General features: G+C 35.2%; 7 protein-coding genes, 1 long non-coding RNA gene and 1 pseudogene across 18 annotated transcripts; 6 read left to right on the top strand and 3 right to left on the bottom strand.

Annotated features, from left to right (window-relative positions):
- Positions 1-59: 59 nt before the first annotated feature.
- LOC145105226 ((+)-neomenthol dehydrogenase-like) lies at positions 60-2,275 on the top strand. The gene is made up of 5 exons (XM_079042361.1): positions 60-204; positions 734-980; positions 1,058-1,123; positions 1,252-1,431; positions 1,508-2,275. The coding sequence occupies exons 1-5, from the start codon at positions 182-184 to the stop codon at positions 1,883-1,885; spliced, it is 894 nt and encodes a 297-aa protein (XP_078898487.1). The 5' UTR covers positions 60-181; the 3' UTR covers positions 1,886-2,275.
- Positions 2,276-3,949: 1,674 nt separating this feature from the next.
- LOC145109807 (uncharacterized) lies at positions 3,950-4,775 on the bottom strand. The gene is made up of 2 exons (XR_013709226.1): positions 4,269-4,775; positions 3,950-4,115 (listed from the first exon to the last, which is right to left on the bottom strand). It is a non-coding gene; the product is annotated as an uncharacterized LOC145109807 (long non-coding RNA).
- Positions 4,776-9,899: 5,124 nt separating this feature from the next.
- On the top strand, positions 9,900-19,773 carry LOC145105225 (lysine--tRNA ligase-like). Of its 5 annotated transcripts, none has more exons than XR_013707262.1 (11): positions 10,125-10,153; positions 10,249-10,346; positions 10,411-10,480; positions 10,558-10,683; positions 10,769-11,051; positions 11,189-11,285; positions 18,830-18,981; positions 19,061-19,129; positions 19,215-19,362; positions 19,449-19,489; positions 19,569-19,773. XR_013707262.1 is itself a non-coding variant. In XM_079042357.1 (7 exons), exons 3-7 carry the CDS (start codon positions 10,418-10,420, stop codon positions 11,389-11,391), a joined length of 585 nt encoding a protein of 194 aa, XP_078898483.1. In that variant the 5' UTR covers positions 10,134-10,171; positions 10,249-10,346; positions 10,411-10,417; the 3' UTR covers positions 11,392-13,652. The 5 variants fall into 5 exon arrangements, 3 of the variants coding, with proteins under 3 accessions (XP_078898486.1, XP_078898485.1, XP_078898483.1); XR_013707261.1 differs by having other exon boundaries at positions 10,134-10,171; XM_079042357.1 differs by lacking the exons at positions 18,830-18,981; positions 19,061-19,129; positions 19,215-19,362; positions 19,449-19,489; positions 19,569-19,773 and adding an exon at positions 11,376-13,652 and having other exon boundaries at positions 10,134-10,171.
- On the top strand, positions 19,252-24,735 carry LOC145104589 (uncharacterized). Its single transcript, XM_079041809.1, has 4 exons — positions 19,252-19,362; positions 19,449-19,489; positions 24,306-24,532; positions 24,635-24,735. Exons 1-4 carry the CDS (start codon positions 19,252-19,254, stop codon positions 24,733-24,735), a joined length of 480 nt encoding a protein of 159 aa, XP_078897935.1.
- A 10,264-nt stretch (positions 24,736-34,999) lies between these two features.
- LOC145105222 (N-terminal nucleophile aminohydrolases (Ntn hydrolases) superfamily protein) lies at positions 35,000-52,581 on the bottom strand. Of its 6 annotated transcripts, none has more exons than XM_079042352.1 (12): positions 52,373-52,581; positions 51,786-51,836; positions 51,538-51,658; positions 51,315-51,399; positions 51,154-51,235; positions 50,913-51,033; positions 49,936-50,036; positions 49,720-49,859; positions 49,517-49,628; positions 49,348-49,452; positions 49,156-49,262; positions 35,000-35,018 (listed from the first exon to the last, which is right to left on the bottom strand). In XM_079042352.1, exons 1-11 carry the CDS (start codon positions 52,517-52,519, stop codon positions 49,167-49,169), a joined length of 1,161 nt encoding a protein of 386 aa, XP_078898478.1. In that variant the 5' UTR covers positions 52,520-52,581; the 3' UTR covers positions 35,000-35,018; positions 49,156-49,166. The 6 variants fall into 6 exon arrangements, with proteins under 6 accessions (XP_078898478.1, XP_078898481.1, XP_078898480.1 ...); XM_079042355.1 differs by lacking the exon at positions 35,000-35,018 and adding an exon at positions 38,552-38,570; XM_079042354.1 differs by lacking the exon at positions 35,000-35,018 and adding an exon at positions 46,671-46,763 and having other exon boundaries at positions 52,373-52,580.
- LOC145105220 ((+)-neomenthol dehydrogenase-like) lies at positions 36,039-38,010 on the top strand. Its single transcript, XM_079042349.1, has 5 exons — positions 36,039-36,248; positions 36,793-37,039; positions 37,117-37,191; positions 37,269-37,448; positions 37,513-38,010. Exons 1-5 carry the CDS (start codon positions 36,226-36,228, stop codon positions 37,891-37,893), a joined length of 906 nt encoding a protein of 301 aa, XP_078898475.1. The 5' UTR covers positions 36,039-36,225; the 3' UTR covers positions 37,894-38,010.
- Positions 47,024-48,972, top strand: LOC145105224 ((+)-neomenthol dehydrogenase-like; annotated as a pseudogene). The gene is made up of 5 exons (XR_013707260.1): positions 47,024-47,135; positions 47,607-47,852; positions 47,947-48,015; positions 48,137-48,308; positions 48,387-48,972. The product of XR_013707260.1 is annotated as a (+)-neomenthol dehydrogenase-like (transcript).
- A 557-nt stretch (positions 52,582-53,138) lies between the features above and the next one.
- LOC145109806 (LIM domain-containing protein PLIM2b-like) lies at positions 53,139-54,755 on the top strand. Its single transcript, XM_079046959.1, has 4 exons — positions 53,139-53,450; positions 53,732-53,831; positions 53,922-54,025; positions 54,223-54,755. The coding sequence occupies exons 1-4, from the start codon at positions 53,316-53,318 to the stop codon at positions 54,529-54,531; spliced, it is 648 nt and encodes a 215-aa protein (XP_078903085.1). The 5' UTR covers positions 53,139-53,315; the 3' UTR covers positions 54,532-54,755.
- Positions 54,756-55,209: 454 nt separating this feature from the next.
- Positions 55,210-59,107, bottom strand: LOC145104587 (uncharacterized). Its single transcript, XM_079041808.1, has 6 exons — positions 58,949-59,107; positions 57,057-57,589; positions 56,493-56,691; positions 56,304-56,368; positions 55,945-56,155; positions 55,210-55,572 (listed from the first exon to the last, which is right to left on the bottom strand). Exons 1-6 carry the CDS (start codon positions 59,105-59,107, stop codon positions 55,210-55,212), a joined length of 1,530 nt encoding a protein of 509 aa, XP_078897934.1.
- Between the last annotated feature and the right edge of the window lie 11,242 nt (positions 59,108-70,349).

The following is a 70,349-nucleotide window of genomic DNA, read 5'->3' as shown; positions in this document are numbered from 1 at the left end:
TTTAAAAAAATAATAATAACATGATAAGTGTGAATGTGTGATAACCACCACTCCTTCTGCCTTATAAACATTTCTTTATTAATCCCTTTTCTCCAGACTTCTCGTTGACCAAAATCATAAATCAATTTAAGGTCATCATTCTCGTTCATAAACGATCACCGCCGAGAAATTCAACCAAAAAATGGTAGAATCTGCGGGAAACAGGTAACTGCTATTACAGTGATTGTTTATCGACCAAGTGTAGTTCTTAATTTTGATCTAATCCATCATTAACATTTGTACCATCTGTTGACTGTTCATAATTAGAATCTTGATCTTCAAACTTCAAACCTAATCGGATAACATTCTATAAATCGATTATGTCGTCAAACTTTTTTGTTTTTTTAGCTTTGCAGCTGTTCCACTAGAATTTTTCTTCCTAATTTGATGTTCTTATTAATTTTTCTAGTAATTAGTTACTATTTTATTGTGTAGTAGATAAGATCTACTTGACAGTAAAACGTCAAATTTATATCTAATTAACGAAGTTCAGGTTCTGGGAAGTTAAAATCCTGAATTTTTGAAGTTTAAACCTACTTTTCGTTTCAAATCATAAAATTTATTAAGTCTCTCAGTTTTCGTTTAGGTTAAAACTTGTTCCATAGTAATTTCGTATAATTATTAAATCTTTCCTAATCAAAAAATCAATATAGCATAGAATTGAAGGTAAATGTGGGTGTGGGTGTGTATGTAGATGTGCAGTGGTAACAGGGGCAAACAAAGGGATAGGATTTAAAATTTGCAAGCAATTGGCTTCAAATGGAGTGAAAGTTGTGTTGACTTCTAGAGATGAAAAGAGAGGGATTGATGCTCTTGTCAAATTCAAAGGAACTCATCTTTCTGATTTTGTTATATTTCATCAGCTTGATATTACAGATCCTGCAAGTGTAGCTTCCTTGGCTCAATTTGTGAAAAACCAATTTGGAAAGCTTGATATCTTGGTATTATTCAAAACCCTATCACCAAATATGTAGAAGCAATAAGATCTTACTTTTCATGCGGATTAAATTATGTACAGGTAAACAATTCTGGGATTGGTGGAGCTATGAGAGATGAAGAAGCTTTTAAAGCTTCAAGTGCCGAGGTAAGTGGTTTAACATCTTTTGTTTCATAGTTTGAGTAAACCATTTAATCATCTTTAAATATAGTAATAGTTTTATCAAAGAAAAAAAAATGTAAGTTGGAGTATTTTAATGATTAAAGTGAATATAGGGAGCCGGAAGCCACACTGAATTGATAAAGACACTCATCGAGTCTAATGAGTTGGCTGTAGAATGTCTGGAAACAAATTATTATGGAGCAAAAAGAATGGTTGAGCATTTCATTCCACTTCTAGAATCATCCGATTCACCAAGGATTGTGAATGTCTCCTCCTCCATGGGAAAGTTAAAGGTAAAAGTTTTTTGGGAGCTTAAATTTATAGCGTACTTAAATAACATAATTTAAAAGAAAAACATGTGTGTTTCAGGATTTGAAGAATGAATGGGCTAAAGGGATACTGAGTGATGTTGAGAACTTAACAGAAGAGAAAATGGATGAAGTGCTTAATCAGTATCTGAATGATTTCAAAGAGGGATTGTTGGAAACCAAAGGGTGGCCCACTACATTGTCAGCATATATGATTTCAAAAATAGCCATGAATGGTTACACAAGAATATTGGCCAAAAAACACACAAATTTTTACATCAATTGTGTGTGTCCAGGATATGTTAAGACAGATATTAACTATAATACTGGTATATTAAGTACTGAAGATGGTGCAGAAACTCCGGTTAAAGTTGCATTGTTTCCAGATGGTGGTCCTTCTGGATGCTTCTTCGATAGAAATGGTGTCGCATCCTTCTAATGAAGATATACATAAGAGTAAATTACAGTTTTGGTCCCTGGGTCTAGCTGATTTTTGCAATTTTAGTCCCAAAAGGTTTTCACTTGCAATTTTGGTCGGTGCTTCAAGTGTTTGTATTTTTTTTTTTGTGTGTGTGTGTGTGTGTTCCAAGCAAAATGACTATTTGTGGTCCCTGAATATAACTCTTTTTGGTCACAGAAATATAGTCGTTTTTACTTGGAACAGGACCAAAAATGTTAAAGAAAATTTTATGGGATCAGAACTGAAACAATTGGCCATGCTCAGGGACCACATATGTAGTATACTCCACACATATCATGAATTAAACTGTATTCTTATTCTACCATTGCTTGATGCTTGATAGTGATGAACAGTGGTTGTTTGTATCTATTCTTTTGGGTATATATACTACAATTAGGGGTGTTTGTTTGGATGGATCGGTTCGATCCGATCCAATCAAGTGAATCTAAATTGATTTTGGTTTTCAAAACATGGATCCAAATAATTGAAACTAAATTCAAATCCGATCCAATTAGAATTCGGTCGGATCGGTTTTTCGGTTTTAAAAAACCGGAATATTTTAAAATGACATAATTATAATATTACCAAATTATATGGAAGAAGCAAAAATAAATTGTTTGGTTGTGATTTAAAACTTATAAACTACTAATAAGTAATATTATAGTTTAATATATTGTAGATAAAGAACTATAGAAAGAAAATGCATATTAATGTTTTTTATTAGGTGACGTTTTTTAAACCTATTTGAAAAAATAAATTACAAAATTTTTAAATAATTATGGATAAATTAAATAAATAATAAATTGTTATTTGGTTTTTGGATTATCCGGTTCTTATTTTATAAATCAAAACCAATCCGAAATCCAAAATAATAATTGTTGAAAATCAATCCAAAAATTTGAATACCCGAACCAATATTCTAATCCAAATGTCTAATTGAACAATAAGATTTTATCCAAGGTTGTAAAAATCGTTCGACGGTAGCTCGACGGTCGACTGATGTTAAAGGATTAATCGGTCTTGGCGGAGATTAATCGGGGACCATAGATTATTAATAAAATATTAAAGTTAATCAAAGATTAATATATTTTAAGAAAAAAAAAGTACTTCAAAATTAGTAAATAAGAGAATTTGTAATTTGAAAATACGAAAATATGAAATTTTGGTATAATATTTGAAAATTTGAAAATTTTGAAGAAAAAATTTTAATTTTTTGAATATTTTTTTAAACTTTTTTTGACTTTTTTTTTTTACTTTTTTGACTTTCGTTGAATTTTGTTGACCGATTAATCCTGCCAAGACCGATTAATCCATAATTTCCGTCAAGCACACTAATCCTAGCCGGTTGGAGAACGCCAAACGATTAATCCCGATTTTTGCAACCATGGTTTTATCCAAACAGTGAGCAATCCTAATTAGAATGATTGTTACTCTTTCTTTCTAAGTTTAGGGGAATTAATTTCAGAAAAAGTTAGGTGATAATTATCATGTAATTTATTAAATTGTACACACAATACGAGTCTGAATCAATGTCTAACGGGGGGAGAGGTTAACCAATGTTGTAAATTGGCATACGTCTCTTCGATTCTCTTGTTTTGTACCTCTAAAAGTGAAAACCTACAAAAGTTTCATAAGACAAACAAATAGCTTTTTGAGTAAATTACACGATTCATCCCTCGTTTAAGTGTTAAATTGCGCATTTAGTCCCTATTTTTAAAAATTAACTCGGACCGTCCTTTAAATCTTAAAAAATTGTCCGTTTAGTCCCTAACAACATAAAATGACTATATTGCCATTTTTTATATATTTTTCATTTATTTTTTAAGTTTCTGATTATTTTTAATTATTAAAAATATTTAAATTAAATTAATGGGTCCCATTTGATTCCTTCCTCTCCGTTTGACTCCAATTCTCATATTTCTAACCATTTCCACTGACCAATTTTCACCATCACCATCTTCCCCAAAAGGGTCACCAACCCCTTTTCACCAGAGTTTGTATAACCTGGAATCGATGCCAACATCATCTAATTGTAGAGCATCATAATATAATTTATCAACAATGAATTTATTGTTGAAATTTGATTCCGTCACTGACTATTGACAAGGATTGATTCAAGAATGATTTGGAATGTGAAGTGATGAGATCCAAGATGGTGACCTTGATCCCATGATCAATAGAGGTGTCTAAGCCACCTTGCTCCTATTGTCTGAAACAAAAATTACAAACCCTCAATCTTCCCTGATAGTATTTGAATCAATAGACTGTGGAGTCACCAATTATTGGTGCACATGGATCCATCCACATGGCGACTGAGATGTAAAAATACCGATCCAGAAGGAATCAATGGAGTTTATATTACCTGGAACACCTGGCCACACACTACAGTTGAACCCATCAAGTGTGTGATTCCAATCGTAGCCTCGATCTCACTGATCTGCACTCACCCCCTCATCCATACGCTTGGATTAGGTGTTTTTATCATCTATAAACCTTCAGTGATGGAAACTGCCTCCTTCACTATCTGTACTGTCGAAAAAGTGAGATTCATCATAAAACCCACCAAACCCACCACCACCGATCTGCACTCTGATAATCACCTAAAACCATCGGAGGGTTCCACACAGATAAAAAAAGAGAGAAATGGGAAGAGGTGTTTGTCCCATTTGAAAGTACTGGAATAAGGTGTGATTGTAGTGGGGAGAAAGAAGAACGGAGCTCTAGTTCATGGTGGGATTTACTGGACAGAGGAGTGGTGATGGTGGAAAATGGTGGAGGTGGAGGAGACGTAAGGACGAGATGTAGGGTTTTATTTTTCTAGAGAGAGAAAGAAAGAGAGAGCCATTTCATTTTCTAAATATTATAATTCATAAACAAAAATACACAAACAAAAAGAAAATAAAAAAGAAAGTAAAAAAAAGGCAAATTAGTCTTTTCAAGTCTCGTAAGGGATGAAACATGTAGATTTAAACTAACAAGGGATGAAGCGTGCAACTTTTAAGCTAACAAAGGACGGCCCGAGTTAATTTTTGAAAATAAGGACTAAACGTGCATTTTGACACCTGCACAAGGGACGATTCGTGTAATTTACTCTAGCTTTTTTAACAATAGCATCTTTAAAATTATCATTAAAAACGATGATGATGGAACTAAGTGTTATATCTTCATGTCTGATGAAGATGAAGATGATGTAGTAGATTATCTAAAAATAAAAAAGGTTAATGACCAAACATATTATGAAGACTTTTCGAATTAAAAAAAATTACAATGGGGACTTTGCGAGTTAAAACAAAAGTTAAGGATCAAAGGTGCAGATTATCCCTAATCATAGGGATCAACCGTGTAAGTTACTCAAAAACATTTCGGTGTCTTTAAAGTAAACTAGAGAGTTAGCGCTTGTAACCACATAAACTACAAATTAGTCCTATTCACATTGTCAACAACTTGATCTTTTGTACAGTTTAAACCTGGACCGTAAACGAACCGAACATTAGCGAACGGTTTGGAAGGAAATTCGTTTATGTTCGTTTATTTAATAAATGAACGAACATGAACACAAATTCTCGTTCGTTTAGTTAAACGAACGAACATGAACAATTGTAGCATTCATTCATTTATGTTTGTGAACGTTTGTTTATGTTGTTCGTTTACGTTTGTTCGCTTAAATTTCTTTAAGTTCATATATGTTTAATTGTTTTTTTGGTTACATTATTATATTATATGTTCGTTTATGTTGATATATGTTTAATTTGTTTGTTTATCTTTGCTCATTTATATTCGTTTGTTTATGTTCGTTAAGCATGTTCATGAACATAAACGAACAAACATGAATAATGTAATTTGTTAAACGAACGAATATGAACAAAAAAAACTTGTTTATTTATCCGTTCGTGTTCGTGTTCGTTTGTTTGTTCGGCTAATTTAAACGAACAAACATGAACAAGCCCTTGTTCGTGTTCGTTTACAACCCTAATTTTAACAACATGATTTAGTTATTAAATTTAAAATTTAAAAGCATTTTCTTTAAACTCTAAAAAGTGATTTAATCACATTAGTTTGGGGAAGTGATTTTACTTTCATCTTCGAATCATGTTTCATTGAAGAATCCCCATCCATCAATTCTTTAAAAGTTTCAACATTCACATGTAGTTCTAACCATGCCCATATTCCTGCATAAAAATACAATCAATGAATTTTCAATGTCAATTATGCATCTTTTTTAAAAGAATAAACAATATAAAAGTATGATTCCCTCTGACATGGTGGTCAATATTGTTTTCAAGAGTGATAAAAATAAATAACGATGTTTACAATATAAAGGCATAGAAACTCACCACAGAGATCAATTGCAATTAGTGTTTGATGTATGCACCTGATTGATCCATTTTGATGCATGCATGTATTCTTCCTTGTTCCTGATTGATCCATTTGGGCCTCTTGTCTTTGTTTTAGCATCATAAGTCTCTTCATCTATGTCCTTCAACTTGTTTAGTTTCTATATAATAGGAAAAGACCTGATACCTTTTATTGTTTATTTTTTATTTTGTTTTGTTTTGTGTTTACTCTTTTAACTTAGACCAGAAAACTCTTAACATAAAGTTTGCTGACCAACAATCCGATTGTACGTGGAAACTGGAAAGTAATACAATCAAATTTACTCAATATTCACCATTGTGTGTGAGAGACAACTACATCCTAATTATCAACAAATACATTTGGTTTAATATGCTAAAACATCTATAATCCATATTTAATTTGACAGATTAAGCAATAAAAGAGCGAACTAATTTACATAACAAAATTGGAAACCATTGTTGATCTCAAGAACATTTAAGCAACTATTTTATGAAGCTTTTAAGTAACTGCTCAACAAAGATAGAATAATGATTCCAGTAATATCGATCAGTTAATAGGTCATTAATAATACCTAGGCACCATAACATTAGTTAAGTTCTTAATCTAATAGCTATATAGATCATCCATCTGAACTTGATTTGTGAATTCTGATAGAAGGAGAATAATCGTCCGTCCTATATCGATGATATTGAATCAAATATATATGGATTACATATATTGATGATATTGAATCAAATATATATGCATTACAATCTGACCTAAAACTATATATGGTAAATATTTTCCCTTTGAATATTTTACATAAATACAATATATATTGCTAATACACCCATGTAGTCGAAACAGGAGGGGGTCGAATGTTAAGACTAGATCGAAAATCTTCAAACAAAACTCATGGAAGGCCTTTAGTGAAGAGGTCAGCAATCTGAAAACGTGATGGAATATGCAGAACTCTAACTTGACCACGAGCCACCTTCTCCCTTACAAAGTGGATGTCAAGTTCAATGTGCTTCATACGTTGGTGTTGAACTGGATTAGTAGACAAATAAATTGCGTTGACGTTATCGCAATACACCAGTGTTGCTTTCGTGGGTGGAAGTTGTAGTTCACATAGCAAGTTTCGAACCCAACAAGTTTCAAAAACCATGTTGGCAACAACGCGATACTTGGCCTCGACACTAGACCTTGACAACGTCGGTTGTATTTTGGAAGACCACGAGATTAAATTATCGTCCAAGTAAACGCAGTACCCCGAGGTGGAACGACGAGTATTGGGACAACCTGCCCAATCCGCATCAGTGTAGGACAAAATAGAACTGATTCCTAATTTTTGAATTGTGAGACAATATTACAAAGTACCACTGATGTAGCGCAATATGCGTTTAAGAGCATTCAAATGGGGCGTGTGAGGAGCATGCATATGCAGTTAAGGGTTTTAGGGTGTAGACTGAGAGGGTACTCTTTGTTGTTGTTAGGTGTCTCGTAGGATCAGTCTTCACTATGTGAGAGTTGTTGTGTTTAGATGCTATCTGCGAGGTGAGTCTTATCACTATATTTACCTGGTAGTGTATACATGCTGTCCAGTTGGGTCTTATTTTTTGATTGTTGTTATATGTGAAACTGGGTTGCTGATAACTTATGGGCTGCTGTAAGTCCATGGGACTATTGATAGTCCCCAAGGTTGCTGATAACCCGCAGGGTGTGTTGTTAATCCACAGGGTGTACTGTTAACTCATTTGTTAACTCATTGGGATTGTTGATAAACTATAGTTGTTCATTATGTTGTGTTGTATGTGATATTTTAGGAAACTCACTAAGTTTCGTGCTTACAACTGTGGATTAAATGTGTTTCAGGTACTTCAATCGCTGGAAAGCGAAGGCTTGAATGTACACTCCAGCCTACATATTTTATGATTTTGCGTGTTTGATACTCTGATTTGGGATGATTATATTTTATACATCTAGGTTTTATCGACTTTGTTTTTATATTAAGTGATGTTTTATTTATATTAAAAATGAAAAATTTTGTGGTAAAAATGGGATGTTAAAATTTTAAAGACTATAAGACTTATGTTGGAGGTCTTTTATGGAAGCAGTTCTCAAACCTTACAGTAGAGGTTGCCAACCATCTTACCTCTCATTACCCCATTTATAGGTTTGAATTTTTTTTTAACATCGAAGATGCACTTGTTTCTATTTGAGAATCCAGATAGCTGATAAGCAGCATCTGAAATCTGTAGCAATACCTTGGAGATCTTTCAAAACTCACAAAATTGGCAGTAATGTTTGTCACATACCACCAAATTTTGACACAACTTTTAAGCTACTTGGCAATTGAGCATGATCCAAACATGGAGAGAAAGAAAGAGGCATGCAGATCTAGATATAGAGAGATGACGAGGGAGATGGATATTACCTTTGCAACTTCATCAGAGTGACATACCATTTCAGTATATCTCATCAACAATTAAACCATGCAAAATATTGCATCAAAGTCCATGGAAAATTGAAAATCATTGCAAAATTGAAGGTAAAATCAACAAAACTAGTACCAACCTATTCTCAAAACTAAAGAAAGATGAATTCTTGTAAAAGCGAAAACACGAAACACTGACCTATAAAGCTTTTTTGGTGTAAGTTTTAGTGTGTGTATTTAAATCAAAGACATGATGAAGAAGAATATTGTGCGATTAGGTTGAAATTTTTGGTTTTCATTAAAGCAAACCGACGAGGGGCGGAGGATGGTGGCATCTAGAGAGGAAGTTGAGAGGGGTGCAAGCAACTTGGGGGGGGGGGGTGGTGTTATGGAAAGAGGCGGATGATGGGTGATGGTTCAAAAGAGAGAATGGATAAGGATCAAGAGAAACATGTTGATCTTACATGTAACAATAGGAACGTGACAAAGGATCGTTATATGCGAAAGGGGGATAGAGGGGGCCACTTTAGTATTCTTTATTTTTTATTGTATTTAAAATAATAATAATAATAATAAAGGTATTTAGGTTATTTTATAGACAATTAACCTTTTAGTTTTTTAACGATGCTACTCGTAAGGGTCTTGTGTGCGACATTTCAAACTCTTACTGTGTTTAAAATTTTCTAAAAAGACTTGAATTAAATAATTTATGTATTTTTGTCTAATTTTTAGGCTAAATTACACGAACGGTACCTGTGGTTTGGAGTAATCTACGCGCTTGGTCCCTAACTCTTTTTTTTTTACTCGGATGGTCCCTAAGATTATTTTTATTGCGCTGTGGGTACCTCACAAACATTAAAAGACTATATTTCCCTTCTTTATTACCTTTTTAGTTTATTTATTGTTGATTATTTATAAAATATAAAAAAAATTAATGGCCCCACCCAACCCATTCTCCCTCATTGAATGCCATCACTCTTTCTCTTATCAACCATAGCTTCGAAAAATCTCGTTCGATACCTTATCTGCTTCATGTCTTTTGTCATAATAAACTACTGATGAGATCTCACATGAGGATGTGACCCTCTTATTAATTTACCAGATTTAAAAAAAAAACAAATAAATAAATAAAAAATTAATAAAGAAATAGAAAATGGTAATTTAGGCTATTTATGTCGGACCTAACACGCAATAGAAGACCCTTCCAAGTTAAAAAAAAAAAAAAAAAAAAAAAAAATTTAGCAAACGGTCTTCTGGATCAACGCTCTTCTTCTATGATCTTCATGGTAACGGCGGAAAAGGGCAAGTTATGGCTGATGCAAGGTAAAAATAAAATAAGGCCGCCCTTTACTTTTATTTTTGTTTTCAACTCTAAAATCTATCGTTTTTTTTTTTTTTTTTTTGCAGAAGATCTGATTTGGATGAAGCTGAATTTTCTAAGTACCGTTCTGGTGTGAAACGTGGAGATATAGTTGGTATTGTTGGTTTTTCAGGTGTTCAATTTTGTTTTCTTTAGAAATTCTGTTTATTTTATCTTTTAGTTTTTTTCTCAAAGTTTTCTTTATAACAGGAAAAAGCAACAGGGGAGAGCTGAGTGTTTTCCCAAAAACATTCAAGGTGTTAACTCATTGTCTTCATATGGTGCCAAAGCCAAACGCCAATGTGAAGGTAAAACTTTGTTAATATTAATATTGACGTATTTACCCCTAATTAATGGTTTGGTTTGTTACAGAAAATCGATGCTTGGACTCCAGGAAGTGGCAGAAATCCTGATGCATCATGCATATGTATTAAAAGATCAGGTACGTATTCAATATCATTACCTATACCATTGCATGTGAATATGATTTTTTCATTTAATTTAATTATTTTATTCTAGGAAACACGATACCGTAAACGTTTTATGGATCTGATGTTAAATTCAGAAGTGACACGTATATTCCAGACGCGTGGAAAAATCGCATCTTACATCACACGTTTTCTTGAGAATCTTGATTTCCAGGAGGTAAATTAAAATAAATCACTTTAAATACTTTTTTTTTTTAATGTTAATGGCTAATAATAATTATTTGTTGTTATTGTTACTGAAGGTTGAAACTCCCATGATGAACATGATTGCGGGTGGGGCAGCCGCCCGCCCGTTTGTGACCCATCACAATGATTTGAATATGAGGCTGTTTATGCGAATTGCCCCTGAACTTCATCTGAAGCAGCTTGTTGTTGGTGGAATGGAGCGTGTTTTTGAGATTGGAAAACAGTTTAGGAATGAAGGGATTGATTTGACACATAATCCTGAATTTACTACTTGTGAATTTTATATGGCTTATGCTGACTATTATGACTTGATGGAGATAACTCAAGAATTGTTAAGTGGTAAGCTCTATATTCTTATCGATTTTGGTCCTTATTCCAAGCTTCCAAAATCGAAATATGAAAAAAGCGGTTTCAGTTTTTTTTTTTTTTTTTTTTTTTTAAATTATTATTATATTTGCTAAGACATAATGAATCAGGCATGGTGAAGGAGCTAACAGGTAGCTACAAAATTAAATATCATGCCAATGGGTTGGACAATGATCCCATTGAAATCGACTTTACCCCTCCTTTCAGGTCAATATCTTACTAGCTTATAATTGATTTTATTTGTTTGATTTATTTATGTTACAACATTCTACATTGGAAAAATCTGTTGAACTATAGGAAGGCCATCATCTAATGTGATTTTCCTAATGATGCGACATCGACCTCCGACAAGTCTTCTGGTCTTCTGCTGCGGCGGAGATCTGAGATATCACAGTGCAAACCCGTTAGAGCCGTCCCAGGGACTGTGCCCCGGGAGCGGACTCCGACGGTCAAGTTAGATCGGCTAGAAGATCTGAGATGGCCCTCCATAGCTGGAGTGCTAGTTGTGGTGTATGGTGGCTGACGGCGGCGGGTGGCGGCTGAGCCACCCGGCCGGAGTATAGGGCGGCGGCTGAGCCAAGGGGGAAGTCTAGTGGTGGCTGAACCACTTGGGAGAGGGTCTAGGAGAGGAGGAGGTACTATTCATTATATAGGGGGTAATTAGGTCAAGGGGAATTAGGTCAGGCCTTGGGCCAGCCCAATTCAGGCCCAACTAGCAAGGAGCTAGGCAAGGCCGCCCGGAGGCGCCGGACGGGGCTGGCGCGCGTGCACCAAGAAAGGATGGTAAGGGAGTGTCAGGCGAGGGAGCGCCTGGCCAGGCCGGCAGGAGAGTCCCCAGCAGGGCTGGCTAGGGAGTCCCCAGCAGGGCTCGCAAGGGAACGCCAGGTAGGGCTGGCAGGAGCGCGCCAGGCCAGGCTGGCGCGCTAGAGCAGTCTAGGCCATGCCAATGGACCATATCTCATCAAGTCCCCCCAGTCTCATGTTATTGGTACGTGGCCAATGACATTGGACTGGACTAAGTCGTATAAACCAACAGGAGAGTCCCCAGTGAGGCTAGCAAGGGAGTCCCCGGCAAGGTTGGCAGGAGCGCGCCAGGCCAGGCTGGCGCGCTAGAGCAGTCTGGGCCATGCTAATGGACCATATATCATCAAGTCCCCCCAGTCTGATGTTATTGGTACACGACAATGACATCGGACTGGAACTAGTCATATAAACTGTGCGTCGTCAAGTCCCCCTAGTCTGACGCGATTGGGTTGCTGACAATCGGATCGGACTAGATAAAGCACCAATACAATAAATAATAAAGAGAAATGACTGAACCTCGCCCACGAGAGCCGTGGGGTTGTGCGATGAGCCAAGTACTGCTTGAGCTGACTTGATACTCCTTTCTTGAGAGGAGCGCGAGCCAGTTGGTGCGACGCAACGTAACTGTTGCTGCGATAATGCAGACCGAGGCTGCTAAAGAGTGTTACGCGACACTGATGTCGATAAAATGTCGGGTCGGGGTAGCTAAGAAGCGTAAGCTTGCCATTCAGTCCCTGAGACGGTTATCCGACATGATTGTTGTGGTAGCCATGCGAGATGGGATGTCACCAGTAACCATCTACATAGTCTGCATTAATAACCGTCTCGAGGATCTTTCTTGCTTGGGCTACACCTAGCTGGATTCCCCCCAGTCTGATGTGGGTAGCGTAGGTAGCCGTGTCAGACTATGTTGTCAAACCAATAATCCATAAGGTTGTTGACCATAATATAAGTGGCAGATATTCCGAGAGTTGTGCGATTAGGTTGCTAGCGAGGGTCACACAGTGAGACTATTGCCGATAGCCAGAAAATAGAATTGTTGAGGGATAGGCAGTGAGGCTATAGGTTGGGGTTGCTTAGCAAGACCGTTTCCGAGAGCCAGGAAACAGAGATGCTGTGGGGTCGTAGGTAGCAGGGCCACTGTCGGGATGACCTTCTTGCTGGAGAGTAACCTCACTATAACAGGTTGTAATGTGGATAACACTTCATCGATCGTCCGAGCACAAGAGAACCATGATGACTGTGAGAGAGGAGGCACCAAGATCATGGTGTGGAATAAGCTTGTGATGCGCAACTTATGGTGCGCGACAATGCGCGACTTATGTTGTGCGACTTAGGAGAGTGGCTTGGGCTTAGCAGCCAATGATCATGGAGATGTTACGTGGGAGAACATCGTGCGGAATGGATCGGACTTGGCTGCTAGCGATCGTAGATAAGTCACGCGGAAGAGCGTCGCGTGGAATGGTCGAAGCATGTTGCTATAAAGGAGTCGGGCTGAGAAACCAGGCGACTCGAGGCAAAGGTACTGAACCTCGCATGCGGAGCTTGCCGCTATAATGGAGTCGGGCTGGGAAGCCAGGCGACTCTAGGCGACTCCAGGCGAGGGTACTGAACCTCGCACGCGGAGCTTGCCGCTATAATGGAGTCGGGCTGAGAAGCCAGGCGACTCCAGGCGAGGGTACTGAACCTCGCACGCGGAGCTTGCCGCTATAATGGAGTCGGGCTGAGAAGCCAGGCGACTCCAGACGAGGGTACTGAACCTCGGACGCAAAGCTTGCCGCTATAATGGAGTCGGGCTAAGAAGCCAGGCGACTCTAGGCGAGGGTACTGAACCTCGCACGCGGAGCTTGCCGCTATAATGGAGTCGGGCTGAGAAGCCAGGCGACTCCAGGCGAGGGTACTGAACCTCGCACGCGGAGTTTGCCGCTATAATGGAGTCGGGCTGAGAAGCCAGGCGGCTCCAGGCGAGGGTACTGAACCTCGCACGCGGAGCTTGCCGCTATAATGGAGTCGGGCTGAGAAGCCATGCGACTCCAGGCGAGGGTACTGAACCTCACATGATTGGGCGTAGCGCCCTACAATCTATGTATCTAGCTCGTGTGATCAGTCTGAGTTAAAGCGGAATGGTACCTGATGCTTTGCTGCATCGCTAGTCGTACGAATAATTGATGCCTCGGTGCCTTGGCTGTTTGCAGAGAGCTATGTGGCGGTGCTACTTAGAGCTTGATAGTGTAGCTGCTGTTAGGAGGTGCTTAGCGAAACTGCTGTCAGGAACTGGTCAGCAGGGCCGCTGAGAACTGAGCATCGAGCTGCTAGCGATAAATGAGAAGCACGACCACTGAGGGCTGGGCAACGAGACTGCCGAGAGCTGGACCACGAGGCTACTCTTTCAATCCGGAATACCAATGTCACCTCGGGGATACACCATCATTCATGGTGTCAGCTCTTTGACTCTTCCCCTTGGGAATAAAAACTACTTCTAAATAGTGTCGTACCAACACTATTCCCCCCCCCCCCTCATTTCTCTTTTTTTTTGAGGAGGCGAAGAAAGGGAACGACGGATGTATAGTCGTTGAAAGGCGAGATACATAGCTGCTGGAGAGAGCTAGGCAACCCAAGCACTAACAAAACTGGGTAGCACGGCTGGCGAGAGCTAAGCAGCGCGACTGCTAGGAGTCAGACAAAGTAGCTGCTGATGGTTGGGCTTTGCAGCTGCTGAGCTAGGTCGTGTCGCTGCTGAAGGTCGAGTTGTGCGACTACTAAGAGCTGGGCGGTAAGACTAGCGGGGGTCGGTCAACATGAATGTGAGAGTTGATTAGCGAGACTTCCCGGGATTGATCAACACGGCTGCTAATGACCGCGCAACGCAGTTACTGATGGCTATTTCGGAATGCTTCACGAGTAGTAGTAGTAATGTACTACTCTTCTCCCTCCCTTTTTTTTTTGAAAATGGTGAGTGATCTAGGTTGTAACGTATCTTCTTATGTCGGATTTTGTTGGGCGGGATCTCAACAAGCGGGTACTGGGGTTGATCATTAAAATTTATCTTGCAAAAAATATTCATTTTAGTTGTTGGGCTAGCTCATTGAAAAATGATTTTAGGGAGACCCAACAAGCTTCCTGGAGCCCAAAATAATATTTCAGTCCTTAGGCCCAAATCTCTTTTTTTTGTTGTGGGGGCTGATTTGGTTTTGGTTATTTAAAACAAATGAAGGGCTGGTTTGATTTAAAATATGTAAATAAGGGCTGATTGGGTAACATTGTACAAACAATATGGCTGTTGTTGGTTAAAATTTACAAATGGGATCGATTTGTAATCACTTATACAATTGAGGGGTTGATTTTGGTAAGTGATTCAAATAAAGGAGTTTGGGGCTTTTTATGCCCTCGTCTGATCGATTGAACGGAAAGAAACACAAACGAAGCGAGAAAATCAGGAGGCAGAAATCAAAAGGGGTCCGATCTCTGGCGATGGCTCTATGAAGGAAGATCGGAGGGAAGGGGTTGCAGCGGTGATGGCGACCGGTGCTGATTCGTCCGATGGGTTTGGAGTTCACCACGATGGGAGTACAGTAGCCGGCGACTGGGATTAGCGGGTGGTCCGGTGGAAACGTGAAACGCCTGTGAGAGCCGATGGCGGTCACGGATATGACTCGTCGACGAACGAGTCCGTTGCGCCGCCTGGAGGTTGGAGATGATGGGCCTTTTCTTGGGTCTCCGAATGGTCTGATGGTGGCGATGGCTCTGTGAAGGAAGATCGAATGGAAGGGGTGGTCGATTGGCGACGCAGCGTCCGATCCATAAGGCAGGGACCCCCAAGGCCTCAATTGCTACCGGTGGTGGTCCCTTGTTGCGTTGCGGATTGACAATCACCACCTAATGACGAAGCGGGAAAACGGAGGTTGCGATTAAAGGGGACCGGTAGCCGTAGTCGTTGACTGGTGAAGTTGAGTTGGTGGGGTTGTTGGACTGGTGGTCTTGACCGGAAAAGACAGAAGTGTTGTAGGAGATCGTCAACTGAAGATTGTTTGGAAGAGATGAACAAGGTGGGGCCACCTATATTTGACTTTATTGTATATCCATAATTGGACCAAGCGGGTCCCACCCGAGAATGCTTCTGTCCTTTGGTTCGTAGCGTGTACTGCGTACACCCATTTCTCTCTTTTTTCTTCTTTCGTTGATTACTCCATAAAATTGATGGACCGGGTGGGTCCCATGTGGATGCGTTGGGGTGTTTTGTTTTTCTCTGAATATTGTGAACCATTATGGTTTTTGTCTTCTAATGTGTACTGTATATACTATCCCATCCCTTTTTTTTTGTTTGTCAGCTTGAGATGACAGCAAATACGATTTGTTGTAATATCTTGTAAACATGAACTGTAAAGATCTTTTCCCTTGTATAGACACTTGATTTTTGCGCATCTTCTTTTCTATTTTATATCACTCTTCTTACAGAAGTCACTTCTATTTCCCCATTTTTTTTATAGTCATTATAATTAAAATGGTAAAACTATGAGAGTAAAGGTAATTTTACTAATGTTTTGAAATGCATAAGGATCCCAACACAACGTAAGTAAATTTATACACAAACTTGTGAAATTTTTTTTATGATATGTGTGCTGGAAGATTGTAAAATTTATGAAAGCTCAATTTCTCCTCAACTTTCTTAATAAGTCATCAAAAAGAATGACAAAACTGACTTGGGATAGAAATGATTTTACTGATAGTTTTAGAAGGTAAAAAATTATAAAAACTTATTTCTTCTTTCAAGCTTCTAAATAACCTGAAAATCATACACCAAATGGGATTTTCAGAAAACCCATGAGAAGCTCATCTCTTCTTCTTCTTCTTTTTTCTTCAAACTTCTAAGGAGAAAACACCAAAGGAATAACAAAATATTCTTTTCTTTTCAAACTTTGCTGAAAAACCTTAAGATATAAACAAAAACGGGATTTAGCAAGGTTTTTTTTTTCCTTTTTGAAGGTTGTGTGAAATGTACAAGCATCAAAGCTTTGTTTACAAACAAATTTTCAGATGATGAGACAGGTTCAATCTAAAGAACGATTTTCTTGTAATGTGTGTGTTGAAATGAAACAAAAAACTCATAAAAATTATTTTCTTTCTCCTTTGCTGATCAAACCACCAAGCTTAGATGAAAACACATCTGATAAGGTCTTTGCAAACTTGGAGAATGCTTGAAAGAGAAAATGATGCTAAGACAGATCTGAAAAGATCTTGGCAAGAACCAAATGGATCTTAAACAGATCTTGGCAAAGGCCAAACGGATCTGATGAGGTTTTCTTCTCATAAAACCTTCCCTACTCTTCAGCTTGCTCAACAAGTCTGAAAATCTTTTGTTCCATCTCTAAGCTTCTAGTGGAAGCACCAAATAAACAACTTGAATGAAGTTGTACATGAGAAATCAGAAACTACAACGGATTTTCTTGAAAATGAGCAAGCAAAAGAGATAAAGACTTGTAAAATATTGTTTGTTCTTCAACTTGGTGAATAAAGTTTGAAAAATTGAACAAAGATGGGGAAAAACTCATAGAAATCTCTTTTCTCCCCAACTTTCTGAATAATCCAACAAAGATGGATCTGATAAAATCTTTTAACTTGAGAATTGCTCAAACAAACTAAAACAAGGCATATTTAGTTATCTGAGCAAGAACAAGGTAGATCTAACGATCTGAGCAAAAACTCAACAGATCTTAAAGATCTGAGCAAAAACTAAACAGATCTTAAAGATCTTGGTGAAACCAAGTCGATCTGAACAGATCTTGGTAGAACCCAAATGGATCTGAACCAAATGGGGGTAGAAATGAACAGATCTAAACAAATCTTAGATGAAAACACATCAGATCTGAACAAATCTGGTCAAAATCGAGCTTGAGGTCAACTGAGGCTTTTGCTACTTGCTCGAATCCGAGATGGCGCCAAATGATGCGACATCGACCTCCGACGAGTCTTCTGCTGCGGCGGAGATCTGAGATATCACAGTGCAAACCCGTTAGAGCCGTCCCAGGGACTGTGCCCCGGGAGCGGACTCCGACGGTCAAGTTAGATCGGCTAGAAGATCTGAGATGGTCCTCCATAGCTGGAGGGAACCATCTTGGTGCTAGTGGTGGTGTATGGTGGCTGACGGCGGCGGGTGGCGGCTGAGCCACCCGACCGGAGTATAGGGCGGCGGCTGAGCCAAGGGGGAAGTCTAGTGGTGGCTGAACCACTTAGGAGAGGGTCTAGGAGAGGAGGAGGTACTATTCATTATATAGGGGGTAATTAGGTCAAGGGGAATTAGGTCAGGCCTTGGGCCAGCCTAATTCAGGCCCAACTAGCAAGGAGCTGGGCAAGGCCGCCTGGAGGCGCCGGGCGGGGCTGGCGGGCGCGCACCAGGAAAGGATGGCAAGGGAGTGCCAGGCGAGGGAGCGCCTGGCGGGGCCGGCAGGAGAGTCCCCAGCAGGGCTGGCTAGGGAGTCCCCAGCAGGGCTCGCAAGGGAACGCCAGGCAGGGCTGGCAGGAGCGTGCCAGGCCAGGCTGGCGCGCTAGAGCAGTCTAGGCCATGCCAATGGACCATATCTCATCAAGTCCCCCCAGTCTGATGTTATTGGTACGTGACCAATGACATTGGACTGGACTAAGTCGTATAAACCAACAGGAGAGTCCCCAGTGAGGCTAGCAAGGGAGTCCCCGGCAAGGTTGGCAGGAGCGCGCCAGGCCAGGCTGGCGCGCTAGAGCAGTCTGGGCCATGCTAATGGACCATATATCATCTAGAGGGTGATGAAGCCAATAAGTATCTTGCTGATGCATGCACAAAATTTGAAATCAAATGTCCCCCACCCCAAACAACCGCACGTCTGCTAAACAAAGTAATAAATAATCCAAATCCAATTCATATACATTGCTAAATGCTGATTGTAACTTTTTAATTAAACTGTTTGATGTGTCAGCTGGTGGGACACTTTTTGGAGGAGACATGTGTTAATCCTTGTTTCATAATCGACCATCCTGAAATCATGAGTCCTTTGGCCAAGTCCCACAAATCCAATCATCCAAACCAGGCTTGACTGAACGTTTCGAGTTTATCATCAACAAGCATGAGGTATGTGATATGTGTATGTGTATGTATGAATTCTTTTCTTACAATAATTCTTTTAATCTTTTGTTTCTGATTTTGTTAGCTTGCCAATGCGTACACTGAACTGAATGATCCAGTGGTACAGCGCCAGCGATTTCAAGATTAGTTAAAGGTAATCAATCGTGTGGTGGTGTTTGTGTTTCTTTATTACTTAATTAATTAATTTATTGTTTTAAATTTTAAATATATTTGTTTAGGATCGACATTCGGGGGATGATGAAGCAATGGCTTTAGATGAGGAGTTCTGTACGGCTCTTGAATAAGGGTTGCCGCCAACTGCCGGTTGGGGTTTGGGTGTTGACCGCCTACCTTGCTATGTTGTTGACCGATTCACAGAACATCAAGGTTGGTTTGTGCATGCATTCCTCACTCTTTACTTATTTTCATTTACATTTTTAAATTTTGTTAATGTTTGGGGGAAAAAACAACAGGAAGTTATACTTTTCCCGGCAATGAAACCACAGGATGAAAGGTACATTTGTTGTTTTAATATTTTTTGTTTGTTGGGATATATATGTTGCATACAAACTGATGAAAATAATTATATGCAGCCGCCTGCAAGAGATGGTGAAAAGTTGAGCTCATAATGTATAGATCTTGAAGCTATTATATTTTTATGGAAAGAATTTATATTTATAGGCCACCCATGTCTTCCTTATGTGAATGTTTTTTTAGGATAATGACTTAGAAGGATAACATAGTTTAGGTTGTGTTGACATTCAGTCCTTGAAGTTATTTTTTATTCACATATTACCATTGAACTTGTTTGGACTGTTCATATTACATCCTTATGATACCGGACTAAACCCTATTTGTTCACATTTAGTCCTTTAAGTTTTTTTGTCAACATATTAGCATTGAACTTTTTTGCATTGTTCACATTACAACCTTATGAACTTGTTTAGACAATTGGCATTATATCCTTATGACCTGGCAGCTTCGGTTGTCTTCTATGTTGCCATTGAACCGTTTTTTAACTAGCCTGTATGAGAGGTGTTTCAGTTTGAGCTCAGACTTATTCAATTATTTATCTTCTTTAAATTGTTATAACTCATTCTTTTGAAGTTGGAATGTCATAATCTTTTTCAACACATAGTTTTATGTGTGTATTTCATTTTAGACTATATAAACATATTTTTTGGTTACATGTTGATTGAGTTATGGGTCCCGAAACATAGGGTATCAAAGCTGAATTTATGTCATTTCAACATTGAATTTGCTATTTCTACTTCATTTTAGACTATATAAACACCTTATTTCTTTATATATTGTGTTCATTTGTGTTGGTTGATTTGGTATTATTTTAATAATTTAGCCTCAAATCATTAACTAGTTGTAGTAACTTCTTAAGAAATTGTGCCGATTTTAACCGGGTATTGAACCGAAAACTGGCATCTACATTGAAACCAATATAGTCTAACCGGTCAAGTTATCAGTTCTCATTATTAATCTAAACCAGTTCCGGTTCCAAATAGGGTTTAGTCCGGTTTGGGTTGGTTGCTCATCTTAGTTCCAACTAAGCACCATTAGCTTAGTCTTTATCTAACCAAGTACCTAATACCATGCAAGCTCATTAAACAACGCGATCGGTCCTAAAAAGATCAAACCATTTCTCTAGTGATGTGAATAAATTATTGTAGAAATGGTTAATGGCTTATAAAGGTAACATAGTTTAGGTTTTGTTCACATTTAGTCCTTTTTGTTTTTTTGTCATTATATTACCATTGAACTTGTTTGAACTGTTCAGATTACATCCTTCGACCGGCTAAAACCTACACTAACTAATCATAAGGACGTAATTTGAACAATCCAAACAAGTTTAATGGTAATATGTTGACACAATATAACTTCAAGGACTAAACGTAACACAACCTAAACTACGTTACCCTTCTAAGTAAGTAATTATCCTTTTTTTTCGTCCTTTTTGTGTTGCATTATGAGATGGTAAAACCTTTCTTCTGTCACATTTACAACAAAAATAGGCATTCTTACATGTTCTTTTTTTTTTTTGAAAGAGTTCTTACATGTTCTTTGTTACTCTATCTATTGAACTACTATCATAATAAGTGTATTTTCTCTTAGTTTTTGTGTCGATGCATAACAAGCAATAATCAACCCGGCTGTAGGGCCATTGAGTCGGACTTCAACATCATAGTCCTCAAGTTCAATTTTGGATTAAAAAAGTAATTCGTTTGATCACCGCAAATCAACAAATACCTTTCATCACATAAAATGCGTCTACATGTGATTGGGCAATATTTCTAGGTTTGGTTTGAGTAACTCATGTGTGAGGTTTGATCAAAGTTTCACACGATTTAACTACATTTCAAACTTTCCTTGTTAATTCCGATCACAAACTTCATCAAGACAACATGATCACAACTATCAATCCCCATCACAAACTTCATCAAGACAACAGGATCACAACTATCAATCATCATATGAACTAATTTCCATAACAATTACCTTAGATGCCTTGAATGTGGATCCAGTGACACTCTAGAAGCAAAGCCATCAAATCCAAACTACAACTCATTCATGAGATTAGGGCTTGAAATACCCAATTCCACCATTCGAGGTGGTTTGCAACCATTTAACGATGAAATGGCAACCTCATGGTGTCTATAATACACTCTTAACATCTAAAACTCATTCAAATCATTGGTTAGATTTGTAAATGTTATATTCACCCAAAACTTCATCAAAACTCAAAATCAAACAACTATATGAGAAGCTGTTGATGAGGTTATGATCTAGATATGGGATATCAATCAAAAACTACAATGATTCACAACTTTAAAACGCAGAAATTGGATTTGAAGTGGAGCGCAATACCCCTAATTCGAAATTTGTAACTAGAAGGGAGAGATACTACCATTAATGCTCGATGTTGAATCCCTAGCTTCAAACTCTAACTTGATCTTGAACTAAAATGCCTTTTCTTCCAAAGTTTCATAATCGCAAAAACTGATGTTTCCCATCTCTAAACTCTTTCTCTTCTCTATATGATATCTCCTCTATATAAGGAAGAACCCGCTAGTTACTTTCAAAACTTTCACGCTATGGCAAGAATTAACCCTTATATTAGTTTCCTAATACGACTTTCACAAGCTATATAAAAGTCCCAAATTAATCCTTTCTTCACTAAATACTTTAACCAAGTCAACACTAAATCTACAAGTTTTATTATTGACAATTAGTCCCTAGTATTTATATGTATAGTTTAATCTCATCCTTTAGTCATATCAACATAGTTTATTCAATTAAAATATAATTTATTTTATTACTTTATTATTTATTTTATCAAATTTTAATTTAATTTAAATTTACTCTATTTTATTTTGTTTTACAAAATAATTATTGTTTTACCCAAATTAACCTTAAATATTCCAGGCCCAAAATCTGGATGTTAAAATTACCCACACATGAGAAATGATTTTGTCCTTATAATCATCACGAAAATAATAAAAGTAATAACTTTTTCTAACTAAAATCCAAATCATCGTCCATTAACTTTCTTTTATATCCTTTTTTTAAAAATATAAATTTGAATTTATTTAATAACAATGTATTTTAATCAAACGTCATTTTGTTCCAAAAATTAATTCGTTTCAATCTTCTTTTTATTATGTACAATTATGTATATTTCTACATTTCTCGTAATGTTTCTTTTTTTAATTTAATCTTCCAAAATCAAGTAATACTGATATTATAATTCCCATCTTATTAGAAAAATATCTCATCCGTTATAAATACTAGGTGTGAGACTTGTATACAACACGGGTTGCTTAAAAAAAGTTATATATGAATATATAAATATTAAGCATTTTTATAAAGAAAATGTTAATATCAAGGTGTAAACATTAAGTATTTTTTAAAATAAAATTTCAAAATAAATATAAATGAAATGATGAATAAATAAGTAATTCAATCTCTAAATATTATTAAAAGAGAAACCTTATGACATCATCTTAAACAATCTGGGTCATTTATTGTATTTAAATCCTATGTTTTCTACCCTTAGATCAAATTGCTGACATCATTTTCCTCAAATGAAATATATTTAATTCCAATAAAATCTTTTCAATTGTCAAACAAAATTAACTTACATCCGTTGAAATGGAATGTATATAATTCCAATAAAATCTGCATATATTTTAAATATTGAATTTCCGGTTATAAATGTTTTAATATGGTCAGCTTTAAAAACATATTAGTAACAAATGATTTCAATTAAGGCATTAATATCAACAATTAATATAAAATCCATTTTTATTAGGAAACCATTAATACCAAAAAAATCAGATTCAAATTATCACATACATATACGATTCACCATTGAATCCGCGACTCACACTTATTTTCAATCGTTGTTTTTCTTTAAACATTCTCCTACAACATCATTCTTATTTTTTATAACTTCCATCATCATTCTCTGCTTTAAACATTCGCTGTTGTGCAATTGAAAGTCCGTACCTTCTTTCGTTTTTTATATTTTTTCGATTATTTTTTTGTTCCTATATCAAATATATGTATTCATATATTTCGATTTTCTTTGTCACAAATTACATGAAATCGGTTAACTATTTTTCTGAAACTTTTCAAATAAACAGGAAAAGATATTACGTACCTTTAATAAAACAGAAATTAATTATCTTTGGAATTTACACTAATTAGGGAAATGTTATTTTTATATATTAGAGATGATTATGATCTTTTTTAATTATTATGTCATAAGAATCCAGTTAATTTTGGTATGATTTTAAAATATTTTGGTATGATCATATTACACTTTTAGGTTGATTTAATAGGAAATAATATATAATCTATTTATGTATCCTTTGAAATTAAGTATGGAAACAATTTTGTTGACAACTATAATAGCTTTCATACCTCTTTATAAATCATATCTCTTTATAAATAAATGCATTGTATACGTCACTTTTATTTCATATAAAAGTTCTTTCTAATTCTAATTGTTTTCTCTTTCATTTTACACCCATGGCACAAAACAATCACGATGAGATCGTCTTTGATAAGGTTGCTGACATCGATGCATCCAAGGAAACCTGAAACATTCGTGTTCAAGTACTCTTGCTTTGGAAGGAAACTTAAAAAACAACCTAAACATGTTCAGCAGCTTGGACATGATTTTAATTGACGAGTATGTACAATTCTTTCTTTTTATTATTATGTTGCTTTTAATTTATAAAATTTTAAACTTAACCAATTTTTTTTCACTTACATGGCACTAAAATACAAACAACAATAAAAAAAAATCTCATTAGTTCATTTGAAGCCCTCTTTGTTGAAGGATCTGTAAAGGAAATTAGTAGTTTTGGTATGGACAGAAATGAAGGAGATTACATGTTGGTTGATCATAAGCATAAGAATAATTTCTACAAAACAACCAAAGTTCGTGTATCAAATGATTTTGATGTTATGGTGGATCTTTATAATTTTGTGACTTTTCAGGATTTGATAGCCAGGAATCTCGACAATCGTATTGCATTTGGTAAAATTTTATTTTAATATTCTACCTTATCCACACGTAAATATTTATTGTATTACACATCTATAATATAACAACCGTTTATTTTATTTTTTTTTGTTCCAGATTTTCTTGGTCAGATTGTGTCGACTAATCCCATGAAAGTGATTATTGAAAATTCAAGGGAGAAACGGTTGATGAGCCGGGTTGATCAGGATCTAAGTTAAGTATATGTGTTTAAAACATTTTATTTTCTAAAGTATTTTTCTACACGATACCATAAAACATGTCGTTTGCATGAAAATGACATGTTCATCTACACTTCAATATATATGTTTATTTTAGCATTACTTAAAACATTTCGAATCCACTAATGATAGAATTCACCTTTTGTCATACATGAAATAATTCGTAGATCATTATCAGAGGGTCCATTTATGATCTTCTCACTAACAAATTGGTCAAATGTGGTTAGAGCTCTTTCACACATTTTTATATCACATGTCTTCATACTTTTAAGTTTTAAATTTTCATCTTCAAATTTCCATTTTTTAGTTATACACCTTCATTGAAATTATTTTTTTTGTTTAACATATCAATCTACTTTGTTTTATCTTTATATAGTAAAAATAAAATTTATAAATTTACATTACAATATAGATATTTTGAATTTTGTCATAGTATTATACTTTACAAAATACAATTCTCTCCAAAATAATTTTCATCAGTAATTTCATCCATAATTTCATCTAATTTAAATTTGTATTTTCTTTATATAAATTTTTTTAATGATCCCGATTTTTTCCTTCCAAAAGTATATCAAGCATTTATGTCTTAGATAATGTTGCCCCATTATAATTATTACTTTCCAAAATATATCCGTTTAATGAGGAATTTAATTTAGTGAAGAAAGTAAATGTTAATTCAAACAAGATATATATTCCATAATTATTACACGAGTTTATTTAAAAAAATCAAGATGTAAACATTAAGCATACAAATGATGATGTTGTACAATAAATATAAAATATAAAATTGAATAGACTGCAATATATATATATATATATATATATATATATATATATATATATATATATATATATATATATTATGACAGTCAATTTTGAAAATAGTATATTTATGAAAAATTATAAAGTAAGATAAAAATTATAAGATATTAGGAGATTTGTAAGTACAATTAGTAAAAGCGTTACGGTTATTAGAAAAAAAAATAAGATCGTTAAGATTAGTAAAAATGCAATAATATCACAATAGTAATGAAATGTCATTATTTTATAGTTCATATAATTGAAAGATATATCAAATTACATTGATGATATACTAAAATTATTCAAAGTTGCGCCAAGACTAATGCAAAGTTCTTGTGAACACCAAATAAATAAGAACAAACATAAAAACTAACACTTATATTCATAATCAATTTAAAATAAATCAATCATGATTTAGAAAAGATTTCCATTGATGATATAGTAAAATTAAATCCATATAACATTTAACATTCTATAAATTATACTCTATGAGTTTATTTGAATAAATGAAATACTGTAGTTGTCAATATTTAATGCAGTGAAAAAACGGTATATTGGTTATAGGCTTAAATTAAGTAACCTTATTATGGAAGGAACGTCTAATTAGAATACTTATGCTTATATAACAATATCATAACTATATGTGACGAGGAAGATCATTCAACTAATAAAACAAAAAATGTTGTATACAAAAAGGTTATTCAACGATTATAGATATTTATCAATTTCAATGTATCTTCTACACATTTCAATAATTCCAGTAACCATAATTTTTTTTAATAATTATTATGCAATATCTGTAGACATTTGTATGTTTTTTATGCATTCCCCGCGTTTAACGCGGGTTATAATCTAGTTTATACTAATAAAACAAACTACGTAGAAATAATTATATTTTGACCATATTTGTGGTTTAACCACCTTATTTTAGTTTAATCAATGAAAAACATCAAAGTTTGATCATTTTGCCTATGTAGACCATTTTAGCCTAAAATGACAATGAACTTTAGAGACTTTCCAAAAAATTGCGACCAACTTGATAATTTAACATTTTTAGCTTCAAAATCAATAAATCGTCAACCAAACTAGAAGAATTCTTAGAATTTGGTGAACCAAAATTTGGAGAACATCTTTTCCTTTATCTACTTGAAGCTTTTTAACATTCTACAAGAAGATTGTTCGGTAAAAGTTAATATGTACACGTGGTAGCAAGCTGCTACAAGAAAGAAAATAGTAGTTGGTTTGTATTAGAATAAGTTTTGAAAACTCATAATCTTTACTATGTTCAGTAATGAAAATATGAAATTACATGAAAGTATACTAAGAAAGAGTTATAAAAAATAAAAAAAAAAAAAAAAAACTATGAATCAACTCAAAATTTTCAAAGATAACATGAGAAAAAAGATGGTGTTCGACCTCCCTTATTCTCGTTGCCTATCTTGTATCTCTCTTCAACCTCATGTCTTGCGTTTACCACAACAATGCATCAGTTGATCATGTGCTCCACCTCTCATCCATTCTACATCTACCTGTAATTCCAAATACAGTTTATTTGTTATCATTTTATTTGGATTTCATAAAAAGTTAACATGGAAAAAATAAGAGAAATCGACATTCCAACCCCATAATGACCCAATTGGAGCTTGAGTTTTGTAGGATTTATCATTGTATATCTGAGAGGGTTGGAAAAAAAGCAAGACAATAAGCAAGAGGATTATGAAAAATCATCAAGTAGTTCTGAGAGCAACTCATCCACTGAGTGGGGATAAAAACTTTAAAACTATCATAATACAACAAAGTTTATAACCAAGAAGTTAATTAGTAAAAAATAATTTAGATTGCAGATTAACCTGCACAAAAAAACAACTCATTATTTTTTCACCATATATCATCTTACTAATGCTTAAGCTTCACTAATTTCCTTAAAGTCCTCGATGTTTTTTCTTGAGTGTTCCAAAAAATTTCATCTGATAAGACCCAATTTCCCAATGAACACAAAGAATTAGAATTTGAGAAGCAAGTAAACATATAAATATAATCAATAGACAAAGTATATAACATAAAAATAATAATAAAGTTCTACCTATGATGCTATTTTCTTCAAATCATTTATAATAGGCTTAAGTAACAAATCAACGACCAAGATTGTAGAATTTAGATAGAGATATAATGTAACGACCCAAATCTTACAAATAGATTTTTCATTTTTAATTAGTCAACCATTTTTTATAAAACATAGAGATTCCAATAATTGTTTTCAAAACCGTCAACATTACAACATTATTATTTTCAAAACATCAGAGTGTCCCCCAAACCAGATCGGAAAAGAGAGATAGAGTGCACGCCGCATCATCACGCCTTGCCTTTACCCTTGGATTCTGATGTACCTGAAACAAATCCACAAACGGTAAGCTGAAAGCTTAGTGAGTCCCCTACAGCATACCCCACACAAACCACATTTCATATTAGCTATAAAGCTACCTCTACCACATATCACATGTCAATTAGCCATGAAGCTATCTCTACCGTTAACCACAAAGGCTATCTCTACCATCAGCCATAAAGGCTGTCTCTACCATTGACCATAAGGTCGTCTCTACCATTAGCCACAAAGGCTATCTCTACCACATATCATGCACAAATACATATCACACCTCTACATAAAAACAAAAACCAACTATCGCAAAATGGGCCGACCTTGGTGCCTTAGACCCATTGGTATGGTGAGAAGACTCACCTCTCACAGGCTGAACCGGCAGACTGTAGCCTGATATATCCCACGCTGCTCCTCCCAAACTGTCTATAATCAATGAGTAAATAACTCAGCATAATCCCATAAATACCCCCAGGGTCAACCCTGGTCAAAGTCAAAGTCTATTGTCAAGGTCAATAGTCCATATTGACCTTGACTCGCCGAGTACAATCATTCACTCGTCGGGTTCCTTGCTTAACACGTCGACTCGCCGAGTCACCCGAGGGACTCGTCGAGTTCCTTGGTGTTTACGGCCGTAAACCACTAACCGTACACCCCTGACCGTGAACCCTTGGTCGTAAACCCTTGGTCGTAAACCTTCTCGACTCGTCGAGTCACCAGAGGGACTCGATGAGTTCTCACGTAATCGGTTCTTTCCGGTGGGATTTAAGGTTTCAAACTTCAGATCCATACTCTCCTAGTGAAGATATCACGTAAAGTTGCAAACTTTACGTGCATGCATAGCCTCACATGGCCATAACACCAAAACTAACCTTCAAACAAGGTTCTTATGCATGGAGAGGGAATGAGCTCAATAAAAGATGCAACTTTATGATATTTGGGGCCTAAGAAGGTCCAGATCTGGAACCATATCCTTGTGATAGGTCCAGATCTAAGCTTGCTTCCATTTCCTCAAAGTTGGCCACAACTCTCAATTAGAATTTATACTTAAGGTAACAGATTCATACCTCAAATCAACGCCCAAGACGAACTAGATGCTAGATCTAGTGTGTTTCCCCTTGATACTCCTTCTTCAAGCTTGAAATCCTCCCCAAAATCTCAAGGATAAGCTCCCAATTGATCTTACTTCACTCACAAGAGGGTGTGCGGCCGTAAACGTTCTTCTAAGATGCTAAGGGAGGCTACTGGGGCGGATAATGACGTTTATATAGGGGCAAACCCAAAATTTAGGGTTTTCTTTAAACAGCTCGGACTCGCCGAGTCGGTCCCGTTCCGCGTTTCATGATCTCACGACCCTACTCGACGAGTTGACCTCCCAACTCGCCGAGTCTGTGCATATATCCTTTCCAACTTAAACCAGGTGTTACATATAATGAGATTTAACCAAAGATACGAAAACTCCAAAAGAATCTATGGAATTAACACCCAAATTAGCAAAAATCAATAAACTGTTAAAGTGGTAAAAATAGTGCAAACCTGCAAACCATTTAATTGATAAAAGGGAGTATAATTAATTCAAAGTGGAAACTTTCATAAAAACATAGTTAAATTATGTTAATCATTATCTTAATATATATAAAAACATAGTTTTATTTAGTTTTTTCAATTTTTAAGGAACTATTTTTATCGAAAAAATATTTTAAATATATCAAAATTCATATTTTTTTTATTCTTTATAAATAGACATTTATATTGATATAGTTTTAAGATAAAATAAAAAATTTATATTTTTATAATTCCAGCTCCTGTTATTCATAAGTGAATAAAAATGCATCAGATTTTTATTATAATAGATTCGTTATTCACTTATGAATAAAACGTATGTTTAACCTTTTAACAGTTTAAGTATCATTCATATATGAATATAACATGTAATAAAGTTTCTTACCTAAAATATATTTTTTTACATCATCTTTCGTCAAATATTATATTTATATATGAATAAAATGTGTATTAGCTCTCGTCATATATTATATTCATATATAAATAAAATATTTATCAGATTTTTGTTACAGTTCATTTGTTATTCATATATGAATAAATAGTATGTTAATAAAAGACGAAATGTTTTAAAAATTCGAACTACATATTCATATATGAATGAAAAATAAACTACAACAAAATTTTGATAAATGTTTTATTCATATATGAATATAACTTATGAGCAGAACTAATACACGTTTTATTAATATGCGAATATAAAATATGACGAGAGCAGATGCAATGTTGTAAAACTCGCCGAGTTGACCGATTACTCCTCCGAGTACTCGCTACTTGGCTCTTTACTGATGCGAGTTACAGAATCCCGAGTACTCCCCGATCGACCCCTTACTGAACTGAGCAATGCTATAAAACTCGGTCAACTCAGTAATTAATATGTATAATATATTTAATGATTTATTATTTAACACACACACATGGATTCTTACTACATATATCTTAAATTTTCAATAATTATTGACGAAGTGAGACCATTATGTGTTTTTCAGTTTTTGTGTATTCATATGTTTCTAATTTTGTTATATATTTCAATCAAATTATGATTTTAACTTATGACTTTTACATATATAATTTCCCTAAAAATGTTTCTACATGAATTATCAAATCCGAGTACTCCCCGAGTACTCCCGAGTACTCCTGGGTACTCGCTACTCGGTAGTCGGCCGAACAGGTACCGAGTAACGAGTTCTACAACCTTGAGCAGATGTAAACTGTAAAAAGTTTATTATATGTTATATTCATATATGAATGATACTTAAACTGTAAAAAAATTTAAACATACTTTTTTATTCATAAGACTGAAAGGTGTCGTAAAGATGTTACCGCCGGTAATCTGATTTGGCATGTTTTGCCAGCAGTTGCACCGCCCCATACTTCTTTTTTTACCTGCGGTATTATGTCGTCGGTGTTTTTCCACCGGTGGTAAATTGGACTTTTGTTTTCGTTGTGGCTCTTGATTGGTCACTTGTAAACTATATATATATATATATATATATATATATATATATATATATATATATATATAATTTCATAGGTAAAAAAATTACCACACCATTATTATCATAGGCAAAAATTGTTAAAAAATACAAATGCTTACATGGTTCCTATGTGGCACACCTTATCCATTGGTAAAAAATTAACACACCATTTAACGTAAGTGATTAACGAATGTACTGTAATAGTAATCGGATGTATTTTATTCACTTATGAATAATGAGTGCTGGAACTACAAAAAAATTATTTTATCTTAAAACTATATCAATATGGATGTCTAGTTATAGAGAATACAAAATTATGAATTTTGATATATTTAAAATAGTTTTTCGATAAACATAGCTCCTTAAAAATTAAAGAAAAAAAATTATGTTTTTGTATATATTAAGGTAATGATTAACATAGTTTAAGGGAATATGTTTGGTTGGAAAACACATGTGTGTTCATTTCCCTTTCCGATGATACGATGGAGGGTTTTGCGGCAAAAATAAATGATTAGCTGAGACTATTCCCTCATTCTCAACCTTTTTATTTTTCTCAATTAAACATACCTCTCTCTTTCTTTCTCTCTCTCTCTCTCTCTCTCCATATATATATATATATATATATATATATATATATATATATATATATATATATATATATATATATATATATAGGGGTGAGATCGGTTGAGAACTCATAGTTTCCTGAGAACCCGAGAACTAAAAGTGGAGCGTTGGATCAAAAGTAATTCATTAAGGACATGATCGTCATCTTACCAATCTAATTTAATGTTTAATTTTTTGTGTTATTTAATATATTAATATAAATGTCTAAAAATTTACATCATAAATCAAATTTTCAGATTATTTTAAAAATAATATTTTTCGTTTTTTTTAAATGCAGATTTTTTTAATTTTTTATAGAAAACATGAATTTTTGAAAAAAAATTGAAAAAAATATTTTTTTTAAAAACTGCAATTTTTTTAAAAAAACTGCATTTTTTTCCAAAAAACTGAAATTTTTTTTAAAGAAAACTGCATTTTTTTCATAAATAATTGCAATTTTCTTTAAAAAAAACTGCATTTTTAACTAAAAAAACTGCAAGTTTTTTAAAGAAAGTTACATTTTTTTCAAAAAAAAAACTGCATTTAAAAAAGATGTGCAATTTTTTCAAAAAAAACTGCATTTTTTTTAAAAGTAAATTTTTAGGTGCATATATGCATATTTTTTCAAATGCATATATGTATATTTCTTACACTATAATATTCGTAAGTAAATCACAAAAAATCTCATTTTTATTAATTAATTTATAAACATAATAGTACAAATATTTTATTCGATACAAAATAAAATATAAAAAATAAAAAATGCTACAAATTTCAAAGCGTTTTCATATCTTCGTGTCAATATTTCCTTATTTTCTTCAATTTATCATTTTTCACCTCTTCAATATTCACCACAATTTTTTCCAAATCTACAAGAAAATTTTAAAAAAATGATTGATGCAAAAACACTCACAAAAATACATATGTGATTTTCATGTGATTAACATATGAATTACATGCGATTCACATATGAATCACATTTACATATGACATCATATGTAAATCACATGCGATTCATATATGAATCACATGTGATTTACATGTGAAACACATATGATTTACATGTGAATCGCATGTGATTTACATGTGAATCGTATGTGATTTACATGTGAATCAAATGTGATTTACATGTGAATCAAATGTGATTAGTATGTGAATTACATGTGAAAAACATATGAATGTGTACATATATACGTAATTCATATGTAATTCACTTGTGATTTACATGTGAATCACATATTATTCATATATGATTTACATGTGATTAATATGTGAATCACATGTGATTTACATGTGAATCACATATGATTTACATGTGAATCACATGTGATTTACATATGAACTACATGCGATTCACATATGAATCACATGCGATTCACATATGAATCACATAGATTCACATATGAATCACATTTACATATGACATCATATGTAAATCACATGCGATTCACATATGAATCATATGTGATTTACATGTGAATCACAAGTGATTTACATGTGAATCACAAGTGATTTACATGTGAATCACATGTGAATTACATGTGAATCAAATGTGATTTACATGTGAATCACATATAATTCGCATGTAAATATATAATCTTTCTCGTACCTTGTAAAGTAAATAAATAAAAGTATGAGGTTAGTGTCATTGAAGATAATAAAGTTCATTAAAACTCAAATAATTTTAACTCTATAAATAGTTGATGAACTTTTAGTTACAAATAAAAAATTAAAGATAATAAAGTTCATTAAAACTCAAATAATTTATAATAAAGGATAATACTTTTTAGTTGTTTTTAAATAAAGAAACTTGAAAATTAAGTAAAATAATAAATGAAAGTTCAAAAATATTTGTGTCATTAAAAGTTACATAAACGAAAATGGGGTAATATTATAAATTCTCATTCCATTCCACGATTGAGTGAAGAAAAAACACTCAATGAAACAACAAAGATAATAAAAATACATTAAAACCCAAATAATTTATGATAAAAATAACACTTTTTGGTTATTTAAAAATAAATGTAATTGAATTGATGTAATATAAATATTTGTGCCATCATAAATTACATACATAAAAATGGGTTTTATTCAAAATTTTCATGCCATTCCATGATTGAAAAAAAAACACCCCCTGGCTGAGAAGTGAAAATTAGCAAAATGATTCCTTCCGGAATTGTCAATTCCATTCCATTGGGCAAAACAAAACACTACCTGAGTGTATGATCTTAATCACTAGAAATTATAATGAAATGAATGTTTGATTATAATAAGAAAAAAAAACTTACCATGATCTTTAATGGAGGAAGTACTTTGAGCAGACAACTCCCTTTCTCTTTCATTCCAATTATCCTCTTTTGTCCGATAATCTACTAATTTAGAGCTTATCTCTCTGCACATGTTTCCAGATGCTTCTAATTCTGTCTCCAATTTAGATACATACCCTTCCATGGTATGCATCATTTTCTTCTTTGGCTTTATCATACATTAATCTAGCTTTCTTTAATTCACCCTGTAATTCTTTTGTTTGTTTAACCACAGATGGCATAGTATTCTTTATTACCTCCACCTTTTTCAACAAAGATGCAATCATGTCATCAATCAGTATTGAGAAACTACCAAATTGGTCACTAAGAATTTTGTTTCTAGCATTCAACTTATCCAAAGTGTTTCCAACATGTGAACCAATAATAATACCCTTACTATCTTCTGCATTGAACTCTTCAAGCATCCCAATGTTCCAATCATTGTCAAATCCAACATCCTAACTTTCCTATAAATCATAAGAAATGAGATAGATAAAAGAGAAAAAAAAACATGAAACTAAATAACTAAAATTGTAAGAACTGATGATATTATTACCTCAACTGAATGATGCTCTTGAAACTGTTCTGAATCAAAACTACCCTCTATGTCTTTGAGAACACAGTCTATTTCTTTTAAGTTTTAGATTTTTTTCTCAAAACTTCTCTTGAAAAAAGTGAATAAAGACTCATCTTTTAACAACACTTAAAGATTTCCTAAGAACCTAGAGAGCTCTTGACCCCATTTATCATTACATGTATTTAACTCAGTTTTGAGGGTCAAAATCTCCTGTTCAGCTTTCTTCTTTTCCCCAACAAGATCAGAAACAATGTTCTTATGGTACTCAGCTTCATGAACCGATCATTCCTTCAGCAATCTCTACTTTAATTTCCAATACAAATTAGTATTTTATTCCAACATTGTATGGAAATCAAACTAAACTTGTAATTTTCACTAAAAATGCCTAACTCTATAAACCCTAACTCTATAAAATTGTAAACAATTGATTATAAATTTATGATAGAAATTGGAAAAGTCAATGAACACATTCAGACAATATACCTTCCAATATCTCCACTTCCCAAAGGCCTGATATGCTTAAAATGATGAAGTCCGATTATTTCACCATATACAGTGATCTACAAAACAATAAAAAAAAAAGGTAAACATTGTTAACATTTAAATCGAATTGAATTAGAAAGCTGAATGTTAAGAAGAATCAAATGCAAGCACCATCAAACATGAAGTCGGAACTCAGAATCTAGTTTAGGAACCTATAACAAAAAGGAGCTATGATTCCAATCTCAAACATCGAACTCTATGTTATTAGGTTAATTTACCTGAGAAGCGAGACCTATAATTTGCTAAAATGTCCAAGTAGTGAAGCGAGACCTGATCTCATTGAAATCGAAACGCAGTTGAAGAAATTGGTCGAAGACTTGAACAGCACCGACACCGATTGAACCTCTGAATCAGGAGGTCTGGAGCGATCGGACCTCTGGTTGATTTATTAGGGCACGAAACTCCGAGAGGGAAGAAGGACGCAACCATCATGTAGTTCAATCTATCAATCATTGGGGATCTTCATTGGAGATCGGTTTATGATATAATGGATCGATGAAATGGATTTTGTTTCCAGGTCAACGGTAGCGGCGTTAGGCGGTGGAAATCATTGAGGAAATCGGTGATTGAGGTCGATCCAGGGAAGAGGGGTGATTAGGTGAAGAAGACGACGTGTGAGAGAGAGAGAGAGGGATATTTAATCTGGGGAATTAAAAGAATTATTTTATTCCTAAAATGCCCCCTTATTCATTTTAAAATCATACCCCCGTGTCTTATTTTGTCTATGTATTTACAAAAATGCCACAATGCATCTTGGCCATCCTTTTTTTTAATCCAACGCTCCACTTTTAGTTCTCGGGAAACTATGGGTTCTCAAATGATCATTCATATATATATATATATATATATATATATATATATATATATATATATGATTTTTAATTTTTAATATTTCTTATAATTACAGAAATTTCTAGTTTTCATTCGTATATAAAATATATAATAGTTTTTCTATTATTTTATTATAAGAAATAATGTTTTTCTTATTGGATTTGTTTATAAGTGCCGGACTAACCGACCAGGGTTGCCTTATTAGACTGACGTTCTAGTGTGTTCTCTTACGTATCTTCAGGCGGTGCCTAGTATTCTATTTCTGGAGGGTATCATGATCAATTGATCATCTCTCACTTTAAATTCAATTCAATTCCCAGAAAATTTCTCTAGCTGAGTTTAGGCAAATTGAAGCTAATCGCAGTTAGTAGCTTTATCAGAAATTCAACCAAAATGGCAGAATCTGCTAAAAACAGGTACTTCTATTACTCTGATGGTTCATCGACCAGAGTTTTTCCCCTAAATTTGATTTAATTCATCGTTCTGTTTAACATTTCTTTTGTTCTTCAAGTCACCGGAAAAGCACCGTATGTTCATAATTAGAATCCTGATTTACCAACTCCAAAACTAATAATATTCTCTTAAATCAAACATTTGGGCAACTTTTCCGTTTTTTCTTTAGCTTCAAACTTGTTCTACAGATCTTTTCTTTTAAGCCTGATGTGATTATTAAGTATTTCACTTGTCAGTTACTAGTGTGTAGGAGATAAGACCTATTCGACGTTGAAAATTCCAAACTAAACTGTTTTGTTCTTCAAATCGTGGCAGGTTAGAATATTGATTCGTGAGAAACTTTCCATTTGTTAATAATAGAATCCTGATTTGGAAAGTCAAACTTAGTATTCTTCAGAACCATATATTACATCAATACTTTTGTTTTGCAATTAGCTTGACACATGTTCTACAGTTAACATTTATGCTTTTGATTATGAGCCCATTTGAATAAGTAAATGTGTGCAGATGTGCAGTGGTAACAGGGGCAAACAAAGGAATAGGATTTGAAGTTTGCAAGCAATTGGCTTCAAATGGAGTGAAAGTAGTGTTGACTTCTAGAGATGAAAAGAGAGGGATTGATGCTCTTGACAAATTCAAAGGAACTCATCTTTCTGATTTTGTTATATTTCATCAGCTTGATGTTACAGATCCTACTAGTGTTGCTTCCTTGGCTCAATTTGTTAAAGAACAATTTGGAAAGCTTGATATCTTGGTATTATTCAAAACCCTATCACCAAATATGTAGAGCCAATAAGATCTTACGTTTCATGTGGATTATATTATGTACAGGTGAACAATTCTGGGATAGGTGGAGCTATGAGAGATGAAGAAGCTTTTAAGGCTTCAAGAGCCATTGGCCATGATGTAAGTGGGTTTACATAAACTATTTTATCATTTGAATATATCATAGTTTAAGATATTGAATATTTTCTTGAATACAGCTTATAGAAAACCAAAATGAAATGAAAAAGATAGCAATCGAGTCTCATGAATTGGCTGTAGAGTGTCTGGAAACAAACTACTATGGAGCAAAAAGAATGGTTGAACAGTTCATTCCACTTCTAGAATCATCCGATTCACCAAGGATTGTAAATGTCTCCTCCTCCATGGGAAAGTTAAAGGTACACCACTTAGGGATGTGCTTAAAAGTTTCTTTTTGGAGCTTAAATTCATAATAATTTTCAGGGTTTGAAAAATGAATGGGCTAAAGGAATATTGAGTGATGTTAAGAACCTAACAGAAGAGAAAATCAATGAAGTGCTTAATCAATATCTGAATGATTTCAAAGAGGGATTGTTGGAAACCAAAGGATGGCCTTCTACATTGTCGGCATATATACTTTCAAAAGCAGCCATGAATGGTTACACAAGGATTTTGGCCAAGAAATACACAAGTTTTTGTATTAATTGTGTGTGTCCAGGTTTTGTTAAGACAGATATCAACTATAATACTGGTATATTAACTACCGAAGAAGGAGCTAAAACCCCAGTTAAGGTTGCATTGTTTCCGGATGGTGGTCCTTCCGGATGCTTCTTCGATAGAAACGGTGTCACATCCTTTGAATGAAAAGATTTGAAACGAAAAGTTTTATGCTTGTTTATATAATACTTTTTCTTCAACCCAATTGGAGTATGTAAAAGAATAGTGAAGAAATAATAAAGGTGAAAGTTGATTATAAATCCATTTCTGTATGAATTTCTTTCCTTTTCTTTGGAATGGAATAGAACGGGTGTTCACTTTGTGCAATTTCGTGATCAATCGGTATTACATTAAGCCAAATTCTTAGCACCGACTAAATCGATTGAAAATGAGAACTAGAAATTGTTTGTCTATCAAAATATGATTGCCAAGCTGCCGCTTACACAACACATATACACAGAACATATATGTACAATGTCAATGAACTGAGACTATATATGGGCTCAAGTGAATAAATGGGTTAACATGCAATTGGGCTACTTAACATACAACAACTATAATAATAAAAAAAAATAGTATCCGCTAACAATCATCGCAATTTTATCGGGAGGAGAGTCATGTTCGAACATGGAAAACTCTAATGAGACCGAATGCTACCTGATCTTAAGCAAACTGAATGTTGATCTCATTGTGTTGATCTCACAATAGGTTTCGTATTGAAAGAGTCTCGACAAAGAAATTTGATACTTTCTAGTACTCGGCTTCGATACTCGATCTAGAGATAACCCCTTGTCGTTTTGATGACCATGAGACCAAGTTGCCTCCTAAGAAGATAAGAAGATACTGATATTGTTATATTTATATACATTTTTAGGCATTATTTAAATACATTTAAGCTATATTTTGCTAAATTGCAAAAATATTTTGTACTTATAATGTTTAAATTGTATTTTACAGCAAAAAATGGATATTCTCGAAGAAAATGACTGAATCTGGATACTTTGAGGACTGGAGCTGAAAAAGATACAAAAAGAATGTTGCCGGATAGCTTGGCCCCTTGTCGGTATTTTGGCTATATCTCATGACTCGTAACTCCGATTGACGAGAATCAAAAAGTTTCGGAAACTAGAAAAAATTTCGGACGACTTTCGTTTTTATGCCAAATGCTAATTTCTAGTTTTCACGACGTGAGCCCTCTTACCTCACAACGTGAGAATAAAAAAAAATGCCGAAAACTCCCCATGTCGGTCTACGAGTTCATGTGCGACAAGAAATCCCATCCCCACGGCGTGGAGCCTATTTCCCATGTCGTGGCAACCATAATTTGGAAAGTATATATTGCTTACATTAGGTTGTTTTCAGGTGTTGGAGGCATGAGGGTTGCGATAATTAACAAAGAAAAACCTTTCCAAGAACCCTTGGAAGGTGGAATTCGATTAGAGAACAAGGGATAAAGAGAATGGAGCAAGGATTCGCACATATTTATTCGGTTTGCTTAGTTTAATCATGTTTAGCTTAGTTTTCCTTTTGTTTATGTTTTTTTCAGCTGTGATTATGGCTGATGCATATATATAATCTACTAAAGATGCTCGTAAAAGAAGACATTCTTTACATCAACCTAGTTAATAGGCCCATGTTTAGATATTGTAAGGCTAAGAATAGTGCATATAGTTGTCGATTTGACAACCAGACTTAATGTCTCATCTTAATCAACACCCCGTTGGCTTTGTCCGTTTTCCACAAGACGAGCCTTATATCCGTAGGGAATCACATCTACGTTAAATTTTTATTTTAACAACCACATATATCGTACAACATTCACTCTGGTAGGTCTCAAAACAAGAGTCTAGGTACTGTTAGACATGAGAGCCTGATATTCTTCATGTATGGCTTTATGCTAGTGTGGGTCCTGCAATGTCTGTAAATATGACCGAGGGACAGGTAAAAGGGTTGAGGTACGTAGATTTAGGTATTTAATGGGCTAGACGGACAATAACATTTTTACCACGAGTGGTCATAGAGTGTGTGGACGTAGGAGTATATGTGGGTTCGGGAACAACCGTGGGTAGAGTTTGTTGGAATGATTCTCGATAGTAGAGGAGGATGAGGGAGGTGGATATTTGGATTCAATGGTGGTGTTCTCGGTTGATAACAAAACCATGCAATCAAGGGTGGGAGGAGGAGTAAGGTAGGACCAAAACATAGGAGAAATATAATGATTTTCATCTAAAAAGCCATATAAACAGGGGTCACTGGGTGTGAGTGACCCATATGGAAATATGGATTCGTCGAACACAATATGACGAGAGTTAATTAATTTTCTAGTTGAGAGATCAAGGCAACAATATCCGCGATGGAGATTCAGGTAACCAAGGAATGCACATAGAGTTGATTTAGGTTTAAGTTTGTGAGTAGTGTTGTAACAATTGCAAAAATTGTTACTGATCGTTAAATTGCTAAAAGTAACAAACGTTATGTATAATAGAGTTAATATGTAATATTTATCAAACTATGATAAAAATACAAAATTTCATATTAGAATATATAAGAAAAATAAGCCAAAATGTCCGACGAGCTAAAATTTAGTGCGCCAAAACACACACACACACACACACACACACACACACACACACACACACACACACATATATATATATATATATATATATATATATATATATATATATTGAAAGTACACGTCAACATGATCCCGAAAATATAAATTTCGTAGAAATCCAACTACGTATGAATTAGTTACGAATTTTAGAAAATAGATAAATCAACCGCACACACAAAATTTCAACGTCAAAAAGCTACGAAGAGAATGGTTGACTTTTAGCTAAAGTCATCAAAAGGAGAACCATACTACTCCTCGAGTTGGAGTCCGTACGAGAGAGATATGATTTTCGCAAAATCATTAAATCGTATAAAAATAAGGGCTAAAAATAAAGTTAGAATTACTCAATGCAACCTAAAGGAAAGTTGTAGTACTTGTTGAGAGCTACGCGTGGATATAAAGAACACCGGAAATAGAGCTCGTATGAGAAAGTTATGAATTTTACAAAATGAGCTTTTTGCGTTGCGCGCAGTACGCGCCTCGCACCTGCAGAAGCTCCTAGAAGGACATGTGGACCAGCAGAAAGTTGACACTTGGCACCCCAAACACCGCCCATTTGCGCAACGCGCACTCCGAAAATTTTGCCTATAAAAGCACCCCATGCCCCCCCCCCTCACTTTCACACAACATTCTTCCTTGCTTTCTCTCGTTTTTAGCTTCGAAATTCTCTATAAAACCCTAGGAAATTCTATATTTAAGTCTTTTAGCTATTCGTAAGCTATACTCTTGAGCCCGACCGATCCCGAGTACCTCCCGAGTTCCGAACTTCTGAATTCTACCCTACATCAACAATTTCATGCTTCAAGGGTGAGTTCACGACCACATTTTCAAACTTTTTCGAGGGGGGGGGGAGGGTGGTATATGTTAAAAATGCAATTATACATAGTTATTACTAATTGTAGGTTAGATAATTATGCTCATAACATTAGGATGATATTATGTCCGATAGATACTCTGCCCAAACTTTTTAACTAATATTATGTCTAGTTGTTATACTGATTCACATTGATAGATAATATTATACCTAGTCATCACTCTAGCCAACTCTCTAGGAAAACATTGTACCTAGTCATCACTCTAGCCAACTCTTTAGGAAAACACTATACCTAGTCGTTATTCTGCTAAATACTCATCGATAATATTTACACTACGTCGTCGTTATGCTCAACTCAAACGGATAATAGTAATATATTATGCCGTCACTACGCTCGACTCAAACGGATAATAGTAAAATATTATGTTGTCACTACACTCGACTCAAACGGATAATAGTAATATATTATGTCGTTACTACGCTTGACTCAAACGGATAATATCAATATATTATGCTGTCACTACGTTCGACTCAAACGGATAACAATAAAATATTATGTCGTCATTACACTCGACTCAAACGGATAATATTGATATATTATGTTGCCGCTGCACTCGACTCAAACGGATAATAGAAATATATTATGTTGTCACTACGCTTGACTTAAACGGATAATAGTAATATATTATGTCGTCACTACGCTCGACTCAAACGGATAATAATGATATATTATGTTGTCGCTACACTCGACTCAAACGAATAATAGTAATATATTATGTCATCGCTACACTCGATTCAAACGGATAATATTAATAAACTATGTTGTCGTTACACTCAAACAGATAACTTGTAACGCCCCGTTCCTGGTACGATAGTAATTCTCAAAATATTCATTTTATAAGAGCTACTCGACGAGTTGGTAGCCCTAACTCGTCGAGTAGATGCGAGCTGGACGGCGGGGTTTAAGTGGACTACTCGACGAGTCAGAAATGGACTTGGCGAGTAGGTCCATCAGGAGGAAACCCTAATCCTTAGGGTTTGCACCCTATTTAAGCAACATTATGGACCTCCACCCCAGCCTCCATCACCTCCCCAGTCCATTCTCGAAACCCTAGCAACCATTGAGCGTCTTAAAGCCTTTCTTGCCATTTTTGTGTGATTTGAAGTTAGGAGAAGGAAGAGATCTTTTGGTGATTCAAGAAGAAGCAGAAGATCCAGAGTTTTTGTTGCATTTCAGAGCTCTTGAAGGTATAAAGTTTATACCTTGGCTTATTTTCACTTAGATCTTCATGAAAGCTTGTTTGTTGCCACTTTTGGGTCCTTTCCCAAGCTAATTTCGGGTAGAGAGCTTTTGGGACTGTATGGACTTTAGATCTAGGCACTCTTGAGCTCCAGAAGCTCAAAGTTGCCACCTTTATTCGGCCAAGATCCCATTCTATGCCCTAGACTCCCATTTCTAGCTTGTTTTGGGTGATTTAGCTTCATAGCATCATGTATGCACGTAAAGTTAGCAACTTTATGTGTTATTCTAGCCTAAGAAGTCCAGATCTATGAATTAGAGGCAGTGGAATCACCTAGGATCAACTGTATAATCTGAGCTTGCAATGGACTCGCCGAGTTGTGCTTGGGACTCGACGAGTCGGATCGATGTCCCCAAACCCTTCTTTGATTATGAGTGAAACCACTGAGTTAAGGAGATGACTCAGCGAGTTGGACATGAGTGAGACTCGGAAACAAAAGAACTCGACGAGTCCAAGGAGAGACTCGACGAGTAGAATCGAGATGCCCCGATGTTATGACCATTTGAACTCGACGAGTCAGTAGAGGGACTCGGCGAGTTGGGTTGACTGAGAGTTGACTTTGACCTTGGCGTTGATTTTGACTAAGAGGGTAAAATGGTCATTTTACCCTAAGAAGGATTATCAGTTTTTGATTAAGTGTTGTTGTGGAATTATAGCCGGAGAGTCGCCGGAGCAGCCGATAGGGATCCCTCGCCCAATTTTTCCGCAGTCAGCCATACGAGGTGAGTTTCCTTCCAGTAGGAACGGGTCTACGACCACAATACGGGCCCGTTTAAGTTGTAGTGTATGTCGGGGTGAGCCCGATGCCGGGGTTAGCCCGATGCAGTTTATATGTTCCGGACTTCGGTCCGATGCCTGGGCGGTCCCGGGAAGTAGTTATGTATGCTTTATGTCTTTGTGATTCATGCATGTTTATGTGTTATGTGTTATATGTTCCGGGGTAAGCCCGATGCCGGGACAAGCCCGATGTATGTTAGTTAATATGTCATGCAGTATGTGTTCCGGGGCAAGCCCGGAGTATGCTAGTTTATATGTTATGATTATATGTTCCGAGCCTTGGCCCGATGCCGGGGCAAGCCCGATGCAGATTATGTAATTATGTTATGTGTTTATGGTATATGTTATGCTGTGTATGTGCCGGGGTAAGCCCGATGTCGGGTGAGCCCGATGCCCGATGCGGTCGGATGTCGGGGCGAGCCCGATGCCGGACAGGAGTCCGATGTCGGGTAAGCCGATGTTGGGATTCGTCCCGATGCAGGTGGGAGTAGTCCCAGAGTTATGTGATTATTATACATTATGTGTATGGTACGTGGTAGTTTGGGGGAGCTCACTAAGCTTCGTGCTTACAGTTTTCAGTTTTGGTTTCAGGTACTTCCACTAGCAAAGGGAAGGACTCGGGATGATCGCATGGCACACACCACAGTCTTCAGCCTGGGAGTTTTACTCTGATATTTTGATATGATATTTGACATGTGATAGATATTACGAGATTTTGAAACACATAGTTTATGATTTTATACGTTGGTAATGAAATGATGGTTTTAATAATGTTTTAAAAACGAAATTTTTGGGTTGTATTTTTGGGATGTTTCATAACTATAGTATGTTATGTCGTCACTTAACTCGAATAAATGTTATATTACCACTCTGTCAGTTGGCTTTGCTAAGGATACATGTTTAAAATAATTATATATATTAATTATAATTATTAAACATCAAAACTCTAAGTACACAGTTATATAGGTGATGGTTGGACTATATCCAACTAACCTACGTTAAGATCACTCCCGGTTAGCCTGCTCTTAAAAGCACCATTTTCCTCAAGTATAGCCTTCAGATACGGATACACTAATAATATATAAAATAAATGAGAATTATGGAAACCCTAGTACCTAGGAATAGTAGAACATTATTTTCAAAGAATAATATACAAAACCCGTGAACTCACCAACATTATGTTCACCTTTCAAAACCACATGTATTCCTAGGAAACCTAGAAGATTGAACCTCTGGAAGCAATGGTTAATCGACGAAGCTACTGAAGACTTACTATCATTATAGTTATGCCTAACTGTTAAGGCACCTTTTTTAGTAGAAACACTAGTACTTCCAAAACATTTTCCGATGTAATGTTTTACCTATAAATGGAAGTGATATTTATGTTATATATTGTTTTGTACTGTTCAATGACTATGATCCAACATTCTAACGTCGCAAAGCTCGACGTTTCCGCCGGTCGGGGGTGTGACAAGTGTGAATATCGGTATTGCAAAGGCAACTGAAAACACGAAGATGAGAGTACGAAGGGTGAGAGTAAAATTGGCGGAAGTGTGGTGTTTCATTTTGGATCCATGAAGACGAGAGTATATTTAGTAAGTGGTTGCTATGTTAATAGCTTCGACCCATAGTATGTGTGGAAGGTGAGAGTGAAAGAGAAGAATCCGAACAATAATATTAATTGTCCGAAGCATGCGTTTGAATTCCCATTTTGTTGGAATGTATGAGGACATGAGAAGCGGAATTGAATTTCCAAACGAAAGATACTTTCCTGTTCTTGATCATAAGGATCAAATCATTCCGGTAGAGGAGAGATTCAACAAAGAAATGGGAGGGGTTGAAGTTTTCTTCAAAAAAACATAGGCAAGTCCTTTTCTCATGTTCCCACAGAGCAAGCATCCGTGTTAAAGGATTGGAACAAGATCCTTTCAAAGATTGGCTTGTTATTGTTATGATGAATATATTTTAACATAAACCGATTTCCCAAGAGCCAATCATGCAGATCTACTCTACCTTGCAAAACCGTCATCCAAAAGATAGAGTCAAAGGAAAGTGATCATTTACCTTAGCTTCATCTTGAAGCTATCCTCATAGACTAATTGTTGATTTTGCCACCATTAATGTCAAAGCAAACCAACCCCTCCATTTGCCAAACTTTGTCTATCGTTGATTTTGTCACCATTGATGTCAAAGCAAACCAACTCCTCCATTCGCCAAACTTTAGACACATGCCTTAAAGGAATAGTGGAAAGAGAGCATGACATCACATATGATCCGGAGTTAGGAGCGATCTACAACGAAAAACTTTGAAGAAAAATTCTTCCTACGGTTAAGCCAAAAGCATAGACATTCAAGCTCTAGTCTGAAGAGTATCACTAATGTTTCTTTAGAATCTCCTGAATCTTTGGCGGAGGTAAAGAAAGAAATCTTTTGGCAGATCGAGTGGTTGTTTGTTTTTTGAAGATTTTTCCGAAGGAAAATAGATTTCTTACAACATTCCCTTAAAGATTTGCTACTGTCATTTTAGGGAAGCTGGTTGGAACCCAAACTAACATTTACATTCCACATTACTAGTTCTTGTTGATTTTTGGTTTTAATGCATAAGCCTAAGCCCTAAGCCATAGACCGTAAGCCATAAGCCATAACCTATAAGCCACAAGCTTTAAACCTTCAACCCTGATTCGTAAGCTCTAAGTTGTAAGTCATAAGCCAAAAGTCAAAAGCCAAAAACCCTAACAATAAGCTTAGACCACAATTCTTCACGTATTACAACCTCTAAACATCCTTTAAACAAATTTTGATACATAGTATGCTAACAACAGTTGGACACAACATCATTTCTCTTTTTTTTTTTTTTGAAAAATATCAAATGTCTTTTTCAGATTATAACGTTGAAAACTATCAAGAACTCCATAACAACACCAACATAAAGAAACGTAGAAATTATGAGCCAAACATAAAAAATGGTCGAAATAAAAAAGTTTGCCAAATGTGAGTTCTTTTTATGAAAAAAAAAAGGTTTTTTTGAAGAAAAAAAAACTATGTAACACTAGAAGATTACCAATAAACCTACTAAAATGACCAAATCAAACAAAGTGCAAAATGTAAGGGATAATTTCTATGATAAATAATCTTCTATCAATACAATTATATATACACAATCATTCAACTTTTTATAGCAACGAACTTTATGTTTTTCAATTTTTTTAGAAAAATATTTTTATTTTTTGGTCATTTTGGATCATTATGGTTAACCGATATTAATCATTAACCATAACCATTAACCGATTAAACCGTTAACCAAAAACCAATATTAACCGTTACTCAATGGCTATCGAAATACATCAACCAATTGTAATGGTTATGGTTCGATTTTGAGCAATAACGGAACCAACCCGCCCCATACACACCTCTAATGGTTTGTCTGATTCGGTCTCAGATGATGCCTCTGAAGAACAAATTTGTTTGGAAAAAGTGTCGACAGAAGTTAAAGAAGAGGACTCTGATTCTGATGAAGAAAAGTAATACGAAATTAGTCTTCACTGAACTAGTTTCAATCCTAAAACTAGCTGAAGTCAGTCATAAACTAGTTTTTATCAAATATTTAGCAGTTTTTTTACATATGATATATTGTTTACATTTGCTATATCTATAAAATGTGTCTCACAACTTAGTCATTTTATGTTAAATTGATGCTATTTTATGACGGTTGAAAGAAATGTCAATCTATTAAATGTGTTTCACAACATACTCCTTTTTTATGATTATCTCGCTGTATTGCCATTATAAGATCTTATAAAGTCTTCATAATCTCTCCTCCATTATCGATCAAAGCAGCTGAGAAATTCAACCAAAAAATGGCAGAATCTGAAAAAAACATGTACTAATATTACTCCGACCAAGTGATTTTTCATAAATCTAATTTAATTCATCATTATATATAATAACTTTTTTGTTCTTCAACTCACAGGGAAAGCACAATCTGTTCATAACGAGAATCCCCATTTACTAACTTCAAACCTAATATTCTTTTTATACTAAACATTAGGACAAACTTTTCCATTTTTGTCTTCGCTTCAAACTTGTTGCACTAGATTTTTTTTTTTTTTTAAGCTTGATGTAATTATCAAGTTGTTAATTGTTGTGGTGTAGCAGATAAGACCTTTTACAAATTTGTTTAGGGCCAACGTAGTAAGTGCTTTGTTTTGTTTGGAGTCATAAATTTCATTAAGGACCCCACTTTTCGTTTATAGCTTAAAACTTGTTCCATAATAATTTTGTACAATTATATTATACTTCCCTAATCAGAATCATTTTACTAGAAAAGTAAAGTGTGTTTTTGTGTGTGTAGATGTGCAGTGGTAACAGGCTCAAACAATAGGATAGGATTTGAAGTTTGCAAGCAATTGGCTTCAAATGGGGTGAAAGTAGTTTTGACTTCTAGAGATGAAAAGAAAGGGATTGATGCTCTTAACAAATTCAAAGGAACTCATCTTTCTGATTTTATTATATTTCATCAGCTTGAAGTTACAGATCTGCTAGTGTTGCTTCCTTGGCTCAATTTGTTAAAAAACAATTCGGAAAACTTGATATCTTGGTATAATTCAAAACCCTAGCTATTACCAAATGAAAATTCTAAACAATAAATCTTATTATTGTTCATGTGGATTATAATATGATATTATGTAAAGGTGAACAATTCTGGGATTTGTGGAGTTGGGGGAAATGAAGAAGCTATTAGGGCTTCAACCCAAGATTTGGTAACCCGTTTTAACTAAAGTATTTTATCATTTATAAATATCAGAGGGTTTTTTTTTTTTTTTTTTTTTTTTTTTTAATTTGGTTGGATACTTGTATATTAGATATTTTTCTTGAATATAGGGCCTATATGGATGGAACCAGAAAGTGATAGTCTCATGAGTTGGCTGTAGAATGTCTGGAAACAAACTACTATGGAGCAAAAAGAATGGTTGAACATTTCATTCCACTTCTAGAATTATCACATTCACCAAGGATTGTAAATGTCTCCTCCTCTTCCTATGGAATATTAAAGGTACATATGTAACATAAGAGTGCTCAAAAGTTTTTGGTAGCCAAAACTCATAGTTCACTTGAACAACATAATTTTCAGAATTTGGAGAATGAATGGGCTAAAGGAATATTGAGTGATGTTGAAAACCTAACAGAAGAGAAAATCGATGAAGTGCTTAATCAGTATCTAAATGATTTCAAAGAGGGATTGCTGGAAACCAAAGGGTTGCCTACAACATTGTCAGCATATATGATTTCAAAAATAGCCATGAATGGCTACACAAGGATTTTGGCCAATAAATACACAAGTTTTTGCATCAATTGTGTGTGTCCAGGATATGTTAAGACATATATTAACTATAATAATGGCATATTAAGTACTGAAGAAGGAGCTAAAACCCCGGTTAAGGTTGCATTGTTTCTGGATGGTGGTCCTTCTGGATGCTTCTTTGATAGAGATGGTATCCTGTCGTTCTAAATAAATGTTGGAGGGTGTATTATGTATTATGGTGATGAAACCTGTGTACTTGTTAGTATATTATGTATTATGATGATGATACACGGCTACTTGCTAGTGTATGATGTATTATGATGATGATACATGTCTACTTGTTAGTGGATGACATTTGGTGATATAAATGTATCAACTATTGGTGGATTTCCTTGGTCAGCAATGAAAACATTACTTAAAGATTTATAAATATTGAATATGTATACGTATAACTGACTATTGATTAAATATAAAATTAAAAGTTGGATAAACACTCTAAATAATCAAACATCCAAAATTTATATAAATATGAGTAATTTAAATCTAAAAAAGTTAGGTAATAATTTTTTCAAGATTTATAAAATTGTACACAAAATACCTGAGGCCCAATCAATATCTAATGGGAGGAGAGGAGAGGTTAACTAAAGCTGCAAATTGGCATATATCTCTTGTATTCTCTTGTTTTGTACTCCTCAAAATGGAAACCTGCAAAAGTTTCATTTTTTAGAACACAAAAAGATGATCCAATTTAACATTTTTTATTAAAAGTTTCATCAAAAGAGTTCCATACCTTTGGGTGCTCCATGGAATTACCAAAATACCCTATTCCAAAAGACAAACTAGTAAACCCAGCAGCTATTTCAACAGCTTTCAGCTCTCGTGATGATCCAGGACCCTAACAAAATTAATTCAAAATTATCAACATTTAATAAATAAATTAATAACAAATTTATACTCACCACCAAAGGAGCCTCAGCTTGCACAAGCAAAACTCCAGCACTTGTATCACTGTTGTCTTCAATTACAGACTCTAAAACTTTTGAGCATGCGGCTACTGGTCCAGCATGTGATCTTCAATAAATAAAATACATAATCACTATTTTAATAATGAAATTAATATTTTTTGAAAAAATATATAAACATGTGAATGAGTAAATCATACAGTAATGGAGATATGCAGCATTGGTGAGCAGCAAAAAGTTTCATTAGGCATTCACCAGCACCACTAACACAACAACCAACATTTGAAGATGCCCAACAACCACAACCGTATGTTGCTGCTAATCCTACACGCCCACTCACCTAATTTTGAATTTTTTTTTTAAGTATAAAAAAAATGCTAAAATATGGTTATTAATGAGATGTAAATAAATATTACTTTTAGTGCAATGCCACCACTAGAAGCTCCGGAAGCTATGTTTCCTTGTTTATCAATACATATAACTCCTACTGTATCCATGATGTTGTCTTCTCCTTTATCTGATTGTGGAATAAATATGAAATTCATTAAATTTGAATTTAATGGAATGGTAAAAAAAGGAATGGAATGAACAATGTAATGGAATGAGTCATTCAAATGTGGTTTGTATGTACAAATAGAAAAGTAGAAAACTAAACATATATTAATAAAAAAAAATTATTAAGACAAACTTTAGTCAAATGGATACACCGTTAAACAAATTGAATGTAAAATTTTTGCATGTTGTTTTAAATATACAATATATGTATTTCAAATAGTAAAAGTATTTATTTATCATTTAGAAAAACTGTTTATAAAAATATAAAAATAAATACGATGAAATCTTAAATTAGAAATGAAATAAAAAATAGTTATATTTATCTTTTGGCAAATATAACTAATTTAATTGAAACTATGATTTTTTAAAAGAAAAATTAATGTTCAAAATTATATAGATAAAAGTAATAAAAAAAAAAAAAAAAAAAACGCCCTCCATGAGAAAATGCACATGATTTTTTCATTTTACTGTAATGCTACATTCCATTCACTCTTCAATTACTGCATACCATAAACTATTCAAGTGTTTGGTTGAGAGGAAATGGAATGGAACTCAACTATAAGAGTAGATTAAATTTTTATTAATTTAATATATGTAATAAGGGTGCTTTGGTCTTTTAATTAAGAAAGAAGGAGAATGAAATTCTTCCATCCACCCTTAGGAAATGTGAAATCAATCAGACATGGAATTTAAAGGAATCTGACGATATTGAGTTCCATGCCAAAGAATGGAATCATGAATTCCAATTCCACCAGATTCCACAAACCAAACACACCCTTAGTTCACTGAGTTTAAATTAATTAATATTCTTGGAAAATAAATTGTTTATTAGTCATACCCGATGAATTATCAATCTGTTGATGACTAGATGATTTCACTAAAGTAATTTCAGCTTTGGCATCATCAAGCATTGCTTTATATTTCTTCCACTGTTCTTTTGCCTTTCTTGTTATAAGCCACTATAAAAGGATATAACAAAGGCCAGTTAAGCAGAAAAAATGTGGTCACAGAAATATTTGGGTATTAAATCAAGAAAAACTGTGATAATAACTTAACCCTAGTAAAATTTAATATATTACCTCATTGGCCTTTTCAATGGTTTCAAAAATATTAATGCCCTTGGAATTTGCCCAAACACGCGCACCCTCACCAGCCAAAAACCTGAGTAATAATAATAATAAGTTTTTATGTAAAATGTAAAGTTCCAGTGATAAATTGGATGCAAAAGAAGTTTGATTACATGGGAGGAATTCGACCCAACAGTGATGAACCCAAGATTTGCTCCTTCACCAGCAAAGCTGCAATCTTAATGGGATTTCTTACACCTGGTAATCATTTGCTTCAAAGAAAGGTAGAATATATAATATATTAGAATAAAAAGCCTCAAATAATATAAGCAAACCCAAGAAATAGATGAAATGAAAGTCTTTAGAGATAATGAAATATATATTATATGGATATACCTGGTACTGCTCCAACAGCACCAAATGCTCCAGAGCTACCATCCATGACACTTGCATCACATTCAACATCTCCATCTTCTGTCAAATTCGACCCTCTTCCAGCATTTGTGCATGGATCATTCTGCACTTCATCATTCAAGAAATGAGTTTTACACAATTTTTTAAGATTGTTGTAACACAAAGCAAAAGGAATTTTATGCTCTGGAGGCTGATCATATGTATACACAGTAAAAGTAGTCTAATAATACCTCCAAGGTCTCAATGGCTGCTGACACAGCATCTGCACATCCTCCAGAGCCCTATAACAAAGCAAATGAGCATGAAAACTATACAAAAACCAATCAACTAATGAATCATCTTTTAAATAGATATCTGCAGCAGTTTCAACGATTCTAAGTTAAGCTTCAAATCATCAAGCCAAATTCTATTTCCTATTTAGTAGCCGACATTATCAACAGTAATAGTAAGTTAACAAACTTCATAATCACATACATTCCCTCCCTTCCATGGAAATTAGACTTCCTGTTGATTTTCAATGACATGGAAACCTAATACGTTTGAGAAACAAATGGATTCAAATTCGTTGTAATTTAACACATATTATTCGCCTATGTATAAAGTTCAATCAAGTGAAAAATCATTCTCGGAAACTTTAAAACCATATGAACTTTAAAGTTGAAAAGTAACTATAGATTCAAAACTCGGAAGCTCCTATTCGTGAACGAGGGAATAAACATCATTGAAAACTCAAAAGCCGATATACTAATAACAAAATTAAACATATGCAAAGCTACAAACGTTTATCGAGATATGTATATAGAGACAGAGGAGAGACCGTTCGTAGAACAGATGCGGCGGCGAGACAGGCAGTTTTCATTGCAGATCGGAGAGCCTTTTCGTTAACCGGTGAGTGGTAACCAGCGCCGACGTGGACGGCGACGAAGAATCTCTGGTTGATATGATCAGAAACTTCGCCGGCCATCACTTTACCGGTTTCGAAATACGTCCGTTAACGTCAAATGGGACTGTGAAACCCGGGTTAGTGGGCCGTAGTCAGCCGTGGTGCAAAACTACATGAATGAGAAGTGCTCACTTTGCACCTCAATGTTTACAACTTTGTTAATTCCTACCCCCAAATATAAGTATCGACTTTTTTTAGGATTATACTTTTAACTTGTGTAAATTGCCAATGATATGTAAATTTATATCTTCTTAGTTTTTGTTTGTATCTTATTATTGTATGTATTAATCCAAACCTTAATCTAGGGGGTGTGAGGTAAAGTTAAAAAATGAAATCTCGATTATTGTTTTCACTAATGTTAATTGTCTTTAATTAGTTTTTGTTTTCTATCAATGAAAAATTATACACCAATTGTTAATTAATTATATGTCAACTACCATTCCAACATGCATACAAATATTTATACATCAAAACAAAGTATGTGATTATCGTTTTATTGAAGGAATAGGTCAAAACTTGAGAAAAAACCACCTTGTTTCTCTCCATCAGTATCGGATTATTGCCTCAAAATTATTAGGATCTCCACTCAGGTGTCATTATTTCACTAAATCAATCCTAACTCGGCCTCTAATCCATCACAAAAAACAGAAAATTAAGATGAAATATATTGTCAAATACAAACAAGGAATTCTTTTTCCTTTGATCTTCAATTAATTAAATATTTGACAACCCAATTTTGTTGGGTGCCTTTCCTCTTGTTGGGATTTTTTTAATTTTTTTCAGAAAAAAATTGAGAAGAAAATAAGAAGGAAAAAAGATGTCTTTCACAGGAACTTTGGATAAATGCAAAACTTGCGATAAGACTGTTTATTTTGTTGATTTATTGACTGCCGATGGAGTTACTTATCATAAAGCGTGCTTTAGATGCACCCATTGCAAAGGCACTCTCTCGGTTTGTTTCCTAAATCTTCTTTTCTTTCTTTCTTTCTTTCTGGTTTTGTTGTTTTTCTTTGCCTCAAAGTGATACGAATCGCTTGTTTTTTCCCCTTTTAATTGCACAAACAATCGACTCTTTTTGGTTTTTCTTTTTAACCTCAAGGAAACGTTTGATTTTGGTAGGTTTCTGATAAAATTTGGTGTTAGAATTCATCATTACAGAAATATACCAAGAATTCATCAAGTTGTTTAATATAGTATTATTTACAATCATCTTTGATATAAATTTTATTGCAGATGAGCAACTACTCCTCAATGGATGGAGTTCTTTACTGCAGGCATCATTTCGAACAACTCTTCAAGGAATCTGGAAATTTCAGCAAGAATTTTCATGCAAGTAAGATTTAATGTAATATAATTTCGTGTTAATTGTTTTCCCATTTACTATGAGAATTTTTGTTATCAATTTCGTATCCAAATTCTACAGCAAAAGAAAAAGAAAAAGCGCCTCCGAGCAAAGTCTCGTCTATATTCACCGGTACGCAAGATAAATGTAGACAATGTAGCAAGACTGTGTACCCTCTCGAAAAGGTTCGTACACTGCTTCTTATAAATTACTATAAATTAGTTGTTGATATGAGTGTAAAAACTACTTTTGGAAAATGTATGTGATTACATTGATAATTACAAAAGCTGACATGATGCAATAAAATATACTTTTTTTGTTTAAGCACAAGATTGGATGCACTTATTTCTAATCATATCCGATTTTTTTACGAGCATTATAGATCACAATGGAAGGAGAACCATACCACAAATCATGCTTCAAATGTGCTCATGGAGGGTGTCCTCTTACACACTCATCATATGCTGCCCTTGATGGTATTCTTTATTGCAAACATCATTTTGCTCAACTCTTCATGGAGAAAGGAAATTACACTCATGTCCTCGAGGCTGCAAATAGAAGGAGCAATGCAAAGCCGGAGGATGTAGTTGAGCCAGCCGGGGAGGAGGAAGGTGAAGGAGGAGGAGGGGAGGATGAGGATGGCCAAGCGGAACCACCAGCTGAGGAGGAGAAACCACCGGAAGAGGACTAATCCTAAACATATTCAAATACTTTATATATACATACTTACATATCTTGGTTTCTTTGTTAATGTAATCTTTTGAAGACCCCTTTTTTCTATTTCATTGTGTTGGGCCATTGAATATTCAGTGGTTTGACTTTTGAAATTATCCTCTATATTTTATTTTCAGTTGGTGACTATAATGTATAACCTTTTACAATTCAAATATAAATCAAGTAACTCTCTTGAGGGTATGTCATAAGGAGTTGTTACATAAACCTTCTGTAATAAAATATGTTGGTGGCACATTGAGCAACACGTTAAAATGAGTGAATTTTGGCGGGTTGGATTAAGTTAATCAGTCTAGCATGTTTTCAACTATTTTTTTTGTAATTTCATAAATAATTTAATAATATATAAATATGTTACAAAAAAATTTCTTCTAATGATCCAGCTTTTTAAATAAGACAATTTACTTATCTGTAAACACGAAGGTAGGAGAGTGTGGACGACTTTTAGATCATTTTTGACCTGTTGGACTCGATTCTATGTTAATTGTTTTTGGGATTTTACTTATTTCACAACATAATATAATTCATTTTTACTTACACATTCAAATATTCTCTCTACATGCTTAATACTTGTATAGTAACGATACTACTAGAACCTATATAAAGCAATTTTACGACCGAGTATAACAAGATTTGGTCATTTGTTGAAGTTGTGAGTCTTCCAAAATTCGTCTTCCCACATTTCAACTTGTTTTATTGCTCTTGTGTTGTTGTCAATGATAGATTTAATGGTGGAGGGATCATAGGGTGGAGGCATAGTACATGGAATTGTATCTGAAGGGTAGTGCACTAGGGATTCTTCCATGAACTCCCTCCACTTTCCATCTGCAAAGCATGCCATCGACTCTGAACATAGCTCCATTGCAGTTGGAGGGATAATAGGCTTGAACTTCAAGAGCTTAGCGTATTCCGTTAATAAATGTAACATATAGTCATAAACATATTCCATCTTCACATCCTCTTGAATGAACTGGCTTGATGCCTTACCTATCTCTTCTGCCTAGTATGGTCGTAAAATTAAAACACGTAACAAATACCCTTAGGTTATGTTTGTTACACAGGACATGATTGGACGAAGTTGGACAAGCTCAATAGGATTACTTTCAAAGTTGAGAATGAAATGATATTTATGTCTTTTGCACAAACAAGAGAGTAGTAGTTAGTCCTAGCTTGTTCCTCCATTTTGTGTGGGACAAATGTAACTTTCATCTCATTGATCATGTATTCATGTTATATTCTCATTTTTAGTTCAATGCAAACAAAACACAGTATAAATACAAGATTGTCATGTCACGTCAGGGTCATTTGATGTGTTGTCCTACATAACAAACAAGGCTTCAATAAAAAAAATGTTTGTGAAATGTGAACTTACCTTGGAAGCGTGATTGTTGCCCCATTCAACACCAAATTTAAGAGATCTACATTTATTAGTTTCCCGGATAGGCCAAAAATGCTCTAGGGGTGTCATCCCTCTTGAAAAGAATGTGTAGTAATGCGGGGTTATGTATAATGTTGGTGAATCACACGCCAATATGTATTTCTCGCTAACCGACCATGCCCATCCTTCAACATATATCTTATACCTATTCATGAAATCGTGTCGAATAATATTTTGTCAATAATTTCAAGGGAGTGTAATAAAATATGATATTATAATACACAAATAAATAAAAATATATTTTTATGTTTTTCTACATTTAATCCTATCTAATATTCACAATTATTCTCTACCTGTAAGTACATTGATCTTCAATATTCGACTGCTTGTATCCATTTGCAGATTCATTGGTCCAGTTCTATCCAAGTGTTAAACCACCAATAAAATTATATAAGTTTATCATCCAAAGAGTTATCGGAAGATTTACTCACATCATAACATTTAAAAATATATTATAAGTTCAAAACTGAAGGTTAATGTACCTGAAAAAATAAACGGGTATTCCAGTCAGCATGAGAAGTTTGGTTAACATTGCACTTGACAAGATCACCCCTAACAGGGGACACCCCAGGGTTACCCTTCCAATACGCGTAGGGTACCCTTTCCTTCCATTTGACCCTCTTGTTTCCTTCTTTAATGTCCTTCAATGTAATTTCCCATGGCTTTTGGTTTGTCTCAGGCCTATTACAATACAAATGTACAATCATATTATTCATTTATTCATTTGTTTTTTGGATTTAAAATTTTAAAATTTGAATTAGATCCATTAGTTTGTTTCATTTAGATTGATGTATTGATTTAATTCTTTTTGTTATAAGATGAGAAAAATGTAAACATTTCAACTAAGGTTGGCAAAATGGAGTGGTTATTACTTATTAGATAGAGAAAACAATTTATATATTTTGATGGTTTTGTTATATATAAGAAAAAAAAATAATTATATACCTTTAAATCATATGGGATTTAACTATGAACACCTTCATGTTAAAATATCATCAAAATAAAAAGCAAAAAAAGAGAGACAAGTTAATAGAGAGAATAATTACCATCCCCAAAAGGACCAATCGGGTGAAACGATATCCAAGCTCCACGGATCAGAACAATACTTGAACAATGGAGGAGGCCCAGGATTGGGCCTCCTAAAGTACTGTTTTGCATTAAACACCGGCCGATCATCACAATCAAATATAAGTTCAAGGTCAGGAACCCTGCCAGGGTACCTTCTTAACAATTGTTGAAACCCCCATAGCGTGAACAAATCTCGAGTTTGAATTGATTTTCTAAATCTTTCTACATATGCTTTTCCATCAAGGATTATTAGTCTGAAATGTGCATTCCACTTTGCTCTCTTCACCATGTCTCTTGTGATCCCTGTCGCTCTCCAATGTCGTAGATCTTCGTGGATCCAACGAAAGTAATCTGGACATGTCTTGTTCGATGAATGGTCTAGATTTTTATGGGTTGTTGGATAGTTTTTTGGACATGTTGGTGTTTGATTCCATGTACGACAATCAAGAGGGAAGTCGTGTTCTTCTTTGGTTATTTTAATTTGCAAGATTGATCGACCTGAAAACATAGACTACATACATGTACAAGTTATATCGACACATTAAACTACCAAATACATTATTTGCATAAAAGATATCACTATATCTGATATGTGATCAACAATTAGTTGCCAAAAAGGACTTATATAAATTATATGTTTAAGGGGTTTAAAGTCTGGTTGTTACCATGTGTTCATTGTGTTGCAATTTATGTCGCTAAAGTCATCAATTGACTGGTAAAAATTTAACTATGGTTTAATTTTCCATTTAATATATCTTAGTGTAAGGGATGGTGACTACTTTTGCATTTACAGAGCAGTCAATTTTACTATATAGGTTTAAAAATAATTTTATTTTCATTAAAAAGTTAATTAAGAGACTTACTATATGTCTGACCAAGACACAATCAACAAGTATATGATAAAGCAAACAAAGGTCAGAATAATGAGCCACAAAACACAAACTCATACAGCATGATTCCGACAACGGCCAGGTTTTGGTCTTAGCCTGTATATAAGTTCTTCATATTGCTAATTAAGTCGTTGAATATGTTATTTGTCTATATATGCGCAATGTATCACGTTTTTAGATGGAGTGTTTTTCTTTTTCCTTTTTTTTTTTGGGTGGGTGTGTGGGTGTGGGTGTGGGGGCCGGGGTCATGTTTGTAGCCATATGGAGTCACATGTGGAAACAAGCACTAATTACAATTAAGTGAAAATTTGGATGAAAATGTAACCAAACATATCACGAGACATTGTTTAGTTTTTAATATTTACAAAGTATTTTAAAAATCACGTGAGATACACGTGAATGTAGGAAGAAGCATGTGAAACGTAAAAGTGGAAACCAACCGAACGATAAATGTTGATATATCTTTTTTTTATTTGGAAACATAAAAATCACTTAAATATCTATACTCACTGAAAAAAAAATTAAAAAAACCATTTTTTTCAGCCAATATATATATATATATATATATATATATATATATATATATATATATATATATATATATATATATGAGATTTTAATATTTCTAAAGTTTAAAAAAAAAAATAGATATCTCAAAATATTTTTCTTTCTATATATTTCTATTGACCCTTTCCTTGCCAAATATCTAAAAGGTAACTACATTATGCAACCAGTATTAAGGTGGTCTAATGATGATCATTAGTGATTTAAACATTCCAAAATTGGATTAATTCAACCTTGGGATGAACTTCTATTTAGAAATAATAATAATAATAATAATAATAATAATAATAATAATAATAATAATAATAATAATAATAATAATAATAAAACTACTGTATGCATGTTCATTTACAAGCAAAAATACAAATATATATATATCTTCTTATTGAAGGTAGTCGAGTTTAATGGATACTTACAAGGTCCAACCAAAATGCAGCTATCAAGAGGACAAAAATAAAAGCAAATGCCACGACCATAAGCCAATGTTTATGAGTTGCTTTAACATGGTTGTGATGAATGGATGCTGGCCTTAACCAATATATCTTCTTACACTTCTCTTTATACAAGTTCTCCATATTTTTTAAGTTATTGAAAAGGGTTTCACTCATTCTATCTTATATGGAGCCGCGGTGGGAGATGATCCATGTTTGAGACCATGAAGTTACATGTGAAAACAAGCATTGGCCATGAATCTAATTGTGAGAACTTTGTGATATAAGTAAGTTTAATCATGTGGAAAAAGATTAAGTTTATAATGATTTCCACAAGGATAAAAAACGTGGCCAAGAGCCCAAGACACTGAAATATCGTGAGAGCTTCTTACACTTGTACCTCATGCAGTCCAACTAATACCATAGAAAGTAGAGACTTTGAGTTGCATTGATCCAGCTCATAAAAATCATAATCATTTGTCTTTTTTGATAAATTGCAAAGCTAATATTACTTTTTTTTTTTTTTTTTTTTTTTTTTTTTTTGCCTATGGCCATTATTTCTATTGTTTTTATAGAGAAAGTTTATTGGAAAATGATTACGAACGATGTAATTTGTTCCCCATCTTTTGTTAATGTTTGTAAGGTTATAAACTATATAAAAGATAGCATCCCAAAATTTATATTTCTACGAGTTTAATATATCTTGCAAACACTAGGTTTAAATTGTAGATTGTGTTCTAGTATTTGTTGATATTGATTTATCTGCGCGTGTATGCATTTATCTCCTCTTCCGTTTAGCTATCTTTCTATAGTCTTTTGTCCTTATCTTTATTTGGATTATTTGATTGTTATGGGTATCTAGATGTAACACTCAGTTCAGGTATGAGTTAATGTTTTGTATGGTTAAAATTTTAATTTGAATTTTGAGAATTTTGCTTTCCCGCGACACAGTGGTTGGAATACCACGGCATAGTATTGCTATGTGTACGCGACTCGATGGTCATTTAATGGTCGTGGCGCAACACTGCATTGTGCATAAAACCCTCTATTTCGGAAAGTTTCATGCTTGGACTTAACGCATTGTGCAGAAAACCCTATAAATCCATTAGTGAGCCTTGAAACCTTCTGGAAAATTTCAGGGTTGGACTTAAGGGATTAAGGGCTTAAAGAAGAAGTTGTTCTGCTAGATGAGCTGCGACGCGGTCAAGGGCTGACCAAGGCGCGGTGGAAAAGGGAGTTTGGAGACTGTTTTGTCGGGACTAGACCAAGGCGAGCCCAAGGGTTTGCCACGGCACAATGAACCGTTGACTTTTTTATCAGTTTGACTTTTAGTCAAATGTTAGTAAAAGTATGTTTAGATCATCGATTAAGGGCAAAATGGTCTTTTTCCCTAAGAAGAAGATTAGAAAGGGAAAGACTCGTTAGGGAGGAAAGTTAGATATTATACCTTAATTATTGAATTAGGGTTAAATATTGCGTAGTGGTTCGAGGTAGTATTGGTATCGCTTAGCTCACCGTGTAGATTACCTTATCAGTCATTCGGGTGAGTTCTCATGAACTTATTTATTATATAAACTGATTGCTTTTTTTCAGAAGGACGTACGACCATGATAGACCTCTCGGAGGGAAGTGGTGAATACTAGGTCAACTAGAGATATACCTCTTGGAAGGAATCTGGTGGGCAGGGGTTAGTTATGCTAGCATGCTATTATATGTGTTTACTATTTGATGTTTATATGTTTGATAAGAAATGCATATGATCTATATATGGGTGAGTGTTATGATTACTCACTAAGCCCTAGGCATACAATTGCTACGTTGTGTTTTAGTTGCAGATCCTTCGGGTTCGAAGGGCAAGGAGCTGACTTGATTGGGATATCTGGACACTCTCAGGGGAATGACATCCATTTATGTTTATCTTTTGTGTTTCTGTTTCAAAACAAGAACTTAGTTTCCGCATTTGACGATGTTTTTTGTGATACTATGATTTATGTTGTTTTGGATGGAACCTTTATTTTTAGAAATGTCGTACTCCGAGTTTGAAATTTTTTGAAGCGGGCTTTTGGGATGTTACGAGTTGGTATCAGAGCAATGGTTTGAAAGAATTAAACATACTTCCTAGTGTGTTTAGATTCAAACCACTGCGGATTTTCAGAAAATAATTGTTTTTATAAGTAAAACTAAGTAAAGGGACCAATTTTGAAAATATAATTGAAAGGAAATGCCATATGTCTCGAAGAAGAGAATGCGGATCGTCCGATCATCCGAGCTCCACGATTAGTCAGTATGTTTCAGTGATATGATATATGATGAAATTGACTTACTTGCTTATGTGATGATTATATGCAATCAATATATACTTATTTGTTATGATCTAATTGTCCATCTAGACAATTAGTGATTCGTATGTCGCAATTACGCATGATTAAAATTATATAGGCTTAGAAATCTTGATTTGACTTTACTTCTTGTTCCTTGTTTGGTTGCGGACTTAGGGTAGAATCAACCTTTCAAATTCATATATGTTGTCAGGTTGGATGGTAGATTTCGGTAGGGAAAGGGGTGACATAGTTTATGAATATGCATGTAAGTAATAATTACCAAACACTTAGTTAAGTAAGGAAAATTCAAGTGATCTTTAGGGTCAATTACTCATAAGTGTGAATGATGGTATGGGCCCATACCATCTAAAGCACAAGATGGATAGTTAGATCTAGAGAAATTGTGAAGGGGCCCGAAGTACTAGTGGGAGGTGATATAGGATGGAATACCATCTTAATTGATATAGTAGTATGTGATTTTTCCTGATGTTAATCATTTGTGTGTTCGGTTATGGTTAACACTAGGGGTAGGCCGGTAGGTAGACCAGGGGAGTCTGTAGTGGATGAGGCTCCGAACTTCAGGGATGTGATTGCTAGCAAGTTCAGGGAGGCAGTTCAACAACTACTCCATGAGTTGTTCACTCGGATCAGGACCGAGTTGTAGGAGACTATGACATAGAGGATTATTGTGGCTACTCAGGGACCAAGAGCAGGACATGCTCGAGGAGCAAGCTATCGAGACTTTTTTTCATGCCATCCACAAAAATTTGAGGGAGAGACGGATCATGTTGCTATTATGAGGTGGATTACGGATATTGAGGTTACTTTCCATACCAGTTACTGCCTTGAGTAGGCCAAGGTTCGCTATGATACAAACCTTATGAGAGATACGACCGAGGACTGGGTGAAACTTATCGATAACACTCATTAATTTTCCTGCTGAGATTGCGATTATGATTTGGCATGAGTTCTCGACATTATTCGTGGAGTAGTTTGTTACAGTTGTGGGGTTCTAACAACTCACTGAGGAGTTCATCACCCTGAGACAGACTACAAAATCTGCGAATAAGATCACCACACCGTTTTATGAGAAGTCGGTGTCCTATCTAGATTATGTAGATACCGAGGCCATGAAGATGTCTAAGTATTGTTCTATGTTGAGGGATGAGATCCGAGAGTGTATGCCCGCTGCCAAGTGCCAAAATCTCTATGAGATTATTCAGGTAGCTCGCCTTCGTGAGATTGAGTTGGAGAGGCATACGAAGCTGAAGAGGTCAACTCCTACTCAGATAAATAGCCAGCCATAGAAGAAGTTCAAGATGTCTACGGGCAAAAGGGATGACAAGAGGACTTATCCAAAGTGCATCAAGTGTGTAAAGAATCATGTTGGCGGGTGTAGGGTTGGGCAAACAGTATGTTACAAGTGTGGGAAACTAGGAGATTTCAGCAAGGATTGCAAAGGGCCCTCAAAGCTATGCTTCATATGCAATCAGTTTGGGCACATCAGGTCAGAGTTTCTGAATTGGACCGGTCAGCGGGTCATGGCTCCTACTGTTACCAAACTAAGGATCACTGATAGCGGCATAAAGAGCTTGAAGACTCAAGTGCCCATGGGTGGGTATTTCAACTCACAGCCGTTGAGGCTATTGCAGCTCCGAATGTCGTGTCATGTATTATTCCTATTCCACTCTTCAATATCTATGGTTGTTAATTGTAGTTGTATTTATATGTGAAATCATGTACTTTTTTGTGAATTATGTCCCCGCTCTTATTCTTTTTGACTCGTGAGCAAGCCAATCTTTTGTGTCTCTTGCTTTTAACAAGAATTTTAGCATTTCTTCTGGGATGCTTGATTCACCGATGTTAGTATAAATTCCCGATCATTGGCTGGTTAGCGCATATAAGGGTTTTAGAAGTTGCACTATCGATATTTACGACGAGAGGTTTCCGATTGACCTCTTCACAATTCCTATGGGTGAGATCAATGTCATCGTGGGTATGGACTGGTTAGATCTGAAGGGTTTTGAGCATTCTAACACTCCTATGGTGTACATGCAACCCTAGATGGTTTGGATCTATGTTTTCTCTAATATACATGCAAACTTTGTTTTTCCAAAGCATCATCCTAACTAGCATACAATGGAGTATCTTTACTACAAAATTCTAGTTAGATGACATGCCTTTTGTTGTAGCTGGAAACCTTGGACCTTTAAGAACTTAGCACCAATAATGTGAATGCCTCCAATGGAATCACAACACACCTTGGCCAAAGGAGGACTTTTGAGAGAGAATTCCTTGCTCTAAAAACGCCTCATGTGAACTCCAAGAACATAGGTCACGATTTTAGCTATGGAGCAACATATATATATATATATATATATATATATATATATATATATATATATATATATATATATATATATTGCAGGATTCCAAGGGTCATGGGTAAACCCTAATCCATACCCATGGGTATATGATCCATGGTTCATGTGGCCCAACTCTTTATGTATCCATACATAAACTTAGTCCAACATGGATCATAAGCCCAAACATATATATATAACTAATTTACACAATTAATCCCCATTGATTTAATTAGTCTCTTTTGATCACAAAATTAATTCTTAATCAATACTAATTAAATCATATGATTTCATATTAATATATTAGAACTTATAATATATTAATAAATCATAAATAACCTCTTCTCGAAAGTCCATCCTATCAAATTGTCCAGGTGATATGCAACCCAAATGGACCATGCTACTCTCGGGTCAAGTACATACCAATTATAGTTATGGGCTTAGACACCTAATCCAATAGCCTCCCACTTGGATAAGTCTAATAACTATTATTGCAAGTACGACTCCACAACCCGGCTAGCAATCGTAGCTCTTAAAAGCCGTTGTCGAACTCTGACCTAGTCAATGACGCGTCAATTAGATAAGGGATCATATATTCCTCCATTCTAGATATCATATGGACTGAGACACGGATTTAAAATCATTCTCTCTGTCCATTTGTTGTTTCCCGATTTCCGATTTAGGACGACCGACTAATTGAACAAATCAAATCAGTCCAGGCTTGGCCAAGCGCTTAGGGGTGTCATCACTAAATCATCAAGGGGCCCACAGATATCGCTTTTATCCCTCTAAGGGTAAAAGGAATAGATAAACTGTGACAACCGTCAAAGTCAAAGTCAAAGTCAACAAGTCAAACCAGTCAACTTAACTAGTACTTGTATGTTAAAAGTTATTTTATGTATAAAAATGTGTATCTTTATGTCAAAAATTCAAGTATCTCGAAGAATGTATGTGTTAACAATGTAAAAACCCTAAAAAGGGAGTTAAACGCATCAAAACACGACTAAGGACCCTTTCGGGGACTTAAAACGATCATTAACGAAGCATAACGGGGTTCACGAACCTTGCATTTGCGAGATTATGCGATAATAATGGCTAAGGTTAAATCTCTCCCAAATCTCTCCAAGTATGTGAAATCTTTCCTAAATCTCTCCAAGTATGTGAAATATCTCCCAAATCTCTCCAAGTATGTGAAATCTCTCCCAAATCTCTCCGAGTATGTGAAATCTCTCCGAGTATGTAAAATCTCTCCCAAATCTCTCCAAGTATGTGAAATCTCTCCCAAATCTCTCCAAGAATGTGAAATCTCTCCCAAATCTCTCCAAGAATGTGAAATCTCTCCCAAATCTCTCCAAGAATGTAAAATCTCTCCAAGTATGTGAAATCTCTCCCAAATCTCTCCAAGTATGTGAAATCTCTCCAAGTATGTAAAATCTCTCCCAAATCTCTCCAAGAATGTGAAATCTCTCCAAGTATGTGAAATCTCTCCCAAAATCTCTCTCAAACTTTTTCTGGTCATCCGGGTCATCCCGACCCTTAACTTGGTCAAAAATCACGCAAAACGGTAAGATTTCTCGAAAAACAGCCTTATGGAACCGAAACTCCTCTTAGGAACCGAAAGTCCTCTTAGGAACAGAAAGTCCTCTTAGGAACCGAAACCCTCCTGTCAGAACCGAAAGTGTCAGAAGCCTCTCGGACCGAAACCTCAGCGGACCGAAGCTCAGCAGCGAGGACCGAGCCTCGGCTCCCCCTGCGAGACCCTCGCATCCCACTTCGGACCTTCGGACCCTCGGCCTACTCTCGGTCCTTCTTCTTCCCTTCTCTCGGTTCCTAGCTTCTAAGAGCCGAACCTCGCAGGTTCGGTCCCTATTGTCCGGTTTTCGACTACTTTCGCCTCCTAAACCCGTTTTTGACGGGATTTTTTCACCAAATTCATATTTTTATCATTTTTAACCCCCAGAACTATTATTTTAATTATTTTTCAAGGATTTATTAATTAAAAATCATTATTTTATATTTAGAGGATATTTACCCCACAAGTGGGTCAAGTGTGCCCACTTGCCTCTATGTGTCACTTCCTCATTAACCCAACCCTATCCACATCACACAAACCAAGGCAAACATCCTATCATCTTTGCAACTTGCTCCAGCCACATCTATATAAAGAAATCCTTGGAAGAGCTCTTGATTTACTTTGATCGTTTCCACACTTTTACACATTTCTTACCACACAAAGAAGCTTATTTTCTCTCAACTTCCAGCCACTTTTGGAAGTGTTCTTGAGCTATTACTTCACTTTTTGGTAAGTATTTCCTCTAAACTCAAGTGTTATTCCATGTTTTCATAACATCCTTGAATCATCTACACACATTCTAACGCCAAAGAATCGTTCTTAGGATCATCCCAATACCAATTTACATGCGACTTACATATACCGATCGATCATAGAATGATCGGTCGGGGATCAAGATATAAGGAATCACTACTAGTATTCAGAACACACTTACTACCAGTGCTAGCTGTTGTGGTATGAATCATTTGCAGTAACAATAACACCGATCGAAACGGAGCACACTAACAAGAATCACATGATACTCCATCTCCCTAATGAATAATTCGTACGAATACAACCTAACACATGTGTTACTAAAAAGATTTGTTGTCGTCATCCAATGTTGATTGGTATAATCCTCACTTTCCCGATTAATCGGCTACGAAAAGACCCTTCACCTAACCTCGAAACCCTCGTCTCTTATAAACGCAAATCCAACACGAACCTCCGGGCCATCTCTCGCTGTGAAAACTCAGAACACTCACCAGAGGAGTGTTACACTTTCCGCACCTTTTCAAATTATTCCTAGTGAACCCTTCGAGAATAGTACACGTATAACAGGACAAGATCAAGCACAGAAGCTTGGGATGAATACGGTTAGTCTATCACTACTAAGTGTGTACGCGAGGATAATATATAATTAAGATTCTATGGACATTGGATGTGTGTTTCCGCCCTATTTCATGTTCCTTGTATGGTTGTGGACTTGGGGCGGAGTCACCCATCCAACTGTCTTACCAATCCTAATTACATACGATCTCTATACACAAGTTAAAGATAGATGGACCAGGTACGAGTCCTACCATGAACTTCGGGACAAGGCTACCCAGGAGTGCGAATGAACGTTCTACCATCCAAATAAGTCTAGTCTCGTAAACCGAACTCATATGCTCCCTACCGACCTAATCAAACAAGGAACACTAAAGCAGACCCTATGCAGCACTCCGAGGGGAAGTCATTACTTATGACTTAGTATAAATTCGAGGAAGGCTGAAAGCATCTCGAAGCCGACAAAAGAACTGCACAGATAAGGGACGCAAACCCTCGGAATTGCGGGTTGGCGACCGAGTTCTATCGAAGGCCTCACCATTTAAAAGAACGATATGTTTCGGTAAACATGGGAAACTAAACCCAAGGTACAACGGGCCATTCGAAATCCTTGCTAGGATTGGCCCAGTAGCATACAAACTCCGACTGCCCCAAGAACCTAATGATGTACATCCAACCATCCACGCGTCAAATTTAAAGGAAGGTATGTCCGACGAGACTCTTGTGATACCTACCGACGAAACCAAAGACGCATCCCTGTTGTGAAGGTCTGTTGGATCGTGAAACTGATGGGTTTTTGAGCATTCTAACACTTCCTAAGTGTACATGCAACCCTAATAACCTTGAATCTATGTTTTCTCTATATACATGCAAATTTCTTTTTCAAGGTTATTTCCTAACTAGCATGGCATGGGGATTACATAAAACATAAAAACTAGTAGAAATACATACCTTGTTGTTGCTTGGATTCCTTCAAGACTTTGTGAGCCTAGCATCCCAAATGTTGTGCCTCAAATGCTTCACACAACACCACAAAACTTGGAATAACTTGAGAGAATACTTCTAGCACTCAAAATCGGTTATGCCCTCTCTAGTAACACTAGGTCACGATTTTGCTAGCCATAGGGTTCATTTTATAGTGTTGTCACAATTAGGGTTTACACATGAATGCCCTTAATTGTCATGACTCTTGATTTCTCATGACCCATGGGTTTGTAACTCCCATGGACTATCCATGGAGCTCCATATGGTTATAACCAAACCCATAAACCATGGATCATTAATCCACCATAAAAGAATAGATGATTGTCATAATCAACCCTATATATTTAATTAGTCTCACTTTGATCACCAAATTAATACTAGATTAATACTTGATCAATACTAATTAAATAATACTATTATTAATATATTAGAACTTATAATATATTAATAATCATAAGTGCCTTATTCTCTCATTTAGTCTATCCAAGTATTGCAATGCCATGCAACCCAAATGGACCATGCCGGGTCGGGTCAAGTACATACCAAATAAAGTTATGAACTTAGACACTATATCCAACAGTCTCCCACTTGGATAAGTCTAATAACTATATTTGCAAATATGACTTCAAAATCCGACTAGCAATCGTAGCTCTTTCAAAGTCTCTCGGAACTGAGATGATGATGATACGCCATTTAAGATAAGTGATCATATAATCCTCTGTTCTCATGATATCAGCCGGACAAATACATGGAACATGGTCTTACTTATTGTCCAACATTTGTTTCTCGATCTCTGATTTGTTTCGACATAGAACTAAATTGAACACATCAATTAGGTTCTGACCGGGCCCGGTACATAAGTCAAAACCAAATCATCGAGGGGCCCAGATATCGCTTCTATTTCTAGAAGGAACAGATAAACTTCGACTGATATGCTTGTACTAACTACTTGTTGAATTATTCACAAAGGCACGTTTTATGACATCGACTTACCAATGCGTTTTCGTGCAATCAATGAATAACCAACTCATAGTCAACAACTCATATCTCTAGGTTTGAAGATTTATATGATATTACCGTCTCACGATCACTCGAGATAAATTCCATGAAGTGATGCAAGTGAGCGTGGGTTGGATCCAATACTCAGCCCTTATGAGTACTCATGAATGTTGTAGCAACCATTGCATTGTCCAAAGCACTTTTAGACAAATCATACAAGCCAAATTCATGACAGTCTTAAATCAATACTTACTTCCAAAGTTTGACTGACTGTGGATGGTTTGAATAATAACATAATTATTCTGGAAGTAAAAACATGAAAAATTGAAACATAGTAAACAATCAACACAAGATAGTAACACCTTACTCATAAATAAATAACAACTTTTATTTATCATCAAATGTCAATTACATTTTACAAGTTTCAGGAATCTAATTATTGAAACTAGTATCATCCTTCAGCCCAATGCGCCTCGCATGCTGTAAATGCTTAACCCTGCTCAGTCCCTTCGTGAGGGGATCTGCCGGGTTCTCATCTGATGATACCCTCTTAGCCACGAGGAGTCCTTCTTCTATTCGATGTCTGATGAAATGGTATTTTCTGTCAATGTGCCTAGATCTCCCGTGATCTCTCGGTTCCTTAGCCAAAGCAACCGCACTTTCGCTGTCACAGAAAATTTCCATTGGCTCCTTTATAGCTGGTACAACTCCAAGGTCTCCGATGAAGTTCTTTAGCCATATCGCCTCCTTAGCTGCTTCACTTGCTGCTATGTACTCTGATTCACAAGTAGAATCAGCTACTGTCTCCTGCTTGGAACTTTTCCAAGTAATTGCCCCTCCATTTAGGATAAAGACCCAGCCTGACTGAGAGCGGAAATTATCCCTATCAGTCTGGAAGCTAGCATCGCTATATCCTTCCACTCTCAAGTCATCACTGCCTCCGAGGGTAAGGACCCAATCCTTAGTCCTCCGCAGATACTTGAGAATGTTCTTTACCGCTGTCCAGTGTGCCTTGCCAGGGTTCCCTTGATATCTACTGACCATGCTCAAAGCAAAGGCCACATCAGGGCGAGTACAAGTCATAGCATACATGATCGAGCCCACAGCGGAAGCATATGGTATATGACTCATCTCAGCTATCTCAGCCTCTGTACTCGGACTCTGAGTTTTACTCAGCTTGGCATTACTCTGGATTGGTAATTCTCCTTTCTTGGATTCTTGCATGCTGAACCTCTTCAGCACCTTATCCAAGTAAGTACTTTGACTAAGTCCAATTAGTCTCTTACTCCTATCTCTCAATATCCTTATCCCTAGGATATAGGCAGCTTCTCCAAGGTCCTTCATAGCGAAACACTTCCCAAGCCAGGACTTAACCTCCTGCAAGGTTGGGACGTCGTTTCCCATGAGAAGTATGTCATCCACATACAACACCAAGAAGCTAACTATGCTCCCACTAGCCCTGACATACACACAAGACTCATCCTCACTCCTAGAAAAGCCAAACTCTTTGACTTTCTCATCAAAGCAAAGATTCCATCTGCGAGATGCTTGTTTCAATCCATAAATGGATTTATCAAGCTTACACACTCTATTAGGGTATCTTGTATCGACAAAACCCTCTGGTTGAGCCATGTAAACATCCTCAGCCAACTTTCCATTAAGGAAAGCGGTTTTGACATCCATTTGCCATATTTCATAATCATGAAATGCAGCTATGGCTAACAATACTCTAATAGACTTAATCTTAGCTACTGGTGAGAAGGTCTCATCATAGTCAACTCCCGGAGTTTGAGTAAATCCCTTCGCAACCAGTCGCGCTTTGTAAGTATGTACCTTCC

Source organism: Lactuca virosa, chromosome 4, assembly GCF_052849685.1.
Source record: "Lactuca virosa cultivar CGN04683 chromosome 4, Lactuca_virosa_CGN04683_v6, whole genome shotgun sequence".
Taxonomy (NCBI): domain Eukaryota; kingdom Viridiplantae; phylum Streptophyta; class Magnoliopsida; order Asterales; family Asteraceae; genus Lactuca; species Lactuca virosa.
Note: the sequence above shows the minus strand (reverse complement) of the source record. Positions and strands in the feature narration are given on the sequence as shown.

What these genes read in the sequence shown, in the direction of transcription:
- LOC145105226 (XM_079042361.1), top strand. Translation starts at nt 182, where the DNA reads ATGGTAGAATCTGCGGGAAACAG. An exon ending in GTAGAATCTGCGGGAAACAG is followed by an intron (nt 205 to 733) that starts GTAACTGCTATT and finishes GTGTGTATGTAG; the next exon opens with ATGTGCAGTGGTAACAGGGG. An exon ending in TTAAAGCTTCAAGTGCCGAG is followed by an intron (nt 1,124 to 1,251) that starts GTAAGTGGTTTA and finishes AAGTGAATATAG; the next exon opens with GGAGCCGGAAGCCACACTGA.
- LOC145105225 (XM_079042357.1), top strand. Translation starts at nt 10,418, where the DNA reads ATGCTTGGACTCCAGGAAGTGGCAGAAATCCTGATGCATCATGCATAT. An exon ending in CATATGTATTAAAAGATCAG is followed by an intron (nt 10,481 to 10,557) that starts GTACGTATTCAA and finishes ATTTTATTCTAG; the next exon opens with GAAACACGATACCGTAAACG. An exon ending in AACTCAAGAATTGTTAAGTG is followed by an intron (nt 11,052 to 11,188) that starts GTAAGCTCTATA and finishes ATAATGAATCAG; the next exon opens with GCATGGTGAAGGAGCTAACA.
- LOC145104589 (XM_079041809.1), top strand. Translation starts at nt 19,252, where the DNA reads ATGAGGAGTTCTGTACGGCTCTTGAATAAGGGTTGCCGCCAACTGCCG. An exon ending in CCGATTCACAGAACATCAAG is followed by an intron (nt 19,363 to 19,448) that starts GTTGGTTTGTGC and finishes AAAAAACAACAG; the next exon opens with GAAGTTATACTTTTCCCGGC. An exon ending in ATGAAACCACAGGATGAAAG is followed by an intron (nt 19,490 to 24,305) that starts GTACATTTGTTG and finishes AAATCTCATTAG; the next exon opens with TTCATTTGAAGCCCTCTTTG.
- LOC145105220 (XM_079042349.1), top strand. Translation starts at nt 36,226, where the DNA reads ATGGCAGAATCTGCTAAAAACAG. An exon ending in GCAGAATCTGCTAAAAACAG is followed by an intron (nt 36,249 to 36,792) that starts GTACTTCTATTA and finishes AAATGTGTGCAG; the next exon opens with ATGTGCAGTGGTAACAGGGG. An exon ending in CAAGAGCCATTGGCCATGAT is followed by an intron (nt 37,192 to 37,268) that starts GTAAGTGGGTTT and finishes TCTTGAATACAG; the next exon opens with CTTATAGAAAACCAAAATGA.
- LOC145105222 (XM_079042352.1), bottom strand. Translation starts at nt 52,519, where the DNA reads ATGGCCGGCGAAGTTTCTGATCATATCAACCAGAGATTCTTCGTCGCC. An exon ending in CCGCATCTGTTCTACGAACG is followed by an intron (nt 51,837 to 52,372) that starts GTCTCTCCTCTG and finishes GCTTTGTTATAG; the next exon opens with GGCTCTGGAGGATGTGCAGA. An exon ending in AAGCTGAGGCTCCTTTGGTG is followed by an intron (nt 49,453 to 49,516) that starts GTGAGTATAAAT and finishes TAATTTTGTTAG; the next exon opens with GGTCCTGGATCATCACGAGA.
- LOC145109806 (XM_079046959.1), top strand. Translation starts at nt 53,316, where the DNA reads ATGTCTTTCACAGGAACTTTGGATAAATGCAAAACTTGCGATAAGACT. An exon ending in ATTGCAAAGGCACTCTCTCG is followed by an intron (nt 53,451 to 53,731) that starts GTTTGTTTCCTA and finishes ATTTTATTGCAG; the next exon opens with ATGAGCAACTACTCCTCAAT. An exon ending in CAGCAAGAATTTTCATGCAA is followed by an intron (nt 53,832 to 53,921) that starts GTAAGATTTAAT and finishes CAAATTCTACAG; the next exon opens with CAAAAGAAAAAGAAAAAGCG.
- LOC145104587 (XM_079041808.1), bottom strand. Translation starts at nt 59,107, where the DNA reads ATGGAGAACTTGTATAAAGAGAAGTGTAAGAAGATATATTGGTTAAGG. An exon ending in CTGCATTTTGGTTGGACCTT is followed by an intron (nt 57,590 to 58,948) that starts GTAAGTATCCAT and finishes ACATGTATGTAG; the next exon opens with TCTATGTTTTCAGGTCGATC. An exon ending in GATTGGTCCTTTTGGGGATG is followed by an intron (nt 56,692 to 57,056) that starts GTAATTATTCTC and finishes GTATTGTAATAG; the next exon opens with GCCTGAGACAAACCAAAAGC.